Below are 70978 nucleotides of genomic sequence, written 5' to 3' on the forward strand. Positions count from 1 at the left end.
GTTGCACCGGATTGTTGTGGTTTGCAGAAGCACAGAGAACTCTCTCTTTTCACCCTAAAATACCTTTGTTTTGCATTTGCATCATGTGAGATCAATAACCAGCAGGAGTCGCATCTGTTGCTGCTTTCTTGTTGAAATTTAGATACCACCGCCTGCTGCATCTTCACCTGATCTCTATATCATGTTTCTTCTACAACAGGCTTCTTACCTTACAAATTTAATTAGCTGTATGTGTATTGTCTGGTTTACTGAGGCCATCAACCAAACACCATCAGCACTACCATCAGCTGTCATCAGTGGCTTCTTTTACCACAAACGATACACTAAGATGCATAGTTAACTGAAAGAAATGGCATGTTTACTGCTAAGGTCTGTAGACCAAATAAAGTGTATGAATAAATCCTTTCATGATCTCTTATGCACGAGTTGTGCATTGCTGATATCCTTTTACTGATATTTTTGATTTAACTGCTTTGGGGTAGCAAAAGGCTTTGCTAGCTAAACTGCTTATTGCATGAGTTGTGTGTGGCTTTGGCTGTTCCTGACTGACATGCACTGCTTCCACACTGAATTACAAGATATCTGGCTTTTTGCCTCCTCTGTATGAGGTTGACTGCTGTATTTTCTCATCTGGCAGATCAGAAACAATTAAGCATCTATTATTTTTTTATTATAGAAAATGGAAGAAAAAAAGAGAAAATGTGCATAACAAATATGCATCAGAAGCCTTTTTTTAAAGCCATTTCAGAAAGAATACAGCCAAATAACTAACTTAATCAGGGGCTTCTTCAAAGCTTGGTATTTGTTATTAAATGCTTTCATTGCACCTTAGCATTTGATTCTGAGTGCAAATGAGCATTTGTCATAAACATCCACACGTGGCCTGGGTCTGAATAGGGTTTCATTCTTGTTTTTAAATCAAATACATCCATGACTCAAAAGACAAGCCTCAAGTTACATTAGAAAATGTATCTTCAACCAGTGTGACAGCTTCCTCATTGTGCTAAGCTGCCTGTACAGAGGGCAGACTTGCCAGATATGTTATCACTAGCTGTTACCCAACATGCCCCTGCTGGCCCTCACCACAGCATTTGCTGCTTTTCATAAACTGACAAATCCCACTTAATGTTATGATATGCGTGGGCATACATATGAGCATAAAGTCATGGCTGCACATACAAGGTGCTACTGAGTTTTTAATAGCAATAATTGTATGGTGTCCATGTAGAGCTTACTCAGACTAATAGAGATATTGGTGTATGATTTTAGAAATGTCTTAAGTGTACTTACCTAGGCAAACCTAGAATATGTATTTAATAGCATGAATGCAATGCATGCACATTGTAGCAGAACCTGTTTACTGCAGCCACATATTACCAGCCTAATGTGATTTCCTCTCAGAAATTAAAAGCCGGATTATTCTAAGAGAACATGAGAGGACACTAGTGCATCGTTACATAATGTAAATAAAAACATTGCAGCCACCGTGTGTTCAGATTGGTGCGCGCTGTACGATGTCCCGGATGGTGCTCGCACCGGAAGAGAAGGTGCAGTTCTCCCAGCCATCTTGTGGCAGCATCCAGCGGATTGTTCGCATCAAGCCTCGTAGAATCGGAGGTGAATCCCGCTGAAGGGGCGCCATCATGCCCGGACACCTGCAAGAAGGCTTCGGCTGCGTCGTAACCAACCGGTTCGACCAGTTATTTGACGATGAGTCCGACCCGTTCGAGATCCTGAAAGCTGCTGAAAACAAGAAGAAGGAGGGGGCCGCCGCTGGTTCCACCAAGTCCGCGGCTCAAGCAGCAAAGCAGCCGAAGAAGGAGTCACAGAAGGACCGAAAGAACCCGCTGCTGGACAAGAAGGAGGAGTCCCAAGCTCCAGTTCCACTGAAGAAAGAAGGTAAAAAGAAAATCACCTGCGCTCTTGCTTCTGTGCAGTGCATGTTTATTTTCATCTTTTTTCGTATCAACTGTCATGTGCATCTCTTGTTAGCTACGTTAACGTTAGCAGATGCTGGTCTGAGCGAAACACAGCGTGATGTCAACCTGACAGTCGGAGGTTATCTAAACAACAAGAGATGTATGTACCGGGTAACTATATAAACAAGCTCAGGTGTAGCTCACCTGCAAAGCCCTGTGCAGACTGGCGAGCCTATGTCGCAGACATTGTTTCCACCAGCATCCTACAGGAAGGTGTAGTGTAGAGTTACTGTCTGGTGGATGATGCTTCGTGCACTGGCTACGCAGCTCCGTTATCGGATGCAGGGTTTGCAAAGCAAATTCCTAAGATATTCACCTATGCACTGGGAAACTAGGCTGCTCTTTGTTTGGGTTGGTGACTTGAAGTTGGTCACTCTCCTGAGTGAATACATGTTTTATAGCTTAGTCGTCTAAAATTGAGTTCACTAACAATGGCACCGAGTTAATAAAAAGAGGCAGGCCCACTGTTAGCCAGGATTGTAAACAGTGTGCAGTGAAATTAAGTGTAGCGTGCTGACGGAGTAGGCTACACCAGGAGCTTTGCATGACAGTTTGCACCCTGCACAGGTCTGCACGTAAATATACATAAACGACTGTCAAACACAACTGAAATTTTTGAATTGGTGGAAGTATTTCACTGGGCTTGCCTAAGCATAAATCTGAAGAAATGTTCAAAGTTGGTCAACCTGTTTAGCTGAAAGTTGAGTTTTTGTCATCATACCATTTGGGCACACGATGGGAATACTGTTTTTCTATATTTTAGAGGAAACAAAACGGCAGTCTAATGTGCCCAAACACTAGATATAGCATCATAAGAAAATGGCTGTATCTCAGAACCTACAAGGAGCACAATCGAGATGATTTTTCAAGTGATCAAGTGAACATTTTAAAATTGTACGGTTAGATACTTGCCCAAAGTATTTCCATATCAGATTTCAAGACTTAGGACCAATCATAACAAATGTGGCATTTTTCCTTATACTAAATATAGTCTTTGGGCACAAATAGGGTAGGGAGTTACTGAAAGCCTACTGAAAGTTTGATTCCCATTTTAATGCTCCTGTGATTTTTTTTTTTTTTTTTTAATAGGTATCAGGCGTGTGGGCCGAAGACCAGACCAGCAGGGCCAGCCTGGTTCCCAGCATCAGGGTGGGCAGGGTGAAGGGCGACCTGGAGACAAGAGGCCGGAACGGAGACCTCCTCGCGAGCGCCGTTTTGAGAAGCTGGCAGAGGACAAGCCCGATGGAGGTGGAGAGTTCTCTACAGACAAGTGGGTAGCTGTGATGAATGACGAAGAGCATATTTAAACGTGCTGATAAGATCAAGGCTCTCTGGTGCGATCACAGGATCATTGTGGGGGGGTATGCAAAGATTAAGTGTTTGGTCTAATCTTTGCTCACTTAACCTCAACATCACAGCCATCTGTAAATTAGTTTTTGAACCGTTTGACAGCCACTGCCATTAAGTGTGTGTGTGTGTGAGAGAGAGAGAGAGAGAGAGAGAGAGAGAGAGAGAGAGAGAGAGAGAGCTTGTAAAAATAAGTGCTGACCACTCCTTTTCATAAGGTCATGTTTAAACGCTTGCTCTTTATTTTATTTTTAATTTAGTGTCTGTTTGTGTCCATCAGGCCTTCTGGAGACAGGCCCCCGAGAGGGCGTGGTGGCGGACGGGGTGGGCGTGGTGGAAGAGGACGGGGCATGGGCCGAGCAGAAGGCTTTGACTCCCGTGGGAAACGAGACTTCGACAGACACAGCGGAAATGACAAATCGTGAGTCAGTCCTCAACTGAGTACAGACCAGTGAATATGAATATATATATATATATATATATTATTATTATTTTTTTTTTTATATATAAATGACTACATCCCATTTTTGATTATTTATCCAAGAGGTACCTTCTACAGCTCTTAAACTGCCAAAGGTTGCCAGTACCAGGTGGCACAGTTTGTGTTTATTTGAAACGACGGCCGGGAGGGGGACACAGGAACTTGGCTTGGTTTTTAAAGGTTTTAGCATATATTTCGCCAACAGAAGTACAGACACAGCACTGCTGCATTCCCTGCTATAACGTTACTGCTAACTTCATACTCACCGTCACACACATACTCTCTCTCTCCACCGCACACTCGCTGATGTTACGCACGCAACTTAATGTTGTTAAAATTGTTATATTTTAAAGGAGTTTGCTACTTGAATAACACATTTTAGTTTATAAAACATCTTAAAAATACATTAAAATTAGGGGTTTGCAAAACAATCGATTCAAATCGTGATTCAAGCTCTACCAATTCAAAATCGATTCATAGAATTTAAAAAATCGATTCATTTTTTTTTTTTTTTTATTGTATGTTTACTGCAATAATAGATGGATGGATGGATAGATAGATAGATAGATACTTTATTGATCCCCAAGGGGAAATTCAAGGTCCCAGTAGATACAGACATCACACACAACATACACATACATCATAACACGATGTTAAAATAACAAATGACAAACAAATCCACATGAATAATATGGACAATAAAAGATACTAAATAAACTGAAAAAAAATCCACATGAATGTACTAAGGGATATGTATGTAAGGGATATGTGTGTATATATATGTATGTATGTGTGTATGTATGTGTATATATATACATACATACATACATACATACATACATACATGGTAAAAGTAACTACATGTACATACTGTGAATCGTTTTTTGAATCAAATCGTGAGCCTAAAAATCTGAATTGAATCGTGCATATTCTGAATCGTACACCCCTAATTAAAATATTCAATTATAAAATGGCAGACACCCATACTCTACACAGAATACTTTACACTGAATAACAGTCCAAATGGCATCTCAAGAAAGTGTTTCTTAATGACATCTCAGTTAAGCTTCTTTTCTCTTCAGACTTGAGGTCAAAGGTTGTTGTTGAATGACAGTTCACCGTGGGCTGTAAGAATTTTTAGGCTGCATACATCAGTGTGTGTGTGTGTGTGTGTGTGTGTGTGTGTGTGTGTGTGTGTGTGTGTGTGTGTGTGTGTGTGTGTGTTTTCCTTTTTGTTTGCTCCAGCAATCAGAAAAGTGAGGAGAAGCGCAGTGGCAGCGGCTCACACAACTGGGGCAACGTGAAGGATGAAGCGAGGTGAGTTTTCAAGAACAGACACATGGCCTGGTTATCTGAGCATTAATGTCTGCAGGAAAATGATGCACATCCGATATCTGTACTACGTGTGGTCTATATATAAAATGGCTCTATTTTTGCGTTAAAATAAACAAGTGCACCAGTTTCAATGGAACATTTTACAGAATATAGTCTGGTAAGGTTTCCACTGGAGGCAATATTTCAGCATTGACAAGGTGGCTGTGTGTCTCTGTTCCCAGCGAGGCTGAACAGACTGCTGCTCCAGAGACGACCCCAGAGGGAGAGGAAAATGCACCTGCCGGCTCTGAGAACAAGTCAGTATCCCATTTCCCGTCAGATGTTCAAGTGATAATCGGATGTTAATGGATTTTATCTTTTTAACAACTCCAGAAAAAGTAGTTTGAAGCTCCAGGGTCATATGTCCTCACACTGGGATGTTTTCCTTTTGGACTGTGGAAGTTGTTCTGTGTCACAAACAGTATCTCTGCATGTGCATTTTCATCACAAAGCTTTAGCGCAAATGGGATCAACATTGTCTCTGACCTTTTTGGCCTCAGGATTAGAGAGCGTGCATAGTGCTAAGAGGATTGGCAGTTTGAGGTTTAAGGTCCTACATTGTTGTGTGCTGGCTTTCCAGAGAGAACGAAGTTGAAGAAGTTAAAAACGAAGGCCCCAAAGAGATGACCCTGGACGAGTGGAAGGCAATGCAGGACAAGGAGCGCACCAAGGTGGAGTTTAACATCCGTAAGCCCAACGAGGGAGCCGACAGCCAGTGGAAGAAAGGATACGTGCTGCACAAGTCCAAGAGTGAAGATGTAAGTATGAGGGTTTTATAATATCATGGAAACCAGAAACCTTTTCACAGGCTCCATCACACATACGTCACTGTGGCCTCAAACGTCTTTTTAGTCTTTTAAGTATTTTTTTAAGTAAGTTTGTTTGTTTGTTTTTCAAGTATGGAAACGTTTGACCTGGATTTTCCACATTTTAACCAGGCAAAAATAATAATGATTCTAAAGGTTAACAATGAATTCTTTATTTATTCATTTTTCTAGCACCGAGCAAATAAAACGGACAACATGAAACCAAGACAAACTTACAGCACTGATAAAAGTCTGATTAAGGCTGCAACAAACAATCATTTAATTTGCAGATTCTTTTCTCCATTAATTGTTTTGTCTGTAAAATGTCAGAAATTTAAAAAAAATAAATAAAGGCACATCACAATTCCTCGAGCCCAAGAAGATTTTTTTTTTTTTTTTTTTTATAAAGTCAGAGTCACTGGTTTTTTAATTTATTTTTTATTGTGTATTTTGAGGCCACTAACTCAGAAGCTTTTGAGTGTGACAGAAAGTTGACTGACTAGTCTGGACACTGTTCTTCATTCATGTGCATTACCAAAGTACTGCTGTTTTTTCAGACGTTATTCCAAAGCTGAAAGCCTGAGTACCTTGCTATGCTGTCTTTGCATTTCAGAGGCCTGTTGGTGCTGTGATCGAAGCCGCAGAGACGGAAGCAGAGCCAGCCCCTGTGTACAACAAGGTGCCTGCAGCTCTCACACTGGTATTTCATCCACACAGTCCATGAAAGCATTAGTGTTAAATTAAACAATCTTTATAAAGCCACCTGTTAGAAAATGGTGAGTGGTTTAATACACCTTCAAATATTGAAAATGGTTCATTCATTTTTATTTTGCGTGGCTCCAGAGGAAATGAAGAATTTAAAGACAGTGTTGGTGCTATGCAGCTAAGCACCACTAAAAGAACACGCATGTTCACTCGTTTCATTACTGGTTTAAAAACATGCCTCTTAGTACGGAGTGCAGTTCACGTCTAACATTACTTTAATCGTCTGTTTTTAGCAGCAGGGCACCCCGGATGATTCCAGTGACCACCACTTTCGCAAACCAGCCAACGACATCACATCTCAGCTGGAGATCAACTTTGGAGACCTGGGCCGCCCCGGTCGTGGGCGCGGGGGAGCTCGCGGAGGTAGAGGAGGCCGTGGCGGCGGCGGCGGTGGCAGTGGCAGCAGCGGGGTAGGCAGCCGGACGGCACGCGGGGGAGGACGGTCTGAAAAGGTAACAATAAAAGCTGTTGTCGCTGCTAACGACAAAGGTTTAGTGTCCCTCACAAATGATTTAGCTTACTGACCGTGAACAGGCTGTAAAACCACTGACTTGGAAAACCTGCTGGGGAACCACTTAGGCCCTGAAATAACAGACCGGCGACCACGTGTCCCATAATGCAAAACTCACAGACTGACCTCATGTCAGTGGTCAGGTGTTTTTTTTTTTTTTTTTTTGTAGTAATAGTGCTTAGTTATGTGAATTACAGTTTTTAATAATAATAGTATAGTAGCAGTAAGCAATAATTAATAGTATTGAACTGTCAAAAGCTGGCATCAAAGTCTACTCCTTTTTTACTATTTTTTTTTTATTCTAGTGCTGCAACTTATCAATTAATTTAGGGAAAAATGCCCCTCCCAATTTTCCAAAGCCCAAGTTGATCTATTCAGAATTCTTGTTTATTTCAACCAACAGTCCAAAATACAAAGCTATTTGGTTTATAATCATAGAAAACCAAGAAAACAGCAAAAAAACACATTTAGGAAACTGGAACCAATGAATTTCTGTCTAAAAAAAACCACAACTCAACTACCAAACTTGTTGCAGATACATTTTCTGTCATTCAATTAATCAAATTATAGATTCAGTTCTACTTAAATCAGATATTTTACTGATTTAAATGATATTTGTAACAATTTTTTTATATTTAGGCAAGGGTCATGTACTGCTCCTTTATTTTGTTTTGACAACAATAAATTAAAATGTCTTTTTAGGAAAGCATGTTTACATTCCAGAAAGTAAGTAATCAGTTAATATAATAAGTAATCTTAAGTAGTGTAAGCAATACATGTAGGCACCATATCAGCATTGGTATACAGAAATGTTCACCAGCTAGTTGCTTCTTCCAGACGCTGGGTTTTTAGAGTTTTTACTAAAAATGACGCAGCGAGAGCGTTGGAAGTGAACCAAAGCATTAAAGTTGCCGGACGGAGAATCACGACGATGAGTTAAAAGACTCTAAAGCACTTAGTAGAGCTGACAGGACCTGTAGATTGATTATTATCTATCTTTATTTTATTAGACAGGGACAGTGCATACTAATAAACATTTCTGTAAATATGGAAGATTTAGCCAAAAGGCTAGTTTTCGTCTGCAGTCCCTGGCCTGATGTCACAATAGGCTCTATGACTGAGTGAGTGAGAACTTTTCATATCAAGTAGTAATGTGATCCATTGTAAATGTAAAAATACTAGGGCTGTACCAAATACCCTTTTCTGAGCTTCGGTGCTTTTCAACAGCACATATTCGATGCTTTGGCGGCGGCGGGGGAAACCAACATTTCCGACCGCACTTGAAGGCAGTTTTGGAAAAAAAGAGAAAATAAAAGGCGACAAAGCGAGAGATGAAGAGAACCTGCTTTGATATTGCAGAACCTGTTCACAAAATCCTGGGCAGTTCAGTGCTTGTGTTTCGTGTTGTACCTTCGTAGTGTTGAAATCTTTTTTTACAGTAACGTTACGGGACTTGCACGTCGCGACTGACGAGTCTGATAGCCAGTTAACGATGCATGATTGTCCATAGCGAATTGACATCGGGTTGCTTTTCACCAAAAGTTGATTCTGACTTAACGTTTTGCCACAGGCACTCAAAATAAATGGAAAGACCTGCGTTTGTGCAAATTTCAGCCTGCATGCACATTTAAAACAAAAATAATAATATTCAAATCCTTAATTGAAAATCGAACAAATATTCGGATCCAGTCCTAAAAAATACTAATAATAGCACTCTTAACCTTGTCCTGGTTTTTGTGTGTGTTTCTCCCCAGGCTAGTGGAGTGTCGGTCCCCAACGTGGATGATCCTGAGGCCTTCCCAGCCCTGGCCTAAAGGCTCCTCTTCTACCACCAGCCCGCCCATCAGCCCTTCCGGGCCCCTCTTCTACGAGGCTTGCATGCTTACCACATCTTCGAGTATATAAGAAAACAGAGAAGAAAAAAAAGATTTTAAATGACAAGAAAAGACTGTCATCCCATAGCACTCACTTCACCAGAGGACTAAAATTTTACCTGTTTTAAAGGAGAACAAAAGACAAAAAAAAAAAAAAAGGCGAGAAAAGGACCTCTTGTTACACTGAAGTTTTGTATTTAGGAACATGAAAGCAGGGATGTTTTCATACTTTTTTTCAGAGATTATGCATACTTCATTGATATTATTTTTTTTTGTGCTGCTTGAATTTATGAATTTCTGCAAATAGGTTGAAGTGTGTGTATCTCTTCCCCTGAAGCTTTTGTGCTTTTTCCCCCTCATGACTCAGCTCAGTATTATGGGGTCAGACTTTCAACTGGAGTTTTTCCTCCCAGTAATACACACTGATGTGGTAGCACTACACTACATAGGATACTTGTATTAGATATCTGAAGTATGGCTTAACATGCATTTAAAGTGTAAATACTCTGATCCTGACTACCCATCCCTTTGCAAGGCGCAAATCGGGGATGGGTAACCAGGCCAAGTGACTTCCTACTAAAGCTTGGTATTTTTCTGCTTGTTGTGCAGTGAAAGTAAATGCCTCTTTCCATTTTTTCTTTTCTTTTGATAGCTTGCCTTTTTTTGGTGGACCAGTGGTTAGTGATGCTTTGTATCCCCTGATCCCGATGTGCTACCTGTGTTTTCAGGGTGTCCCAGGGCCCAATGTGTATATCTTTAGGCTGGTCCTCGTAGGTCATACAGACTGTGCTACTTGTTACTTCAGGACCACTAAGCAAATTGTGTGTGTGTGTGGGGGGGGGGTGTGTGTGGGGGTGGTTGTGGGTGGGACTGAATGTGTGAATTTGACAGCTAGTTACTTAGAATTTAAGTATTCTTCTCCTCTGAACTTGCAACTTTCAAAACAGTAGACTGCAAGTTCCCACCTGATGTAGTTCCTACTCTTTCGAAAAGTAATTGTTGAAATCTTGGTGCGTATGATACATAGACCATGGACATACCTTGCTCTTAGAGAACCTCTGTCTTTCAGATCTCAAAGCACTTGGTTTTTGGCACTAGTCCTCTGAAGATTGCCCCCCTCCCCCCTCTGTTAACCATATTTGCTGTTTTTTTTATTTTATGCAGCACAAATGCATAATTTGTCTAAAAGAAATGTCGACTGTCATTGTGGAACAATCATGAGCTACAGAATGTAATGTAAGCTACTGGTGCTTTTAGCCACCTGTGTCAGCATTTCCAGTGAGCATTTTCTTTTAATGAAGCGGGTATATTTCACATTGGGTTGGGGTGGGGGTACTGAACATGAAGTGAATTTAAAGCTTTACATGCTGTCTTCTGCAAAGACTTGCTGGTGATGCACTGATACAGACGGCTGGAGCAGTTTTCTTGTCGGACTGTTTGAGCCACATGGCGGTGAAACTTTCTTTGCAAACATCCCTGTTCTAATAAATTGCTTTAGAGGTGTTTAGAGGGTTACATGTATTCTGCCAATGGCTGTTGGGTTGTTTAAAATCAATACTGTGATTTTAAAGCTGTAAACAAATGTGCTGTGGACTCTTCATTGCTTGAAGCAGAATGAAGCTGTGGTGTCAGTGCTTTTCCATGATAATCCCATATAAACGTAAGAGGGACGTAACAGTCCAGAAAGGTTTAATACCCGTAGTTGTGAGTTTATTAGGTACAACGAACTAAGACGAATGACGAACTAAGGACACGTTTATAATATTGAGGCTACCCTTTGTTTATATAAATTGGTTGGATATAATGGCTTAAATTCAAAAGCACCACTTAGCCTCCAAAATGATTATAGTGGTGTTGACTCAACTTTATAAACAGTTTAAACTAAAACTGAATATAATCAGCTTGATGAAGGTGTTATTTATGCTACTAACGTTACAGGGCTTTTAGAATCACTAGTTTTAGCTGTACCTAATAAAGTGGCAATTTTGAATCTTAAACTGACATATAGGCTTCTTTTAATGTGTGTATTATCTGTAAATGTAACTAAATGTGTTTGTACAGTTTCATAAAATTATGTTTTGTCAGTTCTATAGCAAGATTTAGACCAAAGTCAGTTTTGAAAGATGTAGCTTTACCTGATAATGTAATAAATAAATGTATAAAATAATCGAGGCTGTCCCGAAGAACCTTTTGAACAGCAAACAGGAAAAATACATCAACGGTAGTACTCCCATTAAATGCTTTATGTAAAGTAACCATGGATGTAAGTAACTTCAGTAGCTAACGAGTGTGCGTCGAAGTATGTAGTTGAATCAAGATGTTTCACTGCTTTCCGTTTCCGTCATCGCCGACAATGTTTCGTATCACCAAAGAACGGGCTTTGGTATCGCTCTTAGGTTAGAGTGTTGTACGCATGTGCAGGAGAACTCGTAGGCTTCCGTTTGAACTTCATCGATGCTCATTACGTAAACGATGGCAGTGCTTCACAAACGTCGACATGAGCTCGGCGGAAGAAAGTTGTTCCCCGAAGGAGCATCCTCCACATCCAAAAGAGCCACGTCCGGTGCCAGCTCCACGGTACATCTCAAACTGTTGGCTGCGGGATTTTACGGAGTCAGTTCATTCCTCATCGTCGTTGTCAACAAAAGCGTCCTCTCCAACTACAGGTAAAAGTACAAAGTACAAGCAACAGTTATAGCAAGCTTCGTTTCGGACACTTGACCACCTGTTTATCAGAAATGAGAGCAGGGGAAAGAGATGGCAGTTTTGATTATGGGGGAGACCACTGTAACTGGGCAGTTGTAGGTTGTCTTCCTCCATCTGTTTTGGGCATACTGTTTGATCACACTGGGAACCGAACCGGCCGACTTTAGAAGAAGACTCGAGCTAAATTATAAATCATAAGTCAATGTGTTTAATTATGCAACAGAATAACCATTTTCAGTGCTACTGAAAAACAATGTGTAAGCAGCTTTTTAATGTTGTAGATGCTCAAAGTGGAGCTAATTCTAACTATTAATATAATTAATGTTGAATAGTTTAATTTACTGTATAACAATGCATTCATTTCTATGTGCTTATTTAGGTTTTTAAAAGTGCAATCTTTAATGTAACTGGTAGCTTTAACAGTCAGATAAATGTAGTGGAGCACAATAATTTGCTCCTGAAATGTAATGGAGTACAGTAGAAGTATAAAATAGCATCTATGAAAGTACTTAAGTAAAGTACAATTACCTCAGTCAAAATTGTTCTCCCATCACTACGTACGTTTCTATTTCATTCTTTGGTGCAAAATATGCAAGGATAGTAGAGAAGGCTAAATCCTTGTCCTTTTTTGTGCATAAAAAGAGTTGTTTTGACATTTTTTTAGTCATTTTCCTCATGTATACCATTGTCTACTTGTTTTACAGATTTCCATCGTCAACATGTGTGGGAATCGGCCAAGTAAGTTTGTCTTATATATAGTTGAGTCACAGATGCTTCCTGTTCTCCTAAACAGACATAGCCTGATGTTTCTCCTTGCTTCAATAACTGCAGATGTTGGCTACTATTGTAGTTCTGAGGACTGGGAAGGCGTTGGGTGTTATCTCGTTTCCAGATGTGGATTTGAGTATACCACGCAAGGTGAGACAGACTGAAGTAGTTCTCTCACTTGGGACTGAAATACAGGACATTAAGAAGGACCTCATATTAAAGATTAAAAAAAAAACAAAAAAAAACATTACATTAACATTACACGTGTTTGTGTCTTTCCAGATGTTTCCACTGCCTCTGCTGTATGTTGGGAATCAAATATCAGGGCTGTTTGGGACACAACGACTCAAGTTAGAACTTCTATTTATTGCTGTATTATTATGCGATATGAAACATTATTTCCTTAATATTCATTCAACCTTTATCCTCGAGAGATCATTGAGGGGCGACCCTCATTTTCAATGTCATCTAGTCAGATTACAAAGACAAAAACGGAACAACACAGATCACACAACACAAGTACAATCATAAGAAATCAAGAAAGACAATAAAAGTCAGAATTGGAAAATAATTTGATAAATACATTAGGATAATAGGGAGGCGAAAGAAAATACAATTATGTAAAGCAGTTACAAGTAGAAGTTTGCAGGTTTAAAACCAGATTTCTAAATGCACAATTGAGTGGATTTTAAGAAAGTGCTGTAATTTGTTCCAGGAGTCGTATGAAATATGAAACCATGTTTTCCTTTTTTTTTTTCCTAGTTTACCCATGTTTACGGTTTTAAGGAGGTTCAGTATTTTGCTCACCATGGTGTTTGAGGGACTCTTGCTGAAGTAAGTTTCCTCAGCGCTACTTAACAAGAATGTTCTTGCACCTGTAAATGAATGATTTTAATAACTGCAACCCGTTCCCTCCACTCACAGAAAGACTTTCTCTGCGTCGATTAAGATCACCGTATTCACCATGATCGCTGGTGCTTTTATTGCTGCCAGGTGAAATGGCCACATCCAAGTACACCCATACACTGACATTATTCCGTTTACATGTGAGCATGTATCTCATTCTTTGACATGTGTTTGTAGCGCTGACTTGGCTTTCGACCTTGAAGGATACATATTCATAATGCTGAACAATGTTCTGACGGCGGCCAGCGGGGCGTATGTGAAGCAGAAACTTGATTCCAAGGTGAGCGCAGCTGCTAATCGTCCTACCTCACTGTGTGCGATGCTTCTTTGCTGCGTCGTTCCTTAAAGGATTGTACTTGATGCTGCTGTTCCCATAGGAGCTGGGCAAATATGGGCTGCTCTACTACAATGCTTTAATCATGATTTTCCCCACTGCGGCATACGCTTACTACTCAGGGGACTTGCAAGTGGTAAGGAATCCTTTTGACACAAATATATTCATGTTTATGTGATATCTGTTAGTGTCCAACAACTAGAGTTGAGAATCTCCTCCGTCTGTGTGTTTGAGTACAGGGGTTGGAGTATAATGGCTGGTCTGATCAGCTGTTTGTTTTGCAGTTTGTGCTTTCCTGTGTCATGGGGTAAACTCCAGATCCATCATTTAATGTATTGTGATTATGGATGAATGTATTCCAGTTTGTCATATTTTTCTGAAATAATAGACCCCAGGAAGAGTAGCTTCTGTTTAAGACAGACAGAAGCTAATGTGGATGTTAATAAACAAACAAGACAAATTAGATAATATCCCACATTGCTGCTCTCGTCTAATCCCTCTTCAATGTGTTGTACAGCTTCATTTTAATGTACTCCATCATGCTGTGCACGCAGTACAACTCAGCACTCACCACCTCCATTGTGGGCTGTATTAAGGTAAGTCATTTCACACTGGTCCTGCCATCTGTGAGCTGATAAGATTTATGAATGTGATTGTGTGCCGTACCTCCTGCAGAATATTCTTGTGACCTACATTGGAATGGCATTTGGAGGAGACTACATATTCACTTGGACTAACTTCATTGGTCTAAACATCAGGTAAAACGCACACAATTTGAATCATGCCGTTGTGGAGGTGGTGTTTTCTGTCTGGGGACAGCTTTTAGTCATCTTTGTTTCCCACAGCATCGCTGGCAGCCTGGTGTACTCCTATATCACATTCACACAGGAGCAAACAAGTAAGAACAGTTCAAATAATGTGAATCCAAACCTCCGCTGTAATGTGTGCACAAATTGAACATGCTGCAGTCTTCTGAAATGTGTTGTAATTGCATCAAATTTAACAGGAAAGGTGTAAACCACGAAATCCCCATCGGACCCGACCCTAATGAACTACGTACTGTATGTCCAGAACACGTTTCCTGTCGTCTGTGTACTGTATGATGTTGAGATGTCTATTTTTGAACCATGCTGTCAAAATGTTCTGCAAACATTTGTCATACACAGTAATTTAAGTGCCTAAACTTTTTTTTTTTTTTATAATTACATTTCACTGATTAATATACAAAGTCATGAGAATTTTTATATTTGACAAATCAATAAAATTAAATGTCAGACTTACATTTTTGTAATTGTGTTTTTAATAAATTACTCACCCGCCACATTGAGTCATTGTTCACCCTAATCATTCCCTTTTTTCCTTACCGGCTTTTAATTGATCCAAACACGAATATAGAAAATAGAAGTTAAATAAATATGGCATCTGAGTATTGTATTTAAAAAGACCCCAAAAAAATGTAACCCTATCTTTAAATTAAATTGTGAAGTGTTGCATTTTTGTTGTATTGAAGTGTGCAGTTTGAAAACTCACAAAACAACTCACTCATTAATACATTTATTAAATATAGCCAATGTTATTCCATCCATAGCCAGTCTTGGAATACATTTAATTTTTATTCATGTAATTTACAGAGAAAAGAAACAAGACATCATTGTCAACAAAGGGAAAGAAAATACTACATGGATCAACATTATTTTAGACAAACTTATCTTAATTTGTGAATGTAAGTTCAAAGCTGGAGTACAAAGTAAAAGACGCAAGCATCAAGCTGAACAGCTACTGTACCAAAACAAATTAACCCCCCATGTCAACCTGGTCTGTTTCACTGCTCTGAAGCCTCTTACTGAGGAAAGACTTGGCTGAAACTAAGCACTTTGAGTAAGCAGAACCAAAGGCAAGCAGCAAACTGAACCACAATGTGGGGCTTTTTCTATGCACAAAAGGTGAGGCTCTCTGCTACAAACATTTCAGATTGCGCAAGGTCACACAGGAATGGGAAGTGCTGTCAAACAGAGAGGGAAAGAGGAATGGCTACTTTTTTTTATTACATCCATCTCTGAGCAACAGGGCGAAAGATTTCACAACAAAAAGCCCAGCCTGTAAGGAAGACCAGAACATACAGATGAACAGACAGTTATAAAAATGTACCAACTTCTCAAGGTAAGAAATCTATACAAACTTTACATTAAAAAGCACGGACATTCTGTCTATTAAAAACAAAGCATTGAGCAAAGCACTGACTATGAAAATCCAAAAATACAGCGATCTTCTACATGAGTTATAATACAGGACATCACTGATGTCAGCTGCTTTACACAAACAAACCAGCAGGGGGACTAACCCATTGGTTTATTCATCCTAATCAAACAAACAGCCAGAAGAGGAGTGAAAATGTTATTCTGCTGGGTTTCGACACCACTCCTGATCATACGCTGAGGAACATACAATCAAAGTGCAACTAAAGAGAGCCAGCGACAGCACCAGCCTTACTCATCCTGTGTTTGCCTACTTTGCCTCTTTTTTTGACAACTCAAGCACATAACCGTTTAAAACCTGTCCCATTTCATCGAATGTTCAAATAGCCTGAACAGCAGTTATCTATCATAGTTTCTTTTGTTAAAAAATATAAATATCTCTTGTGTAAAAAAAATATCACAGGTGATTTATTTTTCTTTGAGTACAAATAGAAAAAGGAAATTCTTGGCAAAATTTTGTTAGTCTGTCTCCAAAAAAGGGAATAAAGACGATTGGTAGAAGATGTTTTCTAGGACATGGTGGAGCTGTGGTACTTTGGAATGAGCTCTGCAGGCAGTCAGTACATGGGGGGGAGATGGGGCCACCACTGCCCCTCCTGGAGGACCAGCTGCAGTTTGGTTGGCTGTGTTCTTTAAGGTGTGATTTTCAGTGACCTTTGACCTTATCAAAGAGTGAGTCTGCTCTTAGGAGATACTACGCTCCCGGGCCAAGAGGGGCTCATCTTACCTCATCCTCTTCACCCTTTTCCTCTGCCCATAAATGGGGAAGCAAGGACAATTTCCCGCCCAATTCAGCGTCTATTAGTCTACATCACGTAACTGTGTATCCTTCAGTCCTCCTGTGTTCTGGATGCTTCCACCTCACTTTGGCCTAATGGCTCTGCCTCAGTCCTGCATCTCTTGGCCGGCCTTTCATGTGCTGTTGCCGTGTCTCTGTGTTCAAGCGGAGGCTCCAGAGAACCATTTTGGTCGTGGCTGGGCGCACTGGGTTGGCTGCAGCCATTGGAGTTGTTGTCTGAGATGGGAGGAGGAGCTTCCGCTGACGGATGGGAGGGACCGTTGGACTGAACGGACTCAGGCGGGACTTGATTTCCTGGGGGCAACTGAGTGCCATCCACTGGGTGGTTTGAATTGTGGCTTGCGATACCTGACAATGAAAAATTTAAAGTTAGTAGGTTGACACAATTAAAACGTTTGACCGCCCAAATTACAAAAATTGTAGTAGTATCTGGCCGTGCAGATGGGGGCCGTGCCGACCGCCATCCAAATTACTGTACTGAAGCAACGTCACCATACAGAAACCTACATCAGATCATGTGAGAACGTTTTTTTTTTTTTTTTTATAAGGGCTTGGGAAAACGGCATTTTGACACTAAAACATACTTACTTCACATACATACTACTTACTGCTACAAAATGTGAATGTTTGGATTTTAATACATATGGAACACTACTGGGAAGCTACAGAATGATAGAAATATCTTAAAACAACAAAACATTATGGACTTGCCTTTTAAGGTCTTTAAATATTCAAATTAAATAAATCAACTGTTTGTGTGCGTGTGTGAGCTAAGCAAGGGCCGGTTACCAGTTTCAAGGTATACCGCGGTTTGAAAAAGTCACGGTTTTAAAACCGCTAAAATGTTCTGTCATAGCGTTCCTAAGGTATGAGCTGTCTTTGAGCCTTCAAGCACAGAAAGTGCACTTTAGAAATCCCTCTCCCTGCCAGTGTGCAGTGTGTTTGAAAATAGAATACATTGTGTTCAATGAAGAAAAAAAAAAAGTTTTGTTTTTACCCAGACATTTCAAAAATAAAACATTTTAAAGCTGTAATTGCAATACCGTGAAACCGTGATATTTTTGCTGAAGGTTATCGTACCACCAGAATCTCATACCGGCCCATGCCTAGTGTGCGTGTAGACCAGTCATTTTTATTCATCAGCTCACCGTTCTGACTGCTGCCGTCTTCCCTCTCCGAGTGGCTGGCGCTGCTGCTGGAGGTGGTGGGAGGAGGCGACGCCGCCCTGCTGGACGTGGCGCTCTCCGTCTCGTCCAGTAATCTGTCCATGTAGTCTCTGATGACACACAGCAGCACACAAGCCGTTACACACAACCTCACTCGTGATATGGTTTCAAAGACTAGCCAAGTGTATGTGGTCTGGTCGGTCCGGTTTTTTCTAACCTAACAGTGACTGCAGGTGGGTCCTCCTAGTTAGGGTCTAATGCACATTGAATCGTAGTGTTTTATACAAGCTTGTTGCAATACATGAAGTCAATCCCAACAGTTTGCTGTAGAACCGTGTGCTGCTGTGGCTGTTGAGGTGGTATCGCCAGTTACGTTGTCACATCCAGGTGGTGTTCCACGCAGCAATATTATCCGTAAAGCCAAGCTTATTTAATTGATTCGCTCAGAAAGACGGACTAGGTTAGTCCCAGTCTTGAAAGCTTTATCTTTTTATTTAATTCATGGCTGTTACATTCTTTTGGCTGGAATAACACAAAGTCTTTTATTTACTGTTCGAGCCTGGCAGTGCAATAATGTGACACTACACCCAACATGTGACATAAAGTGCAATTTACAACTGCCTGTGTACATCTCATTAGATTCCTTATGCACAATAGAAATACATTTTATTGGCTTACTGCCTGGAGTATTTCAACAGAATAAGAACTGATGGATATTAAGATAGAGCTAAAAATATTTTTTTTTACCATAACCATGACTGAGGCATCAGTATGAAGGTGGGAAACAGACACCACATTACAAGGAAATCATATGTTTGTTATCTGAGACCTGAAACCACATGGGATACGTTCACTGGAGTGGCTCATTCTACACAGCATAGACTGCAGCAATAAACTCAAGACAGTGCCCTTTCTAAAATACAGTATATGTCCTGTACTTTCCTTAGACCCTATGCTTTTACATTACATTGCATGTCATTTAGCTGACGCTTTTATCCAAAGCGACTTTGTTGTTGACAATTGTTATATATGTCAGCAACTAGGGGTTAAGTGGCTTGCTCAGGGACACATTGGTTGATGTATCGCAGTGGGAATTGAACCCAGATCTCCCACACCAAAGGTATGTGTCATATCCACTGCGCCATCACCACCTATGCTATGCTCATGTACTCTGAATATAAATCCATCAGCTACCTGTAAATCCACAGAAATGCCATTGTGGTCTGTCATCAAGTTATGTTTTCCAAAGAAATCTGCGTGTTTAAGTAGCATTGTTTAATGTATAATGTAAATGCTAAAGGACCCACCAGCAGCTGACTTATTTTCACACAAAAACAAATTAAGAATCTTTTTTTACACGAGTTTGAGGTATGTATTGTAGTTTTGGATCACAAAACCTCTATTGCTATTGCTCTATTACAATATTAGAAACAACCAACATGACCAAACACATCAACCTGAAACAGGAAGACAATTTCTTCCATTAATAATTTACACACAAATATATATATATATATATGCATTTTTAAAAACTTACGTGACACCAGGATGAAGGTTGTATTTCCTTTTTCCAAGTCTGGTTTGCTGTGCAAAGAAATCATAACGCTCAGACTTCTTCCACATGTAATAAAAGGCCACACATTCTCCTACAGACCTAGTTCTCACCTGAAAGATTTAATTCAGCAGACATGAAATAACCATTATTACCATCGTCTGAACATATAGATTCAGTACAATTTCAAGTAAGAGACAAATCAAATTATTGCTTGGGACTCTGACAAAGGTCATATGATCTACAGACACTTTAACACTGTAAAAAACTAAGAAATTTGATTTGTCTCAAAATGCAACAAGGTTGATTCCAACCCTGAGCATCACACAGCCACAGCAAACACATCAACATACATTTAAAATGAATGTCGTGATTATCAAAATTATTTTAATGTTATCAAACATATGGTCATGCCATATTAATCAGAAATGGTTCATTAATGGGGGCTTTCTCTTACCTTGTTGGCCTGTATTAAATGAAAGTCTTTCCCATAAGCTTTTAGTCCTTGTTCAAAATGTCTACATTCCTCTTCAGTCCAGACAGATAGCTCCTCTGTTACAGTGAGAATAAGTATTAATCTTTCATCTGCAAGGTCTTCTTAAGACGATCCAAGTACAGAACACCATATTACCCCAAACATGTTGCATCAGAGAAAACTGAAGGCCAATATGTGAAGGACATTGAGGTTTGAATGTCTACTTACCTCTGGCTGCTTTAACATTAAACCTAAGTCTTCTTAAAGCTTCCTCTGTGTCAAAGTCACATTTCACTAGTTCATACAATGCCTACAGGGAAACAAATAAATAAACAAATGAATAAACATGTACTACAGAATGATTGCAACTCATTTGATTTAAAGCATAATGCTTGCGTTAATCAACATTCTTCTTGAATAATGGGTCTGTAGCACTCAGCCCCAAGCCCATTCCTTCATACACTGGATGCAAATCTTTACAAGTGGCTCGTAAATATATAGTTTCATTTAAAAAAAGGCTCAGTACTTAAAGCTGGGCACTGTCTTTAGCCAACATAACTCAAACAGGAGTAAAAAGTGTATTTCAGCCACGGATTGATAGACATTGAGAGACTACAATAAACTACAGTGGCCATGATAATTGTAATGTGCAGTGTAGCTCACAGATATGTAATAAGGGTTTTTGGACAACAATGAAGGTCTATGGCACAGAGAAATAAGATATACCAGGTTTTGGCTACACATACGATAGTAGAATTAATTTACTGTTACAGTTCTGGTCTTTTCATGGGATTTGTTCACAGTAAGAAAAAAAAAAATAGACATTGGCCAGAACATTATGCTGTCACCTGTTCATTGTCTTTGATATGGGATCCCTCTGGGATTGCATCCACTCCCTTCTCCTCTCCTGTCCGCCTTGATGCCTCTGTCAAGAACTCCACCACTTTGCCTTCAGGAAGACACTCGGGGTTCCACAACAACTGGTCATCATTTTCATAAACTACAGGATATACAAATAGATATAGGCAATATGATGTCAACCTTTTGTTTACCGTACCATCTTCAGTTCTTTTGGACCCAGAAAGGACACACAGTTTTACAGCTTAAAATGTTGTCCGTGATTACCTTTTTCATTGTCTTTGTATTTACTCAGGCCAATAGGAGTTTCTGCCTGATACATGGAACCCACCATGATTTCCTGTTGGAAATAAACACAGAATTTAGACTGGCTGAAATTTACTTCATAATTGATCACAAATACTACACTTGCACACTACAGTTTTCATGGTGTAAATATTTGTGAAGTGAGCTTAGTGTGTTTTTAAGCCACAAATCCATCATCCGACAGCAACTTTGATAAATGTGTATTTCTAAAAGTCTAATGGATTAGACAATAGTGAAGTGACACTGCACATGCTGCAAATCCTGACATAAATAGGAAGTAGTCTGTATGCAAATGTATCTGATCAAGGCGTTTAGCATTTAACAGAAACCATGTTTTTGTTCTGACAAATGCTTTGACAGCATAGTATAAATCAGGCTGTAATCTGACAGTACGAGTGTCTGACACTCAGATAAAGTTTTTACACACCTTTTTCCAGTCTTCAGACGGAACATAGTCCTCATCTTCATCTGACTCCTCCTCTGCATCATTATTACCTGAGGCACAATGTGAAATCCATTTAACCAGCTAAACCACACACACAAATCTGCATTTAGTTTCAACAAGAGGAAAGAAGAGAAAGAAAAGGAGATAAGCTAGCACATACTTTCAAAGTACTTGAGTTTCTGTGGGCGAATGAGTTCTGCTGTGCCAAGGGACCTGACTGAGCGTGTGCGAACCTCAGAGGTTGCCTGGGCCTCATCCCTCTGTCCCGACGAGATCTTAACACCCTCACCCTGAAAACAAACAAACACTAAAAGTTGCAAACAATGCTCAAATCACACACACACACAAAAGTCAACACAACAAAATATATTAAGTCTATGGAAACCATATCACTGTCAAGAGACTCAAGAAACACCGACATACCTCATTTCTTTTTAACTCGCCAGTCCTTTGACTGCTTTCATCGTTGTCTAAGTCCTCTTCCTCCTCCTCTTCCTCGTCATCCTCTTCTTCCTCGGGTTCTTCCTCCTCCTCCTCCTCCTCCTCCTCATCTTCATCTGCTGGTGAACCGCCCCCATAACCATACAGACTCAGCAGCTCATGAATGGGCATCTCTCCCTCCTGTTGAAAGATTACATTGTATTCTAAACTTTAAAATGAACTAAACATGCACCTAATAATTTGATGCCTAAAGGAATCATTTTGGTCTAAATGTAAATTTCAAACTCAGGATTGCGACTTGCCATTGATTGAAAAGACAAAGCCAAATACATGTGTGAGCTCAAAGTCTGAAACTCACCCGTGCAAGATCTTCAATCTCGTTGGCGTTAGTCTCATCTGATGCCTCCAAAATTTCTTCTTCCTCCAGGGTGCGTTCATCATCAAAGTCATGGACAAGCATGTCTGCTGATGGGTCGAAATCATGGTCAACGGAACCTACTGAACCTCCTAGAAAAATATCCCCAACAATGAAAGCGATATTGCAAAATTTGATTGATAAATATGACTGAATGAAAGATTTACTTTAAAAGTATGAACAAATCCAATAAAGGTTAAACAAGTATATCTGAATATACATTCACCGGCCACTTTATTAGGTACTAGAGCTGCACCAAATTCAACTGCTTATTAACGCAAATATCAAATCAGCCAATCATGTGGCAGCAACTCAATGTATTTAGGAATTCAGACATGGTCAAGATGCTCTGCTGAAGTTTAAACCAAGCATCACTTCTGTCAGCTAAGAACAGGAAACTGAGGCTACAGTTGGCAAGAGACTCCAAAATTGGAAAAAGTTAAATATGTTGCCTGGTCTGATGAGTCTCAATATCTGCAGCAACATTTAGATAGATGGCAGGGTCAGAATTTGGCGTAGACAACATGAAAGCATGGATCCAACCTTGTGTCAAAGGTTCAGGCTGGTGGTGGTGGTGTAATGGTGTGGGAGATACTTTTTTGGCACACTTTGGGCCCCTTAGTACAGATTGAACATTGTTTAAATGCCACAGCCTACCTGAGCATTGTTGTGGACCATATCCATCCCGTTATTACCACAGTGTACCCATCTTCTGATGGCTACTTCCAGCAGGATCAAGCACCACGTCACAAAGCTCAAATCTTCTCAAACTGGTTTCTTGAAAATGACAATAAGTTTACTGTACTCAACTGGCCTCCACAGTCACCAGATCTCAATCCAATGGACAACCTTTGGGATGTGGAGATTTGCATCACGGATGTGCAGCCGACAAATCTGCAGCAACCGTGTGATGTTATCATGTCAATATGGACCAAAATCTCTGGGGAATGTTTCCAGCACCTTATTGAATCTATGCCACAAAGAATTGAGGCAGTTCTGAAGGCAAAAGGTGGTCCAATCCAGTACTAGCAAGGACTACCTAATAAAGTGACCGTAGAGTAGATTACAGATATATTCAAGTATGGGGGTGGATGAAATGGATCAATTCTTCTATCCTGGAATGTAATTTTATATCCACAATATCATTAATTTAATTCAACTTCATTTGCTTGTTTACTCTAGTAGCCTAATGCTTCACATAACTGACAAATCCAAGATCCTACAGATTAAAAACCAAGATGACGTAGTCTATTTTGGCAAGTCCGAGGAACGGATTACCAATAATCAAAGTACTTTATCACACTGATGCAAAATTCCTTGAAATCTTACATTACCATCTTATCGCCTAACCTAGCTTTAATAAAATTGCTGATATATAGACAGAGGTTTGACATGTAGCTGCAAAATAAGCCTTTTATGTTGTTTTTTTACCGTTGTGTATACACATTACTGGTGTAAGCAAATTAGAAAACAAACACAACTAATAATAACTATTATTATTGTTGTTGTTAATAACACAATTATTTGATATAATGCAGATCATTAAGTCTAAGACTATCAATCCATTTGGGAATAATGGTTCCAATCCTGTGTTTTGGATTTTGGTGAAGGTGCTTCCCTTTCTTTACATTTAGGCCAACAGTGTTCCTTTAAGCATCAAATTGAATATGTATAATTAAAAGTAAGTTTGAACAATAGATGTGAAATATATGCCATGCACCTAAACAACAACAAAAAGGCTCCAACTTTATGTACCTGGGCTCGAATTCCCGAGGGAGGGCTGGAAAACGGAAAACATAAATAAAGTTAAAGAACAGCTTCAGAGGCAAAAATCTCATTAGATGTGCAATTAGAAACGTTATGCCGCTGTATACAACTTATCTATAACATAATAAGTTACTCTGGCAGGGGGGCACGGATGAGTTCAGAAAAAGCGCGCTCGACCCTGTGCTCTAAAGGCTGACTGCAGTTCAATAAGAAACAAAGACTGTCACCACTTCCTCTGGGAAAATGTATGTAGCATCTCAACATAGAGTAGCAAAGGTACAGTGGTGTTTACCGCCTGCATTCACCCACAGTTAGCTAAGTTACAGCAGGCGAGTGATTACTAGGTTGATTTACTCAACTGGCTAACTTGCATACAAATTGAAAGCTACATCTCCTTTATATACATTTAGCTAACGCGTCCAAGTTACGTTTGGTATCAACTGCCTGCGAATAATTCTCGAAAAACAACACATAAAATAGCTCTAACCATGACACTACCGCTACGTATCTAATTAAAAACGTTCAAATGGTTAGTTCAGTATTCTTAAACAAAACCGCGAAGTAACATCGCTAACGCCGCAGCTACCTTCCGTCAGGGCTAACTTAGCGCCGCTAATGTTAGCTAACGTAAATCCGAAGTTTAGTAAACATTCTTGTGTCAAGAAATGGCTATTATCTAGCAACGCAAACATCTGATTCTTAATTTCGTATATTAAAGCTATAACCCGCAAACGATGTACACATTCGAGTGAACCAACTATCTTGCACTATATATTTATTTTTTTCCGAATATTTATTTCACTTTCTTACCTCCGCCATGTTTGCGATCCTGCAGGGTCACGTCAGGGGTTAGCCGTAGTTCCCGGATGTAGAGCCCCGCCCACCTGCAGTATCACGAACATACTATTCCATGGCATGGGAAATGCAGTGACATGAATGATGTATTATTATCATAGACTGTATTATTAATTATTTATATTAACAGTCTATGATTATTATGTGCATTATGTAGCCTATATTCATATTATATTCATAAAAACATTAGCAAACGTAACATATACAGTCTCCACTGTGTTTAAAACGCTGTAATCTAAATCAATGAAATTCAATGTATTAGTATGCTCTAAAACGGGAAAATAGTCATATCAGTAAGAAATTAAATAGGAATATGTAAAAAGTTGTTTTTATTTTTTTTATTTTTAAATTGCCTAAATGCAGTATAAATGTAAATGACACTGACATGTATCACCCTCGGCCTCATTAGACACAGATATTTAGAACATATTTCTTATATGATATATGTTAATGTTTTGGTTTTATTTTCCTATGATCAGCATTGATCCATCGGCCATATATCTGGGAAAAACTCAAATCTAATAAAATGATGTCAAGTTAATAACAATAATTAATATTCACTTAGCTCCTACAGCAAATATTATGTTATATATGCTGTACCTTCACGTGGCCAGGCTATAATGCAAAACTTAATGCTGCTTTAATTCCATAAAGGGAACACTCAAGAGGACCCAACAGTGATGTGTAGATTCAAACATCGAACATATTATAAAAGTTTTGACAATTATGTAATTTATGTAATTACACCTGTGGATTTCCTGCCATGACAAATTAAAATCGCCAAAATAACCAAAAGCCAGGCCCCTGGTTGTTACAGGTTTTTGAGCACAGGGATGAATATCAACAATATGTTGAATATATATAGAAATCAGTAGTAGCCTATGTGGGAGAAAGATACATTTATTATAAAAACTATATTTTTGATTTTGATTATGCTTAGCCCCATTGATACATAAAAAGGGGCTGGCAACGACTATTTTAAGGTCAAACCTATTTCATGACACAGCTCAATTTGACAACAAGTGTTCCAGTTAATACAACTGTCTCTTCTCGGAATCACTGATTTATGTTCATGATAGTGGGCACACACTCCACTATGTTGCTATGTAGAGAGCCATCACCTCAGTTTGTTGTAGGATGGCTATCTCAAGCGATCCATTAGGCAACAATTTGCTAAATCCATGTCAATAAAAACCCTACATTTTGGACATAAATGAGTCGTTCTTTCTCTTTAACAATTACGAGAAATGTTGACAATCAGTGATCATCACAATGGCCTAGATTCCCACACATATCCCAAATGACCAGACTGACATCCGTTGTTAAAAACACATGATGGTTACCAAAGGTTGTACAAACAATTTACACAGGTATAACCTGAGGAAGACTTGGGAAAGCGTGTGACATCACTGGAGACTCTATATAAAAGGGTTGATCAGGATCAGGTTTTCAGAGAATAAACACCATGAGATCCCTAATCTTGCTTGCGATGCTGCTGTGCATGTTGTGTGTAACACAGGTACAGACACAGGATAATACAAACAAGCTGAGGCTGTGTGGCCGGGCGTTTGTGCGGGCAGTGGTGTACACCTGCGGAGGATCCAGGTGGAGAAGACTGATGGGAGAAGAAAAGACTTTGCCAGGCGGTGAGTACACAGTCATTGGAATCCTTCTTTGTAGCTTTGGGGTTCATTTCACAACTGTAAAATAAATTACTGATAGGCTGATATCTCTCTGCAGGTAGCAGGGAGCCAAAACTAAAGATGACAGATGAGCCAGCAATGGACCGTCCTTGGCGGGACCAAAACCAGGCACTAATACAAGTGTGCTGTCAACTAGGCTGTCGACGGAGTGACCTCTCCATGCTCTGCTAAAAGGGGAACATCCCAAGGGTCCTTGGGTTGATCATCATCAATCTGTCTTACATTAGCTTAAAATAAAATCTTCAGAACATTGTTAGGATAATGTGATTTCATTTTCCATGCTTCCAAAAATAAAAAAAACATGAATTTTACTTACAAATTTTTGTTTTATCATTTTATACATGGAAAAATATACAACATACAGAACTCTTCAACAGCAGCAATTTATTTTGTAACTGTGAGAAATGCATAACTAAAGCGACACTTGTGTTCTTATCAGAGTCTATTCAATGTCTGCATGATTCACTCAAAGTAAACAGCGTAGACAGTTGCCACCCCAAATAGAGAGCTGTTCTTGAAGGAGTAGGAGGCAAAGGTGTCATTAGCTGCATCCCACAGACAGCGGCTGCTGATTTGCATGCTCTGCCCGGTGAGCTGGCCGATGTGGACCAGGACGACAATCTTATATCGGGGAATCATGAGGTCCTTCACACGGGCTCTTATCACCTGGGAGGGGCAATCCAAAGAATGAAACTGAAGTTCACGGTATTCAAAAAGTGTTGCATGAATTAGCTTTTCAGTTTTATTTACCTCAGATATTGTTTTTGTCATTTTTTGAGACCACTCTCCTTCATATTCCTCCTCTTGGAGGTAACTGGTAAGTACATCCTTCAGTATGTCTGTGACAGCAGGAATAGGGATGCGTTTGTATGGTCCTGTGATACAAAAACCAAAGACAACAATACCATGGCAAATAAGTTTGACTTCTTATGCAATTGCTTTGGCTAGTAAAAAATATTCTGATGCATTGATCGGACTTGGAAGGCAAATCAATCGAAATTGCAATTAATACTGCATCGAAATGTCTGCTGCTTTGAAATGTTACTGATCTTGTTCAGTTTCCATCCCTCTCTCCCTAGCATGTACACAGCTTTTGTAGTTAGACAAGGCAGAAACAAGTCATTCATTAAATCAGTGCCTTTGTGTAAGGTTGTAGTGAGGCTTAAGTACTAAATTAATCAAATCAAAATAAATAAAATGGAATCATTGCACACATATGTGGATGAACTAAACCTCTTAAAGAATCAAAAATCGATCATTGTTGTATTATACTGTTACAGTACATCTGTAGTTGGTGATGATGCTGTGAAGCAGCATGTCTGCCATACAGGTGAATGTTATCTTACCCATCTGGTAGGTGTTCTCCATTGTTACGGCCATCCGAGGGTTGTCATCATGGTGTGCTAGTTCATCTATGTACGACACAGTACTTATAGAGCTGGAATCGGAAACAGGATCAGATTGTAGTTATGGTATGTACACACTGTGGTTGACTGACCTCCAAATAATTTAGGAAGAGCTGAGTATAACTTCTCAACCAAACATATAGCTACACGTGTTGGGAATGCTTTCTGAATTCTGCCATTCGTTATGATTAATAAAGATGACTGACAACAATACAAGAATAATGAAAGGTGGATATCGGCCCATATTATCTGCTTAATCTAGCTAACGTTACTCACTCCTTAGTCTTGCCAGTTGTTTCTTTGCCTCTGACTCCATGGCTTCCCTCTGAGGGCAACTTGCCTGCCCTCTTCTCTCTTCTTTGGGATTTGTCTTTAAGCAGGTCAGACATGATGACGGCTTTGTCTTTACAGGACGACAACCCAAATATATTGACGTTAGGTCAATTAATATCTAGTTAAACATATACAGTGGTAACGTTACTTGAGGACGCGTATCAAACACATATTGTCGAAATGAAAACTCAATCGGAAAGCGTTTAAACTGTAAATGTAAACATTGCTATGCTAGCTTTTCTGGGTAACGTTAAGGGATTATTTTTCGGCTAATTAAGGACAACAGTATAGTTTTATAGATTATGTCATGTCAATTGGGCTACAAAAAAATATTACGGAGCGAAATTGAACACGTTTTTACCGATTTCAGGACCTCTTGAACCGAGCAGAACAAAGTAGCTAGCTAGCTCCGTAGAGCTTGGTGTTGTCATGGCAACCATGAACCATCAGTCAGAGTAGGAAGGGTTTCCATGTATGAAGGCTTCCTGCTGCTGAACTGCTCCAAAGATATTTTTGTTTGTTTGTTTGTAGTAGTGACATTATTTTCCAACGACTATTTCACTCATACATTATTCATAACTCCATCTGCGAGGGAAGACTGTGAGATGCGGTTGAAAGCTTCTGAAAAAAGCTACTAGGTGGACCTAAGTTCAGATCAATCTTTACCTTGGTAACAGTCGTTGAGAAACAATATCACCACAAGGTCTATTTAGTAGCTGTTCTGGAGCTTTTGATCACCCACATGATATTCATCAGCATGGAGTTTGCCTGGTTGTCATGGATTTCCAAGGTCAAGAATGAATTTTGAACCTCAGCTTTTAACCCATTTTAGACATGTAAGTGTAAAATCACTAAATGGGCCTTGTGGTGAAATAGTTTTCTCTATTAGTCTAATAATATTCTGTCCCCATACCCTCTCCTCTCTGATGACCCGCGTGACCCAGTTGAGGCTTTGTGGAATTTAGGAATAAATCATAAACGACAGTAATAAAAATAGTCTTAGTTTAACAGCAGAAATAAGGTTGAGAGATTCACTTTTACAGAAACAGAAAATAGTTTTATAATCTAGCCAATATCCCCATAATGTATACTTTTCTGTCTTTGAACAAATGAGAGGGAGATAAATGTGTCATATTTCATCTTCTTTATTACCAAGTAAAACAGGTATTACATTATATTTTTTTCATATATTTACTTTCAAAATCTTTGGATGGGAAATTTACATGACATGTTTGCATATTCTGTGTCTAATGCAGTGAAAGGAATACAGCCAAAACATTGTAGAAAAAATAAACTTACAGAGACTCTTCCATATTGGTGGACTAAGTGTATGCTCAAAAAGGCAAAGAAAAACCAAAGCATAAGTAACAGAAACACTGAGAACTGTTGTTCTTAATAAACTGAAAGAACCATATGTTTTTCCAATTTCGAAGAACTAAATGAAATATTACACCTAGGCCCAAACTGGTAGTCAACAACACATAAAAACATTCAATAAAATGTAATGTTCAAACACATACTGATATGTGACATGAGCCCATGAATTGTTTTATTAATGACATTTAAGGTGTGTTTTGTGTGCAATTCAAACACAGGAGAATGTTAAACACCTATATCAGATGCATGGAATGGAAATAGCAATGAATACATGCCAAATTTATTGACAATGAGTTTCTGAAGGTGCAACAACAGCAAAACAGAGAGTGGAGGTTTAAGTGAAGGAAAAGAAGTCTTCTCTCATAGCACAAATATACAGTAACACACGTATCATGACCTTATTGAAATTGATAAGACTGGAATGGACAAATGCAGATTTCATGCATCACCGTTTGGAGTTATTCATCAACAGTAACACGTTTATGGTACAAGAAACCCACATGTAAAACAATAGATGAAAAGTGGGAGTGTTGTTACATAGAACCTAATTCATCATGAGTGCTGACATCAATAAACCAAGAGACAATCACAGACACATCCATATGCCCAGAGAAATATTGAAACATAGCTTTTTATGTACACTTTTTACACTTAAATATTGCTATTAGAAAATGATAAAACATTTATTCAACATGGTGGAAAAGCAAGAAAATAAAACAGGGACATAAATAGTGCTGTCTTCTTGATAGACATTTCTTTTCATTACTCTGTTATGTCCCCAATAGTCCTCGTCAAGACCTCTATCAAAGATCATGGTCAAAGGAATTGGTCAAGTTTTTAAGCAGCATCAAAGGCAACTCCTACAATCGTCAGCCCAGGTCCTTCTTTATTTCTCCTGAAACTTAAAGCGCCTTCTTACCACCGTTTGGCACTCTTGTCTGGCTCTGTATGCGTTACATCTTAAGGCCCTTTAAAACATAATTTCTGTAACATTAACAGAATAAAGGAACCAAACTCTTCCAGTGAAAGTAGCAGCTGTTATTCACACAAGTATCGACTTTTTGTTACAAAATTTTACCATTCACACACCACCACAAACACCACTAAAGTCCTGTGATGTAGGAAAGTTGATGTATCTCAGCATTGCACTTGCTCATAGTGGTAATGTAATGCTTTTGTTCTTCAGCAGGACAAATGGCTGTAACGGATTTACTGACAGTTCCAACTCTCTGTTCACATGACCCGTTAACGGCAATATGCCATCGAAGTAGTGGTAAAGGCTGCATGTGTAAACATATATTTGCTTCGATCCTGATCGCCATATGGGACAAAATAAGATTTTTTTTTGCAAACACATGAATGATATTTTGTAGAGAAATGATCATTACTCAAAAATAATTCCATGCTTTTCTGCTATAAACCACATAACATAACCTATCTGGTAGGTAGGTAGTAGAATGGTAAGCAGGCACACCACAGCCACACATAAAGTATGCTATATACATTTTTGGTAACATACCCGATTTTATGAAACCTTTTGAAATTGTGTTTGAAAGTTAGTCTGTATTTGATTAGCTCGCAGACTAGCTGTCTTGGTAGCTAACGTCTGTCAGATATGCAGTAGCTAACTAAGCTAGTTGGCTAACTTTAATTGACAGCTACACAACCAAGGCATTCCAATCATTAATGTAATCCCTTTAAAAAAAGTGAATGTAAACCGGACATTTAGCCACTTGTGGGCAGCGGAAACCAGCTGTGAACACTGACATATTATACCTTTTAAGTTGATATGGTGAACTTGTTAGCAAACACTTGCCTTTTAACATGGATTAACACATCCAGCAGATATGCAGTAACATTAGCATTCATTTGGTGTCATGTTTTTTTGGCCACCTGACCAATATTTACCTTTCTTTTAATTCTGTTTTTAGTCTCTATCAACTTCTAAAGAAAAATCAGCTTTTTAAGCTGCTAAATGTTCCAGAATGTTCACCAGCTGGTTGCTAACTTTGACAGTGGGGTTAGCCTTTTTGCTGAAACAGCTACCTGCTGCGACCAAAAACAATGCTATGAGAACAGTCAGAGTCAACCAAAACAGTACTATTTGGGTGATAATTCTCTGTGGGTTTGTCACTACGAGCAGCCTTATTCACCTAAAAGTAATTATGTCATCCCATGTAAATATAAAAATATTGATTATAGCCATTTTAAACTTCAATTTAAATTTAAGATATGGCAAATAAGTAAAATTCTTTCTCTGCTCAATTAAAGTATTTGTTGTATGATGACAATTTCTCTACAAAATATAATTCATGTGCTCAATATTCCCCATCATGCGATCCGGATTGAGGCACAAATATAATTCCATATAAAAAGCACCTTCAGATTAAGAGTGCTGATGTTAGTCCAGCGCTGCAGGTCATTTGAACTGTGAACTGACCAGTCACCTTCAATCACAAGACTGATAGAATGGGCTGTGACATTTCAAAGGCTGTCTACACAGAAACATAAATTCTGCTTAGACAACGATAAAGATCGGTCACACATGGTGGAAAAAAACTCTGATTTGAGGTGGCAGTGTAAATCAGATATTACCATGGAACCTATAACTTATTAAAATACAACTGCAAAGCAACTCTATAATACACTTTTTTTTTTTACATTTTCCAGTCTTTTCCACCTTGCTTAAGATTGTTGTAATATTATATAATCAATTCACATTATCTGACGACCAGTTAGACAAAAGAAACTGCAATGAATAAGGCTGGATCACTCTATGAATCCACAAGTATTAAAACAAGAACAAAGAATCAGAGCTTCCCTATGTTTTACTCCATGTAAGCCCATATGTGTTCCAAGTGCACAAAACTAATGATTTGTATTTACTTGCATAAACTCAGCAGCAGTCAGTCTACTGAAAATGATATTACGAACTCAAAAATTATCTGTTGTCATCTGTGTTGTGTTATTCTGTTAAATCTCAACCATTCATTCTAATGGTTGCTAAAGATACAGTTTCAAATGCACTAAACATGGGATGGATCCATAGTCTTCACAGTCAAAAGCCATTGATTCTTTTGGTTCCGTTCACAAACAGGTCCACTAATTATCCGCCAAATATTTCCCTGTGAAGTAAAACGAAACATCAGAGAAGCAGAGAAGTTGAGCGTGGAGTGTCTGTGTGCATTTAGATGACTACACCAAAGAGGTCACACGCACAATACTGATACTCAAACTGACCTGCAGCAAATCTCTTCTTGATCAGCGATAACCGGTAGCCAGTCCCAACCAGCTGGATGTCGCACCCCGACAGAGTGCATCCCTCACTGCTGAACTGGACTGCCAGCTGTGAGGGTTTACAGGGACCTTCTGTCATCTGGAACCGGCCCAGAAGAGCCCCTACTCCTGTAGGACGCAGATACAGTATTGATAGGTTTGTGTGTGTTTCCGTTTCTGTTACTTTGTGTAGTGAAATGATAACATTTCGATAAAAGAATAAAGAATATATAAATCAATCCAAAAACAATGCCAATACCAATACACTTTTCGCCTGTAACTGAGATTTCAGTCCAGTGCAGTGACATAAGGGAGAATATAATGAGACTGATTCTCTGTTTAGCAAGAAGATTATGTAAGAACATGAATGAACGCATAAAATGACCGCTTACCTCCATTTTCAGATCTATGAGAGAGACTGGGGATTTTCCACTGTATCGTCTGCTGCTCTGGATTCCTTTATGAGAAAGTAATTCCACATTACAGAGGACATGTTGCTGTCTGTCTGATAAATTAGGCCTAAGCGCATTTTTCACACCTATAGTTTGTTTGCTCTGGTCCGAATCAGTTGATGAGTTTGTAAAGTTGGAGCGTTTTCCCTTTGGTTTGGTTTCTTTTCACACAGAGAAAAATCGAAGTGAAACAAAATGCATTACTACAAACCACACAAGAACGTTCGCTCCCCTTATGGTCAGATGTGTCTGGGACGGGAGCACAAAAGTAAATACAGAAAGAAGGTCTTGTGTTCTGGACTACTGCATATGTCTGACTACAGTCAAGCTAGCCGTCTCTCGCCTCTCCATGGTCAAATCATTTTCCAGATATTGCTTCGCGAGCAACGTTACTGCGTCTGCTCTGCTCGCCGAGACTTTGCATGCTCTGCCGCAGCGCAGATTGCAAAGCAGACCTGACTACAGGAGCCGTTTAGCTCAAACTTGCAGAGTACACCTGGTAGCTGGGTCAAATCACGTTCTCACCACAAACAAACCGAGTTTATCATAAACGGGTTTGTCTGTGACCGGACAGAGACCCCCTCCTCAGTGCGATCAGTGTGTTCACACCTGCCCAAACGAACCGCACCAAGAGGGTAAACACTCCAGTGTTCTAACTAAACAAGGCAGGTGAACAAGTCCATGTCCATGTTATTACAGAACAACTTGAAGATTGAAGAGTGTTTAGAACTAGAAGTTTTCTGGCTGGCTATGAAAAACTTACTTACTTATTTCAAACTTACAACATAGCATCTAAACATCCCATAATTTTGGGGGAAGGGTGGGAAATTGTTCTAGGTTGGATTAAGCCCCTCCACATGAGCCCCTTCAGCCGGTCCAAAATGCAAGGAGTCCTTACCAGCTGGCGGGGGGGATCATGGCCTGGAGTTTGGCCATGCCTCCATCCACAGGAACCAGGAACTGGATGTTGTGTAGTGGCACGGGGGCGGCCATGGCCTCTGTGTTGTATTTGTAGTCTATTCTTAGGTCTGTGTTGACAGTGTCGCCTCGCCAGCTCACCGCCAGGTTCAGAGGAGTGGACTGGATCCCCTCTGCTGACACCTGAGAGACACGGAAACAGAAGACGGTGAGATATATGGATGAATAGATACTATAGTTAGATCAACTAAATACATAGACCAATGGATATTTGATACCTGATATTTGATCATGTCCACGTTGTAGTATGTTGCCTGAGGCTTCTGTTCAGCCACTTTTTTCAGATGACTCATCAAGTTTGGCATATTCACCCAGAACTCCTTGTTGTCTACATTGTCTGTTGTGGAATCACTGAGGGATGAGAGGTACATATTTGATTCAGACAATCTCAACATCAAGTTACTCCATCAACCATGTGAGCACCATAATTAAGATAGTTCTGATAATAAATAGTGTGTGTGTGTGTGTGTGTGTGTGTGTGTGTGTGTGTGTGTGTGTGTGTGTGTGTGTGTGTGTGTGTGTGTGTGTGTGTGTGTTTGCCTGTAATGCTCATCTTACCAGCACAACAGCTGTGGATTGGGGAGGACCTGCTCTAGTCGGCTGTAGTTGCTGATACAAAAGGTGAGGATGGGTTGAGTTGGGTGGCTGGCAAAATGCCTGGTTATGCCGGCAGGGAAGGACAGCACCATCTCCCCTGTGATCTTCACAACACATCTGGGACAGAGGGAGATCTCAGATATCATGCTGAACAAAAACACACACTGCCAGAATCCCTTTAGCATCAAAGTCGGTTTGTAGCTGCAAGAATGTGTTTATCAGTATATAAAAATTGACTCTTCATCTAGCTACTGATAACAAAATGTTCCATAATTTCTACATTTCATCAGTGCATACTGATCAGTGATGGTCCCACTGTCCAAAACAGAAAAAATGTGGGCCTACTTGCTGGGGTCTGCGCCTTTGAAGTAGGCATTGATGGTTTCTGTGAAGGCAGCTGCCACTGGCAGAGTGTCCTGGGGTCCCATGGTGAGCGGACTGGGTCCTCTGGAGCATCCTGTTGAAAACACACAGACACACACACACACACACATACAAAATACACCTAAATACACTGAGACTATGTCTATTCTCTTTGCTCCTTGCCTATATGCTCAAATGTTCCTCTATGGGTTATACACAAAGGATATGGGAGTATAAACCAAAAAAAGCAAAAACTCAACAATCAATTTAAAAACCTTTGGGGTCAAGTGACCAGGTCAGACTTCTTCAGAAGTAGTGTGAACACTCAAATCTAGCCCAGATCTGATTTTTTTCAAATCAGATTCAGGCCACTTCCATATGTGGTCCTGAATCAGACCCAGATCTGATTTTTTTCAATGCGGCCGCAGTGTGAACAACCAAGGCGGATTTGATGCGACTTTTACCTCAATAACCCTCGCTGCGCCCTCTCTCTCCGCGGGGAGGGGCGGGGCCCCCTGCTCCTGGTGATGCTGTCGACCTGGACGGACTGTCCTCAGTGTGCCCCAACCGCGTCGCGTCGCCAGGGCGGTGGATCGGCTCACGTAAAAAAGGCGATGTCGGCAACCCACCCGAACCGTCTTGAAACACGGACCAAGGAGTTTAACGCGCGCGCGAGTCAGAGGGTTGCCTCGTGGCGCAATGAAAGTGAGGGCTGGCTGAGGTGGGATCCCGGCCCCTCGGGGTCGGGCGCATCACCGGCCCGTCTCGCCCGCACCGTCGGGGAGGTGGAGAGTGAGCGTGTGCGATAGGACCCGAAAGATGATGAACTATGCTTGGGCAGGGCGAAGCCAGAGGAAACTCTGGTGGAGGCCCATAGCGGTCCTGACGTGCAAATCGGTCGTCCGGTCACACAGACCTCAATTTTCAGCCATAACCCCACAAAAGGCCAAAATAGCCAATTTGACTCTCTTTCTCTTCATTCTTCTCCTCCTCAGCACCTGCACATTAATGCTACGGCTGCCATTACACAAACATTTTGAAATAAAAGCGAAAACGCTTACTTCCTCCATAACCTCCCTATCTTTAGTGCAACAGCGTGCTGCGTCTGATGTCACTGTTATTGTTCTTTTGTGCATGCGGGTCATTTCAAAACCGCAAACAGTTCACACTGGAATCTGATATAGGCCACATTTTAAAAGGTAATGTGAACAACCTAGCAAAAAATCGGATCTGAGCAAATAAATCTGAATTAGGCATTAAGACTTGCGGTGTGAACGTAGCCTATGTGAGTGAGCAGGGCATGGGATGGGATGGGCAGCGATATTCTGGCTCAGTGAACATGACCGTGGAAAAGACTGCAGGTAAAAGGAGGGCAGGCGCATTCAGCCCATGCACTGCTGGGACCACAGTAGCATTCTGGCTTGACTCACCTTCAAAAGCTAAATAAAACCTGCCGTGGTCAAACCATACCAGAGGCTGTGAGGCCTCTGAGTGAGCAGAAACATGAGGAGGACAAGACTGTGAGACAAGGACATGACGATGAGCGACAGACAACATGGACACAGACTGAGATGTGAGGCTAAAGAAAAACAGGAAGAGCAAGAGGACTTGCTAGTAGTGTACCTGTGGCGGACATGTTAAGGTCCCTTCCTAAGGTTGGAGTGGACGCTGCACTCTGTAAGATAATGGAGGAGATGGAGGAAGAGCTCTCTGCCCGGGCCAGGGGGGCGAAAGGGGGGGGGCTGCCTGAAACCGGAGGACTGAAGGGCCGAGTCTGGAGACAGCACACAACAACAATTGTATTAATAATCAGTTTTCACACTATTTTATTTCATCAAGGGAGATAAATGCAAACAGAGACTGAGAAATGAAAGGACACTTCACATGTACCAGGTCTGTGATTGGTTTCCCTGGGGGCAGCTTTGGTCGCGAAGACGGTCGAGGAGGAGGAGGCGGGGGGACTGGACTGCCTCGAGACTGAGGCGTGGTGGGACGGGCTGGGGATGAGGGGCCTGCGGCACATACCAGTGTCTGTGGTTAGCACTGCCTTCAGATCACAGTGAGAGAGATTATCATTCAACATCAGCTCCAACATTTCCACTCATGTCACTTTCGCAGAGCGAGTACTGTATGTCCTTACCGGAACATACTTTAGACAGTAGCCTAACGTGTGACCAAAATTCAAGAAGATTTTAAAGCTATAGTGCGTAGTTTCTGTTTCCCCCATGAGGAATTCTAAGTAATGACAACAAAACTGTCAGCGTGTCAACATTATACAAGCCTTCCGTGATTGCGCACCACCCCCACCCCTCCTCCACGCAGTTGCTTGTAGCCAAGGAGGACACGGAGGATTAAAAAAACATGATGGACTCTTTCTTTCTGTGCGCGGAAGTCACCAGACGACACCATTTTCTGAGCATAGCCATACTGAGAAATACAGAGTGAGAGTTGTGTGGAGCTGATAGTCTGCCATATTTCACTTCTACAATTTATTAAAAAGATTCAACGCTTACTTCTACACTTCAGGAGCAAAACTAAATTAATGAGAGCAGCTGTCTGTCTGGTTCTGGGATGCCACAAAATCACTGCTGAGCCTTTCGGAGGTGTTGTGGGTCTGAGGGTCCTGTAAATTAATAAAGGTCTGACATGGGACGTCCGCTATCTATAATCACCAATTGTAGGTAAATACTTTTTTACGTTTTTTTTTAAACATACACAAGTTTTTAAACATAACTGGAGCTTTAGTTGTCATTGGTCACCTTGGAACAACAACATAATGTCCTGTGTATCTTAAATTAGGAAGATCATTTTGCATCTGTCCCTACGATAAAGTTACTGGTGGAGCATTAAAGAAGTATGTTTCGTATAGAATTACATTGCTAAGAATTAAGAACATAAGAGGCTGTTACCTTACAATCATACCACTACATGTCAGTAAAAAGCAGTAGCACATGACACTAACATGTTTACCTTTTCTTCTTTTTTTTTTTAAAGTCTGGCAGTCAGACTGGCAGATAGGTAAAACCATTACACTTTTTCAAATGTTAGTTTGGATTTCTGTTCAGACCATAGTGTCTTAGTGAAACTACAGGCGGGACGTTACATTACATGGTAGCATTTACTGCACCCTCATCTTTAAAGGAAACAGTGCAGTAGCTTTCTATGGTTTGTGCATATGTCCATACCTTTGGAAGGTACAAGGACTTCCTAAAATTGTATTTGAAATAAATTTACAACTTTTGTTAGCATGTGATTTTTATATGAAATAAAGTTTTGATCCATGTTTACAAAATAGCTTGAACTACATCACTTTGCGAGATTATGTATATTTCCTTTAGGGCAGCAAGTCATTTTATTAGGTTGTGTAGCTCTAACTAACAAAGAAATAATGAAAGATTCCCTTAAAATGGAAGATATTTGTAATGTGATAAAGTACTTTGAATAGTTACATTAACCAACAACTCTTACCTTAATAAATTATATTTTTTTACACATGATGTAATGACTCAGTCTAATAATGAAGGTATTCAAATGATTCTTTCCATTCTAACGTTACAATATTAGTAGTTAGCATTTTTATTACAATCTTAGTTAATTAAGTGGTATCAGTTGATGAAGTCATTTTTTATGGTAACTGTAACTTTTCAGAATAAAGTCAAAGTAGCACGCTATATTATATTGGAATTTAACACATGTTGTCCCTGTAGCAGTTGCTTTTCTAAAATTGCTTTGAATAAAGTCAAAATAATACTTCTTTCCTGTGTATCTACCCAAAAAAAAATCATCAAGACATAAATAATGTTTATATTTACTGAAAAGCAAACAGCAAACATGAAAAGCTCTTCATGAGATGAGGATGAGTGTTCTGTAGCTGGTTCAGTTTACATCCCAACACCTAACAAAACGTAAACAGATCGCTAAAAGGCAAGAGGACCTGCGTTTCAAGCATTTATTTGGTGGCACCGATGGCAGCGTCATTCTAACTTTTTCAAACAAACCAAGCTAAAGGACACTCCAAAGTTTAAATACACATCTCCCATCATACTTTGTGTGTGGGCAGCATAATTAACCCCTGTAAACACACAGAAAGAGACCAGAGTACTCACTGCTGCCAGAGGAGGGCCCTGGGGAAGACATAATAGACCTGTAGGTGGTTGGAGGGAGAGGAGGTGGCGTGCCCCTGAAGCTCGGCGTCAGCTCTCTGGGTGAACCCACAAAGTCTGGGATATCATCTCTCAGGTATGCTCCCTCTGGAGTCCTCTTTCCCCCCATGCCCCCCAGGACCAGGGGAGATGTGACTCCTGGCCGAGGAGACCTCCGCTCTGCTGGCAGAGGGGGCACAGGGCTGATGGGGACAGGGGACGAAGAGTACTCTGCAAACTGCAGCACCTCCTCATCGATCGCCTCGTGGTCGAAGCATATTGGAGGCGAATTAGAGGGGGAGAAGTCGGGAGGCAGGGGAGGGGCTGGCTCATCCGGAGGAGGAGGTCCGAGCACGATGGAAGAGGGTGATTCTGGTGGCGTGAAAGGAGGAGGAGACCCGGGAGGAGGAGACCCGGGAGAAAGCGACGGAGGCGAAGGCGGGGGCTCGTTTGGCGGCGGACCTGGAGAAAGACAGGGGGTGGAGGGGGTGGACGAGGGCGTGTCTGGAGGAGGAGAGTCTGGGTGGGGGAGGGGGTGCAGGCTCATCGGGCGGTGGGGGTCTGTCGCTGGTGAAAGTAACCCATCTGGGAGACATCGTTTCCTCACTGGTGTGGGTGCCGTCCGTGGGGCCAAACACGTCGTCTAGGTCAGGGGCCGGGGAGCCTCGGTAAGAGGCGGGGGACAGGACGTTCAGGTAGATGGGGGCAGACCTGCGAGCTGCCCTTCCATTGGGTAGATCAGCTGCAAAGAATTTGAGGTAGCATTTAGATGAAAGCTCTCATGGGATTTAACTGTGTGATTGATACAGAATGCTGTTTTTTAAAAGCAACATTTACCAGCAGAGTCCGAAGAATAGCCGTAATGACTTCTTGATGGAATGTTTTTTGGAGGAAGCGGAGGAGGGGCTGCAACAAGGGCAGGGGTCAGGCCTGTTTAGCACTACAGAGTACAACATTTCAAATACTGTATGTACTGATATTACTGAGGTTCATTCATGCCAGCTCACCTCCTGTCGGGAAACTTCTGCTCAGCTGTGATTCTGAGCATGGTCTTGATTCTCCCCATACTTCAGTAGGGACCACTGTGATTGGATAATGACGAAAAAACAATAAACGTCACCTCTGTAAACTGCACCTGCTACATGACGTGTTTAGTATCAATTCATGTGATGTAATATCGATAGGAAACAGACCATCATATCTGGCATATTTAGTCTCTGAAGGCAGCCCAAAAAAGACAGGAACGTTCTGCGACAGCCTGTCACTGCAAGAGGAGACATACGATCAAGAACTTTTCCTGCTCCTAGGTTATTCCAGTGGTTCTCAAGGGGTTTGACTCCGACCTGCAGCCCTTTGCTGCATGCCATTCCCCCTCTCTCTCCCCTTTCATGTCTTCTGCTGTCCTATCAAAATAAAGGCTGAAAATGCCCAAAAAATTATCTTTAAAAAAAAGAAAGATCCTGGAGCACATTAGACAGGACTAGTTGCTAGCTGCTAAAACTAAAACTAAACTAAACGGTCATTAAAGCAAAGCATTATTTGTTTACATTTATGAATCAGAGCATTCACAAAAATCACTCAAAATCAGCAGGGGGAGGCGTGTAGCAGTTTACACCAGTTTGCAGCTCTCTTTTTCGCTGATTGGGGGGGGGAATCGCGACCACCAACCTCATTATTCTGGGGGGTCACGACTGAAAAAGGTTGAGAACCACTGCGCTTTTCAACCTGGAGTAGCACCAATAGCTTACAGACTGAAAAACAGGGGTATTGACATTGATAAAAGAGTGACAGACCTTGGCATCTCAGGGGCAGGACTTGGTGTGGGGGTGGAGCGTCTGGGTCTGGCAATCTCTTCACCTATTAGAAACATAACAAAAACTGTTGCTCTATTGCAATTGTATTTCTTTATAGTATCACAAAAAATGTATGTATAGCTAGTGGCGTCGCTCTATGCATGGCAATATCGGTCTGTCAGTTGGTCCACTACTTTGGTCCAGACTAAAATATATCTCGACAACTATTGGATGCATTGTCACAAAATTTGATACAGACAGTCGTGTTCCCCTCAGGGTGAATTTCAATCACTTTGATCATCCCTTAACTTTTCATCAAGAGCCATGAAGTGTGTCCAATACTTTTGTTTATGACTAACACATGCAAAACTGACATTTCCATCAGCCTCAGCGGTACTTGTGTGTTTAGTGCTAACGTTAGCATGCTAACAAGCTAAACTAAGATGGTGAACATGATACACATTTTGCCTGCTGACCATCAGCATTGTCGTTGTGAGGGTGTGAGCATTTTTTTTGTTAGAAAAATGGGTTAGCAATTGGTGTACTTACAGGACAAATTCCTTTTTATCTGTCCCTGTAAAAGATAGAATCCAAACAAAAGATAAAATTAGCATTTAGACAATATATCATGAAAGCATACACCACAAAAAACATAAATCACTGTTCCATTCAATTTTAAGATGTTTTTTTTCTAAGACAAGTAACAAAGCAGTAAGATTAAGTGGAACTTCATAAAAAAGTTGTAGCTTCTTCAGTTAATTCTGAGGCACAAATATATATACAAATACATGTTTTTAATTTAACAAAGCCAATCAGTTCAGTCAAATCAAGAAGATATATCAATGTAAGCATATAGAAATGAATAGATTTCTGTTACCACAGTATCATATTTTTCACTTATTTTAGGAAAATAAATACAAATGTTGAGACTTAAAACTATGTATTATTTTTATTTTGCTGTGTATACTTTTACTTTCTGCACTGCATTTTCTTTGAAACGGATCAGGCAGCAGGGATTAGAAAGCTGTACTTCAGGCTGTCGGCTTTGAAACAGCCAGCAGATGGTGTAAGCAACTCACCGGGCTGCGTCTCTGAGACCAGCAAAAAGGAAGAGAGAACAGACCTGGGTCAGAGAGTGAGTGACAAATCAGTCAAATGGACACCAACTAAAACTGCACACATCGCACCTCTTTACTTGCAACGCAAAGCCTTAATAATGCAACATGAGCCATAACACCCTCGAGATAATGAGGACAATCCCAGCATCACCTACGACCAACACGCACAGTGTTCTATGTAGCAGGTCGCACGGCATGTAAGCTTCACAGAGACCAAATCAATAGGCCTGGAGCTTTGTGTGTGTGTTATGTTTACTGTGCATTATGTAACAGAAACACTTTGCCAGAGAGGTTGAAGTAAAGCTGAAGCTAAACAGAAATAAAAAGTCAACAAAAGTGGCCTTTACGGCCCAGGCAGGACACCATCGCTGAGGGTGAGACAGAAAATGGGGAGGAAAACTTTCTCAAGCATTTCCAAGTGAATTCATGCCATGCGATCACTGATGGTGGTGAGACAGATGTGAAGATGAATGACAGGCTTACCGGACTTCTCTTCTAAAAGATGACAGCAGATTAAGAAGAAGAGAAGACAGACACAGAGAGGGGTGTAAGACAAAATTCAACAGCTGTTACCATATTATAAATTGCAGCGTGTGTTCCCTTCAGTACTGTGTGTCAGAACAAGAGTCCTGATCAGCAGTGCTCACCAGAGATGGAGAGAGCGCCAGGCCTCCAACGGAGGCTTTTAGCTCGTCCATAGATGGAGGGACACACTTGGCACTGTCCGCCACCAGCGGCTTGATCCTAATTTTGAACTTCTTCTTGCTGTCCTCGTCGTCCTCGGAGTCGCTGGAGGAGAAAAACTGCTTTGCTTGGGAAGCTGGTGAACATGTGTCAAGGACAAAGTGGAATAATGTGAAAGATGGAGGCTAATTCAATCTTTTACAGCATTTAAAGATATCGTATTATTTTATAATGTCTCTCTAAAGAAGAGTGAGGTGTCCACTCTGTGTCTCTGTCTGCTGTGTCCCAGTTAACTATATTACAGCTGCTGTAACTGACACTCCTGCTCCGTCTCCGCTAAATCATCCTGCTTTGGGGAAGTCTCCATAGTACCAGCTCTCTATGAATCCATTTCAAACTTATAGCTGCTGACACCTGCGGGATCAAAAACTTAAAAATACCAGTGAACTGAGGGTCAGCTGTTAATGAGAACTGTGACTCTGTGACAACTGAAAAGTCAGTCTGAATGTAGTCTCGCATTGCCAGACCTTCCTCCACAGCGCTGCACAGGAGGGTATGGCTAGCCCACACAGTTGGGAGAAAAAATGTGCTCTGGATTATTGCCATTTTTTTTAAACCAATCACAATCGTCTTGGGCGGCGCTTAGCTCCGCACGGAGTAACAGCGCCTCGGCGAAATAGCCTTGGCAAGGAACTCGTTTTGGTGGAACGTGTACGTTCAAAGGTTGTTTTAGTCGTGAAAAAGATTGGACAGATATTCTAGCTAGCTGTCTGGATTTACCCTGCAGAGATCTGAGGAGCAGTTAACCATAGTCCTCATAAATCCACCGGAGTTTAAAATGCCAACACAAAGAAAGCGGAAGGTACCAGACATCCGGCCGAAATGAAAGACATCTGGTGGAATTTTCGGCAGCACCTGAACAATCCCTGAAGTGGAACGTCGTGCATATGGTTGCCCTCCTGCTCTTTTCCTTTTTTTCAGTTTGAGGGACATACACATGTGATGTGGCAAGAGAGGGGGGGGCTATTGATTTGACTTAGTTAATGCGGAGAAGCACTCATCCAATGAGCCACTCAGCTCAATAGTTTTGCAGGAGAAGAGTCCCCAGACTGCTTCCTCTTTTCACTGCAAGGATATCATCGCCCTCGTCACCGGGCCGGAGGCTGAAGCCCTCCTCGTCCACGTCAGGAGAGGCCTGGAAAAGAGAGAGGAGAAAGGTGACAGTCATTTCCAGTCGGTCACACACTGGTACAGAGGCATCACTAAACTCTTCCCTGTGAACGGCTCTGCGTATAAATGTGGATCAGATTTTACAGATGTCTTGCCTGAGACGGGCAGCTTCCTGGCTGAAGCTCCTGCACACTCACAGAAATATGCAGCTATCACTCTAGTTGTCATTTTAAACCTAGCGTTATGTGACACTGATAGCCACAGCACAGTACAAGTATTGTAGCTGCAAAGTCCCTGCGTGGTCAGAAACATCAAAAAGGAGGAGTAGGCTTCGCATACTTACATATCTGTCCCAGTCAATCTCCCCATAGAAACCATTTGGGGCTCCATTGGCCTTTTTCTAGTAACAAAATGGAGAAAAGATAGAACAATTAAAGGAGAACAATTAAATACAGTATTAAAATGTCATTGCAAATAATTAATTTGTATAAATAAATGAATGAGAAACAAATATCAAAATGTTCTTCATAGAGAGACTGGTTTATTACAATTTGGGTTTCAATGTTGTAGTTTTGGTCATTATTCCTGTCGGTAAAAATAACGTTACACACACCAAGTGAACTGTGACAAAATTTCTGAGAATGAGTAAGACAGGGCAAGAAATATAAGCAGTCAGATATAGAGATTGTTTTGTTTAAAAGCATGTGTTATGCTTACTTATTTGGAAGAAAAAAACAAAGGCAAACAGTGAAATTAGTATCCAAACTTTCAGTTGTAAACATCCATTAGAATTTGTATTCTGACTTCCTGGTTTAACTTTGACCTATCATAGTTGATGTAGTTGTTTGCAAACAGTTTTCCTGTGCAGTGTGGGATTACTACCGACATTTCAGATGGGCTGACTTTTGTTTTTCACCTTCCAATAAAGAGGTTTAGATTAAATGTTGGCTTGTTTACAACCTATCAGATCGTCAGCCTGTTGCTGTCGTGGCGTCGCCGTGTTTTCAGATTTCAGCAGTTACTGTGGTGAGTACAAAGTTCATCATAACGAAGTAGAAATGATGGCCAAAACTACATAAACCCAAGTTGTAATAAACAGGAGTTTTCTTTTAAAGGCAGTAATAACTGTTGTAACACACTGTATTTGGATAAGTTCCTTTGTTAACAGCACTGTATCTTTACTCTCAAGAGAGAGAACAGAGAGGAAACGTCACACATTTTTTCAATGAAAATGTCAAATGTACATACATTTCCTTTCTTTCTGCTTCCAGCTCCTTCTTTGTTAGGTGAAGTCCTGCTTGAAGAAAATAAATAAATAAATAACCCATATATATAAATAAATAATATATAAATAAATAACCCATATATATATATATATATATATATATATATATATATATATATATATATATATATATATATATATATATATATATATATGGGTTATATATATATACACTATATAACTAGTGCCAATACAAAATATGAGGTTTGGTACTTACTCTTACTTTTTCTACAATACCTCTGTCAAAACACCAACAGTAGTACAAGAGTCTTGCATTAAATGAAATAGTCTATGAAATCAGGAACTTTCTCATCACACATTCAATATTTGACAGTTTTTGATACCTGACGCTAATGACCCAATTTGGTCAATCCCATTAGACTATTTAGGTTTGTACCCAGCCCTATTCATTCATATTTTCAAACTGATTAATTTTCAAACTGCTTTCAGAGTTGGGTGGTTGTAAAACTCGGCATGTTAATTACAAGTCTGAGCGAACTCACGTTGCATCTGTATCCTTGTCTCTCTTTCGTAAGCCCAGGGCTTTCCTGGTTCGTTTTTTCAGTCCTAGTGCAGAGAGAGGGAGGGAGACCAACATCATGAAGTGATGAATTAGTTTAATGCTAATATAAAGCCTAATAGTTAACTGTCAAGTTAACGGTCTTGTCATTAAAATGCACTTAAAAGCAAATAACACAAAAGAGTAACAGGCTAATGTACAGTAACTTGAGAATGAACCTGTCCTATAGTGAATACACAGGAAATACAGTAACCATAATAAGTTGATATAAATTAATGTATTGATTCGGGACACAAACATCCCTGCCATCTGAAGACAACAAAAAAATGCAGCAGCGCAGACACAATCCCCTTAAGTGTCCCCTCTCTGACTATATAGAATGGAAAGAAAACACGAGCAAAGGTTGATCAATGTGTCCACTTCATTAGTGAGATTCAAGGGAGAGTGGGGAGAGATCTACTACAGCAGCAACTGTCAGCCAAACTGGGTGCCAAGACCCCTGCAGCTATGCACCACATAGAGAATTGAATGTGTGCAAAACCTAAAGGTTTCTGCATAAGTATTGCAAGGTTGGAATTGTAGTGTAATGCTTCATCTGTGTTTTTATTCCTGGTTTGTGGTGTCACTGACTTACAGTATGTAAGGTGACTCCACAAACACTGAAAAAACTACAATGTACAATTATTAAAAAACAATACTTAAAACACAAGCGCAGAAACACGTCAAATAGGGAGCCATTTCCCATAAGTCTGAACCATCGGAATCGTATGCCCCCAAGCTTATCAATTACTTTTATCGATGCATATTTCCTTCCTTGACAGAATGAGCTACTCTACTTTTAACCACATTTATAGGAGGTTGTAGTCCATTCTGATAGCTATTTCCTACTTGAAAGAATGAGCTACTCTACTTTTAATCTCATTGATGTGGGTTATATGTCTGCTTCTCACACATATCTGACCAGAGTAGCTGCTGAACAATGCTTTTTGCTAAGGTAAGTCATTAGGAGTGGGAGGCTTAGTTCATCAGATTAGTCTGACAGGATGAGCTACTGATAGTTCATCCTGAGTAGGTAGCGCAAACTGCCAGAACACCGGCATGTTTTTCTGACGTCAAACTTGTGCGTCTACAGAAACGGAAGAAACGGTCTAAAGCATGGCTGCATTTCACGAAGAAAGATGACAACAGTGCTGCTAATGTCTGCAAAATGATCATTTCAAGTAAGGGACAACATGGGCATAAAATCCAGGAATGCCATGTATTTGATACTCGAGGTCCGCTGCTTCCCAACCAAGTAGCACGTCCGTTACCGCGGGTATATTCTATGTTATAATAACATTAGCGTCACGGGTTTCTTTGACTAAGAAAACCTAAATGAAAACAAATGCTGTACAAATCTTCTCTCAATCAACAGTTGTGGTGATGTTGAAAACCTGTGTAGGCCTATTTTCTTTCCACACAGAAAATTGACCAGGAATCCATAAAGGAATCAATAATGAATCGGATCGAATCTCATGATTTCCCATCCCTAGGGCTGTCGTTTCTTTCTGTGCTGACACAGTATTTACTTTGTTCAAATCAGAAAGCTTTTTAAGTCAAATAGCAAAAGTGCTGAAGTGGATGTCTAAAAATATGGACATTAGGAACACACCTCATTTCCATCAGAAATGAAAAACACCAAGCACAGCTGAGGTGAGAGACATTTCACTGGATAAAAACGTTGACCAGCTTGTGGCAATAGACGAAAAGTCAAAGAACCACCAAAGTTTTCAAAGGATTCATCCTCTGGAGCTTACAAATCGAATCACAAGTCTGTACAAAATTTCATGTCAATCTTTCCAATAATTGTTGAGATATTTCAGTCAGGACCAAAGTGTTGGCTGGACCAACAGACCTCAGACAGACAGACAGACAGACATTTCCATTCAGAGCCATGCCACTAACGTAGCTAAAAATAGAAAATTATTAGCGTTTGATTTTGATGATCGAAAACAGACACAGAATAGTACACTTCTCTGTCAAATTGAGCCGACTAGCTACTCAGTGTTGGTGTGTCCTGCTCTGCGCATGCACTAACAACAGAGACAAACCAAAGCCCAGCAAACTTGAGTCGTTGTTGTTGTTGTTGTTGGTGAACTTTTTTAAGACTAAATGAAGCTTAATGAGTTAATTAACATTGACAATCCTCCTGCTTCCCTCAGGTTAAAGATGTGAAAGCCATTTAACTGTGTTCCACATGTACCTGTATGATACCTCTGACAAAAGAAAGACAGTTTACCACTTGTAAGACACGAGAGAATGACCAACAGCTAAATCTCCTAATGGCAAAAGAAATCACTAATGTAGAATGTTCTCTTTGTATGTATTGGCTGTGGTGTAGAACATGTTTTTTTTTCTCCTAAAAGAGACAAGTGACAGGTTTGCATAACAGTGTTTTAGAAGACAAGTGAGCACAGTGGATTCTCACATTCATACAAGAGCAACAGGGACACGTGACGGACAGTTGGGTGGATAAACATTTTGTGCTATTCAAAGGCAGCTCAGTTTGTGCTATTTTCCCTTTTCATTTAGATTTTATTATAGATTTTCAATGACAAAGACAAACATACAAGAAAGACGTGGAGGGGGGATTACAGTTACATTTTGTTATGCATATGTTTCTATTTAACACATAATGTGACCATAGGAACGCATCCATGCATGTGAGATTACATTAACACATGCTTTGCTCCAACACATAAATACACTTTTTAATATATTTTTTAAGCATTATTTTACAGGAACAGACAAGACGGTTGAGACCAGAGTGAGTATTATACATTATATTATATATGAGTCCAACAATGACGTTGTTAAAAGGTCAGATGAAGACCTACAGTGGTCAAAACCAATACCGTGACTTCGATAACAGTTCCTGATTGATACTTTTTTCGTAACCAATTTTATAAAAATCCATTTTAACATAAAGAAATTCCAACATTACGGCAAAAATCTTTTTATATATTTTTCAGCTCCTACTACGTGAGCACCGTAGAGTTTTTCCTGCATACATCTACGACGTGTAACGTAAGACAGCCAGTCACCAGCATGATTAGATCTCGGTAGAAGCATGCTGCATGCTTATTGGCTCACTGACGCTGATGAGATTTACTCCTTAGGTATTGAAATTTGGTATTGAATGACGAGGCATTTTTCGATACTCGATACTAAGGAGGCAATTTGATCGGTGCATAAAAAGTATCGAATTCGGTACCTAGCCCTAGTCAAAACATGTTGGCTTTTTTAACGATTTAGCCACTACAATAAAGGCTTTTTCATATTTCCCTCCTTGTTGTCCTTATTTTTTTGTTATATTTGGAGTGCCTTCCTGTCTATCCAATGACCTTGTTATATTACACGGAGAGTCCAGGAATGACTTTATTGTGACCCATAAGCCATTATGCGCCATTTGTGTTCTTTGCTCATTATCTCTTTTTGTAATTTGTGTGCGGTTTAAAAAAAGGAACATACTTTTGCATTGTTGAGGGCTCATTTATTTTACTTTTTCCATATATAGAGACTAGGGCTGTCAGCGTTAACGCGTTAATCGCAATGCGATTAAGGGCCGACGCGATGCGATAATTTTTTTTAATCGCATTAATCGCATGATGCCATATATTAATTTATTTTACACTTCACTCGGCTTTGCGGAAAGCTAACGCTAGCCGGCCACCTGTTCCATCAATCCTGCTTGCAAGTGTCCGCTCATTAGACAACAAACTGGACTACATCCAACTTCAACGAAATTCCCAACGCGAATTCAGAGACTGCTGTGTTTTTGTTGTTGTGGAAACAAGTGTACCGGACTATCCAGCCTGTTTCTCTGTCGCCGGGTAAGAGTGGAGATGGGCTGTGTTAACACGGACTTGTGCAGAAATGAGCTGCTCATTAACCGGTGCTCACTGGACGTCAGTGAGTAATCAACATTATTTAGGAGTTACTGAACACTGTATTGACTCTAGTAAGGATAGGGATTTTTAGTTTTTTAGTTAAGTACTTGGAGGAATTGTGCAATAATGACAGATTCACACATTTTTCTTTTGTTTACAGTAAATAAATAATTACAAATCTTAAAATCAAGTTCATAAAGTAACTTTCTTTGCATTCATTTGATTCCCAATCAAGATACACTGGTAAAAATTGCTTTCGATTGTTAATATGCACTTAAAAACTGTTCTGAAATGCAAAATAACAGAATTTTAATCATGTGATAAAATATGCGATTAATCGCGATTAACTATAGAACTTCAGCGATTAATCGTGATTAAAAAAATGAATCGTTTGACAGCCCTAATAGAGACCTGTACTGATTGTTGTATTTTTAATTGTTGAGAGGGAAATTAAATCAAACTGACTTTGAAATCAAAATAAATATTGAGTCATTGATTTGATGAATCATTACACTCAAATTGAAATCCTGATAATAAGACTAATGAAAAACTATAAATGTGAAGACAATTGCACTGGTGCTCAGTACCATTCACTTGGGATGAAGCTCTCCTAGGTACTGAAGGACATGTCAGGGCCTGTGATGTATTAGTAGCTAGCTGGGCTGCTCAATAGCACAGATTATCCCTGCATCGTTGCTCTTTATCAGTGGAGACAGCTCTGAACAGCGAGCCTTCTGTCCAGTCCTAACCGGCACGTGTCTTGTGTGATAAGAAGTAAAAATAGACAATCCTGACATTAATATGCGACAAACTTGCTGAACAGTATGATACATCTTGAGGGAACAGACTGCTGCTTTTGTAACCCATTTACAAAGTTTGCCTGAGGAGAGCCCTACAACACTCATTAAACAGTGTAATTATTATATTAGCTGTAAATATAGTTTGGGTCTTCTTCTTGTGCTAATTATCAGAAACAAGATGTTTGGACACATTTCTGTTAAAACCCTTTGTATGGACCATAGTGGTGATTTCACGTGTTACCCTGCTATAAATGGCATATACTTTGCATTACTGTGGACTATTTTTCAGTAAAGCATAATGTGATGCACCGTCGTGATAGCACCACCATTCCACTTTCAAAATAGGGTTTCAAATACATATGCTCATTTCCAAAACATTTTGGTAAAAAAGTTGTTTAGACAGATTCCCAAATTTCTAGAAAGCCATTTGTCCCCATCCATTTCACTGTGGTATAAATAAGATAAATAAAAAGTAGTCTTTTTTTTACTGAATGTTCAACTGTTTCTGGGAAACTTGAACGTCTGGGATGTAAGATCTAGTCATGAAACAGTAACTTTTTAAATCCAAATAACTAGTTGGTAAAAACGTTGGCGCCTGCAGATGGACTCCAAACCTTTTCATGACATACCACTTTCTTACTATGAGAGAAAATTCTTAACTCGAGGTGCACTTCCTACATTTCCTTCAGCCGCATCTTGTGGCCTTCATTAGTAGAAAGCTCCAGAACAAATCTGGTAACTGATGTTTGATTTCTTCCAGAGCATTCAGCTGCATCTGGTGGCCTACATCAGTGGAGGGAGTTTACAACTGAGCCATCTGCATGTGCAGATGAAGGCGACCAGATGTGACACCTCCAGAAGAAATGTTGCAGGTGGATCTGAACAAACCAGCGAGAAGACGTCTCAAAACAGTACCTTCTGTCACTGCTTCAGAAGAATGCGTCCCACAGTTTTTGTAAATTCCTAAAACAGACAAGCTGTCAGATATCCATGCTGGCTGTCAGTTGTGCATAGGTGTGAAAATTCTTTACACACCTATCTCTGCCACAGCAACACTGCCTGCTAAACAACACAATGCCTCAGTTCCCAGTGATAGAGAGGTGGTTTGAATTGAAAAAGAAAGACAAAAGCACAACCAAGGTTGGGCCAGTTCTGAACCATGTACAGGACAGATTTGCTCAGTGCTGATACACGTTGAAGGCACTCCAGTCGCTTCAACTCCATGTTTAAAGATACCTGTAAGTACAGTTTTCTGTATTTCTGACTTGATTTTTATCATATTTTTAATTTGATAGTTTGAAACTGTAGAAGAACATTGTGTTAGTTTTCTATTAGCATCTACAAACTAAACCTCATCTTTGGCAGCTGGCAAACAAATGGCACATTACCACCACCTATCTCTTATTCCAATTCATAAATAATAGTATAGTATATATATAATAATAATATAATTCTACTGTATGATGTCTAGCTTCTCAGCCCACCTTCTAATTGGCTTTACAATGGGGTTGGATGATGCAATGTGCATCTTTTTGTCTGTTCCCTTGCAATGGATCGCCTATCTCTAGAAGGTTTAAAGTTTTAGCATGTTTATTTTCATACAATCCTGGCATTAACTGCGTCAAAAGGCTGCCTGGAAATAAGGAAATCAATGTAACACGTTATGCCATGCTCTGATAAATGGTCAGCATTAGTGTAAAGTATGTATGATTTGAAGTTACAGGGCTAAAAGATGCAAAACCACCAGTATAGACCTTGGAGTCAATGTCAAGCCACAGTCCTATAACTGTACAGTTCAAAAAGGGGTCATTTGCACAAATAATCAAAGACTAAGATGCTCATTTCACACTGTCTAAGTTATCTAACATTATAAGCGATGTTCTGAAGATATTGCATTTCATTATTTTGTTATAGAGATGATAAACCCACATGCTGCATACACGAAAGGGCTGTCATTGCAGCACATGTACTGCAGCCATGTTTAAGTCCAAATAACATGTACTGAATGTCACTAACTACACCTGACAGCCTATACTGTGTAATCAGCAATGCACGTGTAGTTAAGGAAGGCTATGCTAAGCATGTGACATATGTGTTGTTGTGTAGCTCATGAATTGAGTACAGTATCATGGTAGGCTGACTGCCGGCCTCTTGCTAATAATAGCTAACTTCCATTACCACGTTGGCATTCATGGATGGTAACCCAGCATCTGTCATGGAGGGTTAGATCTATGATTCAGCTCCTCCGTCACAGTTTACAACGCACTTTACCTCATTCCACCACTGTTAACTTTTAGTACAGCATCCTTTACTTCACTTTATGCAACACAGGCACCAAATAATAGATGGTTTAAGCGTCCCTTGTCCTATTCCCATGATCTATTATGCACTGAAAGAAACAGCAGAAGAGGTATAAATGAGTGCAGCTTCCTGGACTCCTGAAATGAAAAACGGATTTTTATGACACAGACTGTGACATTGTGTAACTAAATTGCTATAATGTGACAAGCAAACAGAGACATACACACACACACACACACACACACACACACACACACACACACACACACACACACACACATCTGTAAACACACAAACAACAGGACATTAGCAAGTGCAGCACTACACTGCTATATCTTTACAAATCCACACCTCACACACCTTCGCTTTTATTTCATATACGTTTTCTCTCAATCTGTCACAAACAACGTCACACACACACACACACACACACACACACACACGCCGAGATTGTCACACTGGTCATGAATGTAGCTCATTTTAGACCGACCGACAGATCACATCACTGTATACGCCAGCTTTAATGGCCCAGCGGGACACAAGAGGGCAGGAGGAGGACGAAGAGGGAGGGGAAACATTGGAAATATAGGAGAAGAAGGAGTGCACAGCACAGATCATTTACCTTGCATCATGACTGCAGATTTTCATCCTATGTTGTCCGCCGGCGCGCACGCGGACAGAAATGTAGAAATCCAGCCGGTCATAGGATTCCTGGGCAGGGCATGGCTAATTCTGCACAGCTCCCCAGCGAAGCACGATGTTGATTCCCTCCACCCCCAAGGGCCCAACTCCCAAACACCCGCACGGGGAGGTGGGGTGGGGGGAGAGCTGAGAGGCAGCAGCAGTCGTGGAGGACACAGTGAGAAGAGACACCCGAGGAATATGCAGCAAATCGGGGGATGGGAAGGGGGGGGGGGGTTCTTCTCTCTGTGTGCACGTTAGGCCCCGGCAGCCCGAGCAGCACCGACACACGCCATCTCTGAGAGGGGGGATGCTGAGGAAAGGCAAAGGAGAAAAAAAAGCAGAGCGGTACAGAGAGAGAGAGGCAGAGAGAGGCAGGGAAAGACTGCGAGAGAGAGAGAGAGAGAGAGAGAGAGAGAGAGAGAGAGAGAGAGAGAAGGGAAGAGGGAGGGAGTGGGAGGCTCCCTGATGTCACATCTGCACTAAACCAATCCCTGCAACCATGGTCACGTGCTCGCTGTCCCCTGATGCCTTCAGCACATCTTGGTTTGCCCCGTGCAGACACTCTACAGCCATCTGCATACATATTACACAAGGTCTCACATAATACAATGTACTATTTGAGAAAGTTATGTCTTGCAATTAAATCAGAAAGAAAATGGTCACTTTGCGTTTAGTAGAATTCCCTATATTTGTCTTTGTTATTGGACATTTTGTACAATCATTGAAATGCGATTTCGTTGCTTAAATACAAAAAGTGGTACGACTGAATTACTCACTCACAGACAAACACAGGGTACAAATAAGAGGTCAGGCACTGTAAAAAAAAAATCCTTTTGTTGAAATCATGAATACACTGAAAAAAAAAAAAGTATAACAGAAGAGGAAAAATCATTCCATCATTTATTTTGGTCACATGATTTTGTCCTTGAGTGAGCTACAGATAAAAGCTCTGGTAAAAGGGCCTCAAGGGTTTTTTGGGGGTAAGGAGTTCAGCAATATGTAGTCTATTGTATGCTGGGAGACCATGCAATGCTTTATATACAAATATTCTACAACTAAAAGGGGACTAGTGAAGGGAGGAAATGATAGGGGTGTTGAGAGAGGTCTCGCTGTAACGTTCTAGGGTCGAAGACAGAAGTCTGAGTGATACCAAAATATAAAGTAATTGACTTATTTGGATATGACAGCATGGATATAGATACATTACTCTGAGTGAAAAAAATCAAGGAGTCCAAGTTTTGAAGGTGGCCTCTGGTAATGCTATGAAACCATGTTTTTATAAGTGGGTCATCGGTTACATACTATTTTCGGCCAAAGTTAGAGCAGTTTTGGTTATTTCACAAAATACATTTCTGTATTTGTGTCTTTCTCAATGGTTTGAAGTGGGCAGGGCTCAGCTGGAAAAAGGTGGTGTCATGTGCATCCCTGGACCACTCACAATTTAGAAACAATAAAATCAACCTGCGATGACAGTTGTGGGGTTGTTGGTAATGTTGCCACTGTCAATCAAATGTAAACCACATCAACACAGTCTTGAAGAAGCAGGTTAGCTGGGATTTTGAGTGTTATACTCTTAATAAATAAATAATAATGATGGGTTGTTGTTGTTGTTGTTGTTGTTGTTGTTGTTTTACTTTGACTGTTGCTTATTTGGGAATGAACATTTAATGTCAGAGAGAAATACTTGAGATTTAAAACCAAGCTTTCAGAGAGATTAAATTAAAGGTCAACATCATAATAATGGAAAGAGACTTATTTTTAATGACATGGCCAGAAGGAGAATCAATGGAGACGAGGACTGGACTGACAATCGAGCCTAAGGGTTGCCTGCAGGATGTGGAAGCTGAGGATGAGTAAGAATTCCCAGTGCAACTGCAACGTTTTGTATTGCATAAATATGAGGGAAAACCAGTCTAAAGAGAAACACTTGTGCTTTACCTGATGGATTAGACAGTTAGACCTAAGAATAAGAGGATGCCAAGAGAAGATCATTTGTCCATTTTTAGGAGGGTGGATTTTAGTTCAGAGGAAAAACTTAAGAGAGATGGGACTTTTTTTTTTAAGAAGCAGTTGGAAAAAACTTCTTTCTACAGAACTATGGAAACAAAAGAGGAATATATTGACTGCACACAACTACAAGTTTCAAGCTTGTTTCTATTGTTAAAGATGTGTCACACTGGAGGCCGACAGTGCATCTACCACCACAGAGTACACAATGTCCGCTGTAACCATTACATGCTCACTGGGAGGAGGAGCCTCACATTTTAGCCTGGAGAGACGGACAAATTATTCCTAACACTATTATGCTGTGTTACACTTTGGTTGAAAAACGGAGATGCTTTAGAAAATAATTCTGCGTATTGGAGCAGAATGACTCACCCTCACTGATGAGGGAAAGGACAGATGGGGAAGTCAGTTAGAGGATAGTGTGTGTGTGTGTGTGTGTGTGTGTGTGTGTGTGTGTGTGTGTGTGTGTGTGTGTGTGTGTGTGTGTTTCTGCTGTGGAGGTCATGTAATTTTAAAATATGAACATACAAAAATAAACAACACTGATGCAAAGTTGACCTTACACATGGTGTGTTTTCTCTCCCTCTGCTGTCTCTATTCTCCCATGCATGTCAAGAGATTATTGTATGTCAGTGAGGTGGGTGAAATGTCAGGGAGTGTAATTGGACACAGACACACAAACCCTGTAGCCATTTTATACTGTTTGTTTAATGCACAGCAAGTGCAAGTTTCATTGCCCTTGAGAAAACAAAGTGAAATATGTTCCATGTATTTAGGACACCAAAAACAGAACCAAACATCCTCATCTACTGTAGTGTCATCACTTCTTTGGTTTGGTATTCCCACTACTGCGTTTATTTGTAGCTGTTGTCAGGCATCCTGGAGTAACTGGTAATGAGCTTACCTAACCTGACGGGCTGCTCCCGTATGCTTTCCTTAATCAGCTCCTTATGCCATCGAGGGGTCAGAGGTCACAATGACTGGGATTAGCAAAGGAGAGTGGACAGAGCAAGACACATGGATGGAGAGCTGTGAGCAGAGGGATACAGACAGATTACTGTTACTATTTGGTACTGTGCGTCAAATACACAGGGCAAGGTACATGAAAACTCTGGGTACATCACAAATATTTCTGAGAGAATAAAACAGTAAAAAGCAAGATATTCTGCTCTTCCACGTATAAACTATTATATTCATCTAGATTGAATTCTGTACAAAAAAAAACAACTATGCATTAAAGGATGGCCTTCACAGAGGCCCACCTGCAGGATACAGTGACAGGATTCCTATTCACCGTAAATCCTTTTTCACTCTGTGTGGCTCAATACCGCCACCTACTGGAGGAAGTTACTGAAAGTTCATACATACACATGACTATACGTATGCATACACACATGCATACTGTACAAATACAGGGTGTTAATTTAAGAAAATGCTCAAGTGAGTTAAATATTGAATGTATTCATTACTTTCACTTAATTTACAAAAAATGTCAACAAAATTCTCGCGACATCAGGAAAAATCTATTCAATGTTTGTTCTCTTGCTATTGTTTTTGACTTTTTGCCGACAGACTTGCACTAGCAGACATCCATATCATTGCTTGTCACAACCGGTTATAACTTTTAAGTGAGAATATTTTGCAACCTAACACATAATTCTTGCCCCTTTTTGGTATCTTTGCAGCAGAGGCTGTTTGTGTCATCCATGTGTGATCGTTATCCTGTGTGTGTGTGTGTGTGTGTGTGTGTGTGTGTGTGTGTGTGTGTGTGTGTGTGTGTGTGTGTGTGTGTGTGTGTGTGTGTGTCAAAGCAACATGACTCCTCAGAGGCTAACAGAGTGACAGCATCACTGTAGGTCAAGTCGGTGCTGTCAGACATGGTGAGCTGATGTAACCTTGCCGCCGCTCTGTCTCCTGCCCGCCGGAGCTTTTCCAGAGGACAGGAGGCTCGGTCAGTCTTGACAGATGACAGTTAATTACTCACCAACTCTGAATCCACTTGCATGTAACAAAGGCAAGAGGCAACTTTTGATGATTTCTGACTTTTCATTTTTGTAAAGAGAAATGTAATTACAATAAAAAAAAGTGGTACAGAGCAGTAAATTCCAAGCAATATCTATCATATAAGTGTAATCATGTTAATTGTGTCACTCCTCTACGTGACTAAAAGGATATTTCCATGTGCTCTATTACTTTAGTTTGTCTCTATTACTCATCTGGCCTCCACAAATCCAGCAAAGTCAACCATACTATAGCTTGACAAATATATAAACAAGTAGTTCTTAATTATTCTGTGTGACAGGTTGTTCCATTTAAAAGACTTTGAAAAGACCTTCGTATGGCACGTCTGGCTGTGCTGGGAATTAAGTTGCTGATTTTAAAGCATTTAAACGTTACCACCTGGCTTTTTTGAAATCTACGGCCTCCTTGTTTCTTTGATCTTCTGCCTGAAATAATAGGCAGCAAAAAACTGTAAAACTCAGTTTACAATAAATTACATATTCATAAGATTGTTTCTTTTAAAGACTGTTTTGTCTAAAGCCTGCTGTGGCAGATATTTGTTGTGGTTGTCATCAGTACCAGGAGGAAGGGAAGGCGAAGAACAATAACTGGATATTCATGATCAAATATTCCAGCAGAAACTCGAGCAACACACTCTCTAAAAAACTCTCTACACAGAATCAGCTTTAGGTAACCTGAACACTGAAATATTATAACTTTCCTTTTAGCACTAATGAGCATGGCACTGCTCCTCACCTTGCTACATTATCATAAAACAAAACAAAATCTTTACAGTGAACTTTATTTTACATTGTTTTACATAATGACATGAGCGTTTTAGGTGCTCTAGCAAAAGATTTTTGTTGTTGTGTGTTGCTACCTTTGGACGTGTGAGCTGAAAGCCAGGTTTAAAGCCATAAAGCATTTTCTGTTTGGCTGCAATGACAGCCAAAGCCTTACTGAACTCTCTTTGTGCATTGGCGGCTGCTTTGTGAATATATTGTAAGACTAATTGTTGATTAATAAAAGAAATGTAAAGGTAAATAATGTATTTTTGTACATTAAAGCATGTAAACATGTTCTAGAATAAAACCCTTAACACTTAAGTATGGACCTAACAATGAACATGATATGTCCCTTTTAAAGTTTGATTTTAATTATGATTAAGAAGGGCTGATCTGTTATCAGTTTATGTCTTGTTTACAAAGGTAACTTCATAAGCGCTTGGTAAAAATGGAGGAGGCAGATTCAGTTCCTCTTTGCCCACTTGAATTTATTGGAAAACATAAAAGAACTCTTGAGCATGTTGTGAACCTGCTGCAATGAAATGTTCTCAGTAAAGTTTACACGCAGAAACAAAGTGAATTTCATTTTTTTTCATCAATATTTTGTATTGATTTTTTGACATATCAAAACAATCAATGCACATACATACAAAACACGTTTGTCATCCAAGGACAACACAAATGCAAATGACAGAGACACCAAGAATTAAAAAAAAAGAGTAACAATAACTAAAAGCTTCTCATCCCATCTTATTATATTTGACACAGCTTCTCAATCAGCCACTGGTATGTCATTTCCACCATGTTCAAGAAAGAATAAGAAAGGATTCCAGATTTCCTCAAACCTCTAATATTTACCTTTCACAATATAAGTTACCTTTTCCATAGACATACTTATTGGCATTTCTTTCAGCCAGTTACCTATACTTGGCGCCTTTATGTTCTTCCATTGTAAAGCAATAAGACGTTTTGCTTGTAATAGACACATGTCTATGAATGCATATTCCTTACTTTTCAGTGGCATGTTTAGAGGGTATAAATGTAATATAAATAATTTTGCAGAAATTGGTATATTGATATTCAGGATTTTATCTATCATGCATTTCACATCCGTCGCATCAGCCATTTATATTGCAATAGTTTCAGTCTGACATTTACTGTCTGGGTTTGAGCTTCCTTGCACGTCTTCATCCAGTCATTCACATGGATGTCCTCTTTTAAATCCTTCTTCCATGCTTCAAGTTTGTAATCTGAGGAGTCCTGTGACCCTGACACTATAATGCCATATAGTAGTGAAATTAAGCCTCTGCTATAACAAAGTGAATTTATAGCTTTTGTGAATGTAATGTACTTTGTATTTACATTTTTAGTTCTACCAAATCAGGAAATTGGTACAACTTGTATGTTAAATGATCTAATTGAAACAGGGGCTCTTACTAAGCAATACAATGTAAAGTGAAAGGACTTTTCGGTAGCACTGATTTCTGCCTGCATTTCCCTTTTCAACATGGCCTTGTCAATCAGTGCTACCGAAAAAATCCTTTTACTTTCCTGCATGTAAACTTTACTGAGAACATTTCATTGCAGCAGGTTCACAACATGCTCAAGAGTTCTTTTACCTTCTTCAATAAATTCAGGTGGGCAAAGAGGAAACAGAATCTGCCTCCTTCATTTTTACCAAGTACATACTTGTCCTTATAAAAGAGATTTTGTTTTGACAAACAAAATCTCTCTGCGGAAAAACCTTCCCCTCCAGCACCTGTTTTTAATGGAGCCAATAACAAAGAGACATCAAGTGTTCATGGAAGCTGTGCAGTGGTGTTGTGACTGTCTCTTAAAAGCACAGACTTGTGGATGTCAGCTGAGCCGGTCGACAACACAAAGAACTACTGACACACCACATTACTCCTGTAACTTTCATTAAAAAAAAGAATCCAAAATATATACCAGGCAACAACAAGTTGACGTTTCACACTGATTTGAACATTTTGAGAATGCACTAAACAGTATGAGCTTCTTTCTTGTTTTCTGCCACTAGATGGCACGACAGCACTATCAACACACAGCGAACACTGAAAGTACCCAGTCAGCTCATAGTGGATTAATGATGAACATAAAGTACTTACATTTTCTAACCACAAATTAAAATTGTTTGTTTCTGAACACTGTGATCTGATCAGAGAGGTGGGATAGCTGATGTCAAATATCATGATAAACTAAACATGCCACTGAAAGGTGTGACGGACTCGCAGACAGCGATGGTATTGTGGATCAGGAGGTGGCGGTGTTATACACTGGTGAATTAACCAATTGTCTCTGGGCAGAAAAGGCTGAACACTGAGAAATGTGGTGAGAGAAAAAAAGGAGCAAAGACGATGATGTAATCCTTTAAAGGGACATTCACAAAATATAAACTATGGGAACAATAGATACAAGGATGTAGTAGAGCTGAAATGACCACGACATATACTAATGTTTGAATAACAGATTATTAGTTTCATTATAATAGTTAAAAATGCCCATCAAAATTCCCCTGAGCCCAAAGTGACGTCTTCATGTAGCTTGTTTCGTCAGACCCACAGTTTAAAACACAAATACATTCATTTAGAATGATATGAAACAGGAAAAAGCAGATAAGCCTCACTGAAGTTGGAACCAGCTAGTGTTTGGCATTTTTGCTTGATAAATGACTTAAACGATTACTCCAGTATCAAAATAGCTGCTGATTGATTAAATGTCATTTGACTGATCAATAAGTATGTGTGTAGAGTCTCTTTAAGGAGTGTTTTTTCAGCTCTTTAACAATGTGTGGCCAAGGGCGTGTGTGTGTGTGTGTGTGTGTGTGTGTGTGTGTGTGTGTGTGTGTGTGTACATGCTAAAGTATGTATCTGCAATAAGGAATACAATGGGGATTTAAGTCAACTAAGGGCAACAGGTGAAATATTAATACAAAATCTTAATATTCAAAAGACAGATGGTTATGTTATAGGCTATATGAGTTACAATGAGTGGCATCAGCTCACAGCTTTTATAGTGATTGTAGGATATAGCTAGATATAGTAGGACCCATTAATGCTATGATGCGCATAGCTTACTGGTCAACAAACAAAACATTTTAGGGGGGTTAAAATTGCGCAGCGGTATTAGACGGGGGAATAATAACGCTGTTATTGGCTTACACACCCACGTGGGGCCCAAAGGCTCTTTGCTGCACCCATAAGCCCCCAAAAATAAGAAGAAAATAGAAAATACAGGCAGAGGGCAGGGTGTCTGCAGATACAGACAGCACCACACACCTCTAGCGGGTCATATCATAAGTGAGGATTGAGAGGGATTACTTTTGTATTAGTCTATATATTGTTTATTAAGGAAAACCCTACATATTATAGATTAGAGTTAAAACCAAACAATTGTCATTTCATTTAATTTTATTACAGACAGTAAACAGTTATTATATATACACATCACGTTACAATGATTTAAAAATTTACCTGTGCATAGCCACGTAGGGTGGCTGTGACGTGACCTTTGACATAGCTGGACAATGTTGAAGAGGAGTCAGAGTTGGCAGTTGAGTCGCTGAGCGGAAGTCGCTGAGCGGAAGTCGCTGAGCGGAAGTCACTTCTAGCGCCATTTCTAGCAAGAAAATGAAAAGACGTTACCATGCTCACTACCTCAATCCGGGATTTACTGTCACGGGGCCAGAGGAACAGCAAAGACCAGTGTGTTGTGTGCAGTGAAGTTCAAAGCAACGACAACATGAAGCTGTCTCATTTGCGACGCAATTTGCTCACAAAACATGCTTGGATTCTTTTCAGAAGGGTTAGGGTTAGGAACATGTTTACATGCTTTAATGTATAAAAACACATTATTTAACTTTACATTTCTTTTATTAATTAACACTAGTCTCGCTTTGCCAGACCTTCCTCCACCGCAGCGCTGCGGAGGAGGAAGGTCTGGCTAGTCCACACAGCATTCAGCATGGGAGAAAAACGTGCTCTGGTTTATTGGCATTTCTTTAAACCAATCACAATCGTCTTGGGCGGTGCTAGGCACTGGGAAAAGCTGCGGTGCCGCTGCAAAATAGCCTCGGGAAGGAACTTGTTTTGTACATGTGTACGTTTACAAGATGTTTTAGTCATGCAACAGAAAACTCAGATTGGACAGATAGTCTAGCTAGCTGTCTGGATTTACCCTGTAGAGATCTGAGAAAAGGTTAACCATATTCCTCATATATCGACCGGAGTTTAAAATGCCAACACAAAGAATGCCCAAGGCAACGGATATCCGGCCTAAATGAGTGAAATCCGGCGGATTTTCCAGCGGCAACGGAGCACTCCCGGAAGTGGAACATCGAGGATTAGATTAACTCAGGCTAACCTGCTTTATGACACACAGTGGCTGGCAAAATTAGCCTTTCTAGCAAACCTATTTTCACCTCTGAAAGAGCTCAACATGGGACTACTGGGAGTTACTCTGACTGTTTTTACATTTTACGTGCATGACAAAATTACTGCAATGGAGAAAAAGCTGCAGCTGCTCTCTATCAAGCTCAAGACTCGAGATCCCTCTGCTTGTCCAACTTTGGAGACCTGTCTGGAGCTGGGTTCATCTGACACTTCACTTTAAGATGCAATAGCTCAGCACCTCTTATCCATTGCAGACCATTTCACAGAGTACTTCCCAGTCGAGGCCAGGCCCGAGTGGATCAGAGACCCCTTTTCTGTTGACACCACAGAAATGCCAGATGATCTGACAGGTGCTGAACAGGAGAAGCTGCTTGAATTATCATCAGACAGCACTCTGGTGTTGGAACTGAAAAAAACATTGCCTCTTAACTTTAACTTCCAACGAAAGGATGAGTACCCAGCGCTCTCTCATTGAAGGCTGAACAGTTTTTGATGCCGTTTGTCAACACCTCATCTTTGTGAGAAAGGCTTTTCTGCTCTGACTGCCACAAAGACCAAGTACCGCAACTGAATGGATGCAGAGCCAGATCTGCGGCGTATGCTGACTGCTCTCACGCCTGCCATTTCAAGATCATGCCAATCCAGACAGGCTCATTTGTCTCACTGAAATGTGTATTATTGTTGTTATTATTATTATTTTGTTGTTATTATTATTATCATTATAGGTGAACTGTCTCTTTCATTGTTACATTGTTGGTATCTGCATTGGAAAGTTGTACTTGGTAAATTTGGTCTTGGTACATAATGGTACAAGGTCTGAAAAGTTTGGGAACATCTGTCTTAGGGTAAACATTTATTAGATTATAAATTATTATTTCTTACCCCAAAAACGTCTGTTTCACATTAAGTAAATTAAGGGTGTGGTGCAAATGTTTTAGTTGTTAACATGGGTAAAACATTATAATAATAATAATACATTTTATTTATATAGCGCTTTACATGGTACTCAAATACACTTTACAGTAAAAACCAGCACATATAGCACATTAAAAACAGATAAGCAATAAAACCAACACATAAAACAAGCATTTTAAAAGCAATTAAAAACAATAAAACCAGTAACTATCAGGTGAGAAATGTAAGACTATTGTATGTGGACAGCTAATCAGAAGAGGTGTGTTTTGATTAGTGTTTTGATTGTGTTCAGGTCAGTACAGTCACGGATGTGTTGGGTAGGGAGTTCCAGAGGGAGGGGGCTGCAATGGTGAAAGCTCTGTCATTATATTTCTTATTAGATTTTAATTATAGAGCCTCATGTAGCCAGTTAAAAACATATTTTATGAAATCCTTGTTTAATATGTGTACGATAAATATGCAAATTTCAAGTCTCTATGATTTCATGAACCTGATCAAATACATGGAGCGAAACATTTTGCACTGTGTAAAAGCCGAGGCCTTGGATCTGCCTTGTTTGCACATGACCTCAGCTCCAACGCCTTAGGCTAAACAGAAACACCATCCATTATGAGGAGTGGTTAACCAGCTCTCTCCCAAATTACAGTGACTCTGGGCTCCCATTTTACTGATTTAGCGGTTGTGTGGTTCCCCATCTCATGTTACTGACTGTTATAGTGAGATGTACTCACGCAGGCTATCCTCCCCTTATAAAATGTCAGCGAGGCGTTTGTTGGCCATTTAACAGGCACCAAGTTAAACACAACTAAAGATCTGTGGCATTATTGGCTTATTCTACTAAAGCACATTTACCTTCTTTTTTTTTTTAAATCATACTGGAGTTTAATTATACTGATTTAAAATGACCAGTGTTACACTGTTGCTTCACAAATGCAGCCCCAGGCTTTTCGGCTGAGATTTAACCACATCCTCCGACAAATGCAGGAGGAACATTTTACCACCCTGACCAAGAGGCCATTGCACAAGGTTTTCAAAAGAGCTGTAACATTTCCTAATGATGTATGAGTGCAGTGGCTGAACCGCCATCCAATCCCCGTTAAAAGCTGCAAGCGACAGGTCATTGGTCTCGCTGCGGTATGATTATGATTGGCAGATGTGGCAAGGAATCCAGATAACACCCTGGTTATAAAGTTGACCCTTCTTTTAACCTGCTGGCACACCTCCTGTCTTCAACCCCCACCAAACTCCAGGCCAATCCTGACAACATTTGCGCCTTGTGCTCCACTCCATACCAGCCTGTGACTGGCTAACAGAGACAGCTGTCCTTTTTTTAATATTGATCTTTGACTTCTTGGGCTAAAGATAAGTTAACCTCTACTACCATGTCGTGAAGCTACCAACATGGTCTCTCGTAACACTGTTATATTAGCCCACATGAACAGTGTCTGCCTCAGGAAAACCATGTGTCTTTCCTTACTAAACAGTTTAGTTTAACATTAAAATTACATGAGTAAAAACTTGGAGTTTAAGAGAGAGTCTTATTAAGGAACAGGCTTTGTGTGAAGTGTGAATGGCTGCAGTGCTATTTCCCTCTCACTCCCACCCTCCTGCCAGTACTAGTCAAGGGATTTTCCTTCCCACCATCTCCGGCTGGAACACTATTTCCGGATTGTGTCGTTCATTTACTTAGTTCGCAGAGCACTCGGGAATGAGAGGCCATGGAAAACTGAGTGTGGCAATGTGGCTAGAGCAGTAGGGAGGGAAAGACAGAGAAAGGGAGAGAGGTGTATATGTGTGTGTGTGTGTGTGTGTGTGTGTGTGTGTGTGTGTGTGTGTGTGTGTGTGTGTGTGTGTGTGTGTTTGTGTGTGTAAGAGATGGAGAGAGTGCAAGACAGAGCTGGATCGTCAGAGACAAGCCCAAGCAATGGCCTTTTACCAAAATAGCACAAGCAAGAATCTCTGTGGGTAACATAAATTTGAACATGATGAGTGTAATCAAACTGAGTGGGGTTAGACATGCAACATAAACTATCTTCATGACCATGTGATGTTGAGGATTCTTTTGTCACAACTGTGTGTTTGCCTCACTGCCAGTCTGTTTGTTTATCCGCCTGTCTCTCCGTCTCCCAGAACATCCTATTACACTACTACGTCTAAGCAGTTAAAGCCCAGATACAGGTTATTAGTGACCTGTTTACCTGCTGACATTTCCTATGTTGATAAAAGCTAACCCTCTCTGACAGGCGTAATTGTCAAAGAAAGGTGGTCATACAAGCTTAAGAGGTCTTTGACCTTTAAATAGCATGCTCTATCCTCGTTAGATGACCGAACAGGATTGAAATTTGATCCATTTACTAAGCTCATCTTTGTCTTGACACTAATGAACCAATCAATCAATCAATCTTTTTTTTTTTTTTTATTCGTCACATAAAATCGTATGAGGTACCAGTAAAATGTTATCAAGCTCCTTAAACTTGTTTATGTTTCATCATAAAGCAGAATGTGGCCGTCAGATCAGCACACAGAAAAAGAGTCACCCGGTTGAATGGCATCCACACTCCAGGATCCAGCCAAGTCTCGGCGAAAGGCAACTCAGGCAGACACAGAGGCCACCCAGCTCACCGTCCGACGCCTACACACTTGCTAGCAGGATGCCGAGAAGATCGCAGACTCCAGGGGGCTTTTCAGGAGGAGTGAGGCAACAAGTCTAAGGCACATTCGAGCTAGGGATAGTTCATGATTTTCGAATCTTCCAATAGTCATTAAATTCAAAAAAATTAAATAGTTTATGCGACTACCGTATTATCGTATGTTTTTTACAAACAGGAGAAACATGCAAAGTCCGTGCGTGCGGGGTCAAATATTTCCCAGTGAATATCGAATAGTATTGTTGCTTGAAATGCCCATCCCTAATTCGAGCTAATAAACACATTCATTGGCAGATGTTTTTTTAAGTCAACACACCTGCAGAACTAATGACATTCACATCAGCCCCAGCTGTACTTTTGTTCAGTACCAATTAGCTAACACGCTAAACTAAAATGGTAAACCTTGTGGTTACTCTGTTATGGTGCGTTCACACCGCCCATGTTTCGTGCAAATTCAGCGACGCGATTAACATACAAAGTCAATGCAAAGAAGCGAATAGACGCAAATTTGTGGCGGCGACGCGAATGACGCTAATATGCATGACTCGTGGCATTCGCGTGAGATGAAATATTTCACCTTGAGTGAAAAACTTGTGTAACACGTTCCTGATGTCCTGACGTTGAATCATAAAATGGAGGAACAAATAACTGTAACTGTTTGTGGGCACACAAAGCTAGTCCCTCATTATTTGTACAGAAACCGGACGAAAAAGTAAACGGGGAAGTTGGACTGGTAAGTTCTAAAATATGTGTCTGTTGTTGTGTTGATGGAGCAGCTATGTTACCACAGCCCTGATCCATTCGAACTTCATTCAGAAAACAAGCATTTTAAAAGTTGTCTTGCAGACAGACCTGACAAAGTATGAATTCAGACTTTTTACAAATCGGCATCATAATGTTGATTTTTCGGCATTCTTTTTACTTTCTTTTTTAAAGCCTGACATCCGGCGTGTTTCTCACGCACCAGATGTCCCCCCCTTCCACTATCTCCGCTATCTCTCTCGCTAGGTCACCGTCGCTGCATTCGGGGCTTAGCACCGTACAAGACAATTGTGATTTGTTTAAAGAAATACAAACAACCCAGAGCGTTTTTCCCCTATACCAGAATTCGTGCAGCTAGACCATTCTCCAGCGCTGACACAGCGCTATGGAGATAGGTCTGGCAATGTGAGACTAGTCTCTTATGACTCCCCCAACTTTATGAAAGTGTAATACTATATCACTAGAGTACCTCTTTAATAACTATGTTCAGGATCTATTCAAATCATCCACCCTATGGGGAAAAATCTTGCGCTCACATCACTGAGTCTACACAGACACACACCACAGCATCCTGGTGTCCCACATATGCACCACAGACCATTGTGGTGGGACATAAAAACACAAAGCAGGCTGTTAGAAAGGGTGAGAAAATTGGACTTTCTTACCCGACTTCCTCTAATTACTTTCTTCATTAAATTGTGCCAGACTCCAATAAAATAGAGATACCTCTCCTTTGATTTCTTCTTTGGTTCCTACCATTACATCCAATTGTTAAACTATATCTCATCTTGTGATATACATTATTCTTTTCCCTTTTTTTTAAATGATCTGTCTGGGATAGTTGGTTTCTCTTTCATTACTAGGTTGTATACTATGTTGCGTAGTGATGTACTTGTATTTAGTGTATGTACGGTGTAGTAATGTTTAAACCATTTGTCTTTTTCTTCTTACATTCAGAGTTTAGTGACATTGTAGAACTATTATGACCTGTTTTTAGCAACAATATACTTACTATGGTCAAGACAATAAAGCTATTTAAAATTTGACTTTTAATTTGTAGGGGGAAAAAACAAAGCAGCCTCTGGCATAATTTTCTTGGGTCACCATGACAACTTCAGCATGTGCAGTCAGCAGTTTTGCAGTACAGTTGCCTCTCGGAGATTCTCTTGGACTGAGATTGACTGTGTGGTGAAAAGGCAAGTGAAGGGGAAAGATGACAAGTAATTGGCATTATGTTATGACAACAAATGTAATCCGTATTTTGGAACACAAAGCATTGGTATGTGCTGTATTAATAAATTAGTGGTGCATGTGAGAGGGAGTTTATGTGTCTTAAATGGTGTTTTCAGATTGTTGAATTACAGATTTCGGGGGAACAGACGCTTGATAATTTCACTCATAATAATTATGTTCTTTATTGTCACAGAATGTTTTGTTCTCATAACACTTTCTTAAATTAAGTGAACTATTTTGACTAGCCCAGAAAAAAAAAGGGTCACATACTGGAATCTGATATGGTTTGATTCATCAACACAGTAATATTATTTCAACAACATAAATTCATAAAGTGTAAAACGCTTTAAGGCTGACTTGGGTTTGCTGCTGATACAGTCATGTGAAAAAATTAGGACACCCATGCTAAAGTTGACTAAAAAGAGGAATAAAAAAATCATCTTTTTTAAATTGATCTTAATGCCTTAATTAAAAAAATGAGGAAAAATCCAACCTTTAAGGACACCAGTTTTCTTTGTGAATGAATAATGTATCGTAAATAAATAAATGTTCTTCCTTAAAATACAGGGGGCATAAGTAAGTACACCCCTATGTTAAATTGCCATAGAGGCAGGCAGAGTTTTATTTTTAAAGGCCAGAGATTGGCATGGGGTACTTTCCATAAAATCATCTCTCAATGCAAATCCAACCACGTATTAGGCTAACTGAAATAAAACCATGCCAATCTCTAGGTATGGTGAAGGGTATGTGATGATGTGGGGCTATTTTAATTCCAAAGGCCAAGGGAACTTTATCAGGATGCATAGTATCCTGGATCCATGAAATAACTGGCCTTTAAAAATAAAACTCTGCCTGCCTCTATGGCAATTTAACATAGGGGTGTACTTACTTATGCCCCCTGTATTTTAAGGAAGAACATTTATTTATTTACGATACATTATTCATTCACAAACAAAATTGGTGTCCTTAAAGGTTGTATTTTTCCTCATTTTTGTAATTAAGGCATTAAGATCAATTTCCAAAAGATGATTTTTTTATTCCTCTTTTTAGTCAACTTTAGCATGGGTGTCCTAGTTTTTTCACATGACTGTATATACTGTAATAATTGATCTTTTCAAAAGTAGTCTAATGCTATTAGCACAGAAAATGAGGTCACAAAGTTAAGACTTTGTGACTTTGTGACCTTCTGGGACAACATGCTTTAAAGCACCAAGGTAAATCCCAATGCATGACGCAGAAAATGAGTTAACTTGCTCCCCTCATGGCTTAAGGTTGTTTCATTTACATAGGTCACCAATGCTGCCATTGTTTGTGCAGGACTTGTGTAATCCTAGATTCTTTGTCCAATTCTCTTATTGTTATGGCTCCTGGAAGAGTGCTTAAAACATGCTAAAATAACTTCCTTAAGACCTATGTCAGCAAATATCACTCAAAGTATTTGTGTGTGTGTGTGTGTGTGTGTGTGTGTGTGTGTGTGTGTGTGTGTGTGTGTGTGTGTGTGTGTGTGCGTGTTTGTGCGTGTGTGTGTGTGTGCGTGTGTGTGTGCAAATTGGTAAGGGGGCTACTTGCGTGTGGGGTGGTTTGTTTTGTTAGCAAAATGTCAATCTGTCTTTGCAAGGTTATCCCATATGATCTCTCTAAATACACAGATCTTGGCTGTCCATCTGGTTGGCAGTTGAGAGCCCCCCCATTTACACCCACCACTGCAAGCCCAGGTCTGGAGGTCTTGCCTTTCTACCTCCCACTGTGAGGATATGAAAAGGCCGACAAAGCTTTCCATTCTCTTCTTTTACTGTCAGATTTTTGGATCTGTGAAATCCTCAAATGGCTGCAACACGTGTACAGCGGTTTGGTTGCTCCCTAACAACTAACTTGACAACTTAACAATGCAATGGTTCTCGCTGAAAAGGGACACTCAGAAGATTTTGCACGTCCAGAAAAGATCCGGAGTCTCCTACGTGTGCACATACACTAACACAGCCAGGCAACCACCCAACATCCCCTAAAAGGTCCAAAAAGCCAGATCCGTCCCCAGTCCAAACTGCCTTGGGCTCCCCTAAGCTATTCAGCGTGTGCAAATAAAAGATGTGTCTTGGAACAGTGCAAGCCTCTAGGCAGAGCA

General features: G+C 40.2%; 5 protein-coding genes across 12 annotated transcripts; 2 read left to right on the forward strand and 3 right to left on the reverse strand.

The window, feature by feature from the left end:
* Positions 1-1526: 1526 nt before the first annotated feature.
* On the forward strand, positions 1527-11134 carry serbp1b (SERPINE1 mRNA binding protein 1b). Of its 4 annotated transcripts, none has more exons than XM_078264494.1 (9): positions 1527-1899; positions 3069-3249; positions 3607-3747; positions 5053-5124; positions 5364-5438; positions 5762-5939; positions 6601-6687; positions 6986-7204; positions 9018-11134. In XM_078264494.1, exons 1-9 carry the CDS (start codon positions 1644-1646, stop codon positions 9075-9077), a joined length of 1269 nt encoding a protein of 422 aa, XP_078120620.1. In that variant the 5' UTR covers positions 1527-1643; the 3' UTR covers positions 9078-11134. The 4 variants fall into 4 exon arrangements, with proteins under 4 accessions (XP_078120620.1, XP_078120621.1, XP_078120623.1 ...); XM_078264495.1 differs by having other exon boundaries at positions 6989-7204; XM_078264497.1 differs by having other exon boundaries at positions 6601-6666.
* Positions 11135-11563: 429 nt separating this feature from the next.
* LOC144527062 (nucleotide sugar transporter SLC35D2-like) lies at positions 11564-15172 on the forward strand. Its single transcript, XM_078264925.1, has 13 exons — positions 11564-11803; positions 12548-12581; positions 12675-12761; positions 12894-12961; positions 13374-13445; positions 13536-13604; positions 13695-13797; positions 13895-13987; positions 14091-14158; positions 14369-14447; positions 14527-14609; positions 14697-14749; positions 14858-15172. Exons 1-13 carry the CDS (start codon positions 11610-11612, stop codon positions 14866-14868), a joined length of 1014 nt encoding a protein of 337 aa, XP_078121051.1. The 5' UTR covers positions 11564-11609; the 3' UTR covers positions 14869-15172.
* A 217-nt stretch (positions 15173-15389) lies between these two features.
* On the reverse strand, positions 15390-25196 carry mier1b (mesoderm induction early response 1b, transcriptional regulator). 5 transcript variants are annotated; one of them, XM_078264503.1, is made up of 14 exons: positions 25141-25157; positions 24319-24343; positions 23221-23340; positions 22507-22655; positions 22131-22328; positions 21868-21997; positions 21690-21757; positions 21224-21296; positions 20947-21098; positions 20327-20408; positions 20081-20175; positions 19609-19736; positions 18054-18181; positions 15390-17253 (listed from the first exon to the last, which is right to left on the reverse strand). In XM_078264503.1, the coding sequence occupies exons 4-14, from the start codon at positions 22606-22608 to the stop codon at positions 16937-16939; spliced, it is 1473 nt and encodes a 490-aa protein (XP_078120629.1). In that variant the 5' UTR covers positions 22609-22655; positions 23221-23340; positions 24319-24343; positions 25141-25157; the 3' UTR covers positions 15390-16936. The 5 variants fall into 5 exon arrangements, with proteins under 5 accessions (XP_078120629.1, XP_078120631.1, XP_078120626.1 ...); XM_078264505.1 differs by lacking the exon at positions 23221-23340 and having other exon boundaries at positions 19609-19655; positions 25141-25196; XM_078264500.1 differs by lacking the exon at positions 23221-23340 and having other exon boundaries at positions 25141-25196.
* Positions 25197-27350: 2154 nt separating this feature from the next.
* On the reverse strand, positions 27351-28683 carry dynlt5 (dynein light chain Tctex-type family member 5). Its single transcript, XM_078265186.1, has 4 exons — positions 28571-28683; positions 28235-28326; positions 27639-27763; positions 27351-27554 (listed from the first exon to the last, which is right to left on the reverse strand). The coding sequence occupies exons 1-4, from the start codon at positions 28681-28683 to the stop codon at positions 27351-27353; spliced, it is 534 nt and encodes a 177-aa protein (XP_078121312.1).
* A 1091-nt stretch (positions 28684-29774) lies between these two features.
* LOC144527123 (SH3-containing GRB2-like protein 3-interacting protein 1) lies at positions 29775-54414 on the reverse strand. Its single transcript, XM_078265011.1, is given in 24 exon segments — positions 29775-33129; positions 33245-33409; positions 33673-33737; positions 34631-34833; positions 34929-35061; positions 35269-35424; positions 35653-35764; positions 37294-37444; positions 37561-37682; positions 39777-40335; positions 40337-40554; positions 40650-40718; positions 40820-40894; positions 41006-41076; positions 41606-41669; positions 42155-42179; positions 42685-42696; positions 43207-43218; positions 43371-43546; positions 44545-44602; positions 44921-44977; positions 45826-45871; positions 46366-46429; positions 54035-54414. Coding segments are annotated over 24 exon segments (2646 nt in total). The 5' UTR covers positions 54045-54414; the 3' UTR covers positions 29775-33106.
* Positions 54415-70978: the final 16564 nt, after the last annotated feature.

This window comes from Sander vitreus, chromosome 12, assembly GCF_031162955.1.
Source record: "Sander vitreus isolate 19-12246 chromosome 12, sanVit1, whole genome shotgun sequence".
Classification (NCBI taxonomy): domain Eukaryota; kingdom Metazoa; phylum Chordata; class Actinopteri; order Perciformes; family Percidae; genus Sander; species Sander vitreus.

Excerpts from the sequence above, each read along its gene's own strand:
- LOC144527062 (XM_078264925.1), top strand. The coding sequence starts at position 11,610 with ATGGCAGTGCTTCACAAACGTCGACATGAGCTCGGCGGAAGAAAGTTG. Across the intron at positions 12,962-13,373 it reads TTTGGGACACAACGACTCAA|TTTACCCATGTTTACGGTTT; the intron begins GTTAGAACTTCT and ends TTTTTTTCCTAG. Across the intron at positions 14,159-14,368 it reads GTGCTTTCCTGTGTCATGGG|CTTCATTTTAATGTACTCCA; the intron begins GTAAACTCCAGA and ends TGTGTTGTACAG.
- dynlt5 (XM_078265186.1), bottom strand. The coding sequence starts at position 28,683 with ATGTCTGACCTGCTTAAAGACAAATCCCAAAGAAGAGAGAAGAGGGCA. Across the intron at positions 27,764-28,234 it reads GGAGAACACCTACCAGATGG|GACCATACAAACGCATCCCT; the intron begins GTAAGATAACAT and ends TTTGTATCACAG. Across the intron at positions 27,555-27,638 it reads TGACAAAAACAATATCTGAG|GTGATAAGAGCCCGTGTGAA; the intron begins GTAAATAAAACT and ends TGCCCCTCCCAG.
- serbp1b (XM_078264494.1), top strand. The coding sequence starts at position 1,644 with ATGCCCGGACACCTGCAAGAAGGCTTCGGCTGCGTCGTAACCAACCGG. Across the intron at positions 1,900-3,068 it reads AGTTCCACTGAAGAAAGAAG|GTATCAGGCGTGTGGGCCGA; the intron begins GTAAAAAGAAAA and ends TTTTTTTAATAG. Across the intron at positions 5,125-5,363 it reads AACGTGAAGGATGAAGCGAG|CGAGGCTGAACAGACTGCTG; the intron begins GTGAGTTTTCAA and ends CTCTGTTCCCAG.
- mier1b (XM_078264500.1), bottom strand. Across the intron at positions 21,297-21,689 it reads CGTCTGAAGACTGGAAAAAG|GAAATCATGGTGGGTTCCAT; the intron begins GTGTGTAAAAAC and ends TATTTCCAACAG. Across the intron at positions 18,182-19,608 it reads AACCTTCATCCTGGTGTCAC|AGACTACATGGACAGATTAC; the intron begins GTAAGTTTTTAA and ends GTGTGTCATCAG.